Consider the following 65,247-nt stretch of genomic DNA (forward strand, 5'->3'; position numbering starts at 1 on the left):
GTCTGTTTCCAAATTGTTCCTTTGCTCAGGTGTAGTCATTGTGAGGCAGGGATTGACTGCAAAGAGGCTTGAAGGAATTTGGCAGGGCAAAGAAAATATTCTAAAACTGGACTCTGGTGACAGATAACCCTAAAAATATACTAAAATCATTGATTTATACATTTGCAATCATTGAATTTGTATAATATTGCATAAGCATTCTCCAGAAAAAATAGAACCAATGGAGATGTATTATGAAGAATTGGTTCATGCAATTATGAAGGCTAAGAATAAGAAGCCCAATGATCTGCCATTTGCAAGCTGGAGACCCAGAAAGCCAGTGTTGTAATTTCAGTTTGTGTCCAAATGCCTGAGAAACAAGGGAGCCAATGGTAAAAATTCCAATCCAAGAGCAGAAGACTGAAGTGCCGGCTCAAGCAGAAAGGCAAAAAAGGAAAAAAAGGATCAATTTCTCCACTTTTTGTTTTATTCAGGTCCTCAAATAATTGGATGATACCCACCCATATGATAGAAGGCAACCCACTTATCTGAGTCCATTGATTCAAATGCTAATATGATCTAAAACATCCTCATGGAACACCCCAAAATAATGTTAATCTAAGTACCCTTTGGCTCAGCCAAGTGGACAAATAAACTTAAAATGTTATTGACTTAAAAAAAATCGGGGCACCTGGGTGGCTCCAACGGTTAAGCATCTGCCTTCAGCTCAGGTCATAGTCTCAGGGTCTTGGGATCCAGCCAGTGTTGGGTGCCCCAGGAATCTGCTTGTCTCTCTCTCTCTGCTCCACCCCTGCCTCACTTGTGCTCTCTCTCTCTCTCTCTCAAATAAATAAATAAAATCTTTTTTAGAAAGTCAAACTAGGTTTCTATTCCAACATGAAAAGAACTTGGAAATCCTTACTCTAATCCTTACAAGAAAAAAATGCTAACAAAACTGAAAATCAATGACTCTTCATAGACCAGACAAGTGAGGTCATAGGCCATGTCACCCTCAAAACTAGAGAGAAGGCTAATGCAGGGAATCACAGCTTACTAGGAACAGAAGCTATTGGAGCCAGCAGCTAGCAGAAATCTTCAACAGTAATTGACAAATTGCTAGAAGCTGATTATTGACTAGCTTGAGAGTTTAAAATTCTTGGGGGCATGGATTTTGTGAGATATTACCTCCAGGAACCTGAGCAGGTTCTCATAGTGAAGATTAGGAAAATCCCCAAAGGATTGATACTACCAACTTCAAGGTAATAAAGCAATAAAGCTATAGAAATCCAAACAGTGTGGAATTGGTGAACACACAGACAAATCAATGGAACAGAATCAGAAATAGACCTACATAGAGTCAGCTGATCTTGATAAAGGAGCAAAAGCAACTTAATGGTGAACATACAGTGATAGTATTTTCAACAAACAGTGCTGGAGCAACTGGACATCCATGTGCTAAAAAAATAAAAAGACTCTAGACAGAGACATACTTTTCACAAAATTTAGATCATAGACTGTATAAAACTATAAAACTTCTAGAAGATAACACAGGAGAAAATCTAAGTGACTTTGGGTTTGGTGATGACTTCATAGATACAACCCCAAAGGCACAATCCATGGAAGAAAAAATTGATAAGTTGGACTTCAATAAAATTAAAAACTTCCACTCTATGAAAAACACCACTAAGCCGATTAAAGACAAGACACAGACTGGGAGAAGATCTTTGCAAAACATGTATCTGATGAAGGACTGGTATCCAAAATATACAAAGAACTCTTAAAGCTCAAAGATAAGCAAGTGAATGACTGCATTAAAAATGGTCAAAAGATCTAAACAGATACCTCATCAGAAAAGACAATACAGATGACAAATAAGCCTATAAAAGATGGTCAAAATCATTTGTCATTAGAGGATTGTAAATTAAAACAACAATGAGATACCACTACATATTTATTAGAATAGCTAAAATCCAAATCACTGATAAAAAAAAAAAATCCTGGCAAGCATGTGGATGAAGAGGCATTCCCATTCATTAGTGATGGGAATGCAAAATTGTAAAATCACTTAGAAGACGCTTTGGCAGTTTCTTACAAAACAAAACATATCTTACCTTTGATCCAGAAATCACAGCCCTAAGTATTTGCCCAGATGAGATGAAAACTTATGCTCAAGCAAAATCCTGCAGATGAATATGTATAGCAGATTTATTCACAATTGTCAAAACTGGAAGTAACCAAGATGTCCTTCAATAGCTGACTGGATAAACAAAGTGTGACACATCTATAAAATGGTATTTAGCAATAAAAAGAAATGAGCTACCAAACCATAAAAGACATGCAGGAACCTTAATAATACACAGCATTAAGTGAAAGAAGCCAGTCTGCAAAGTCTACACATTGTGTAAGTAGCTAGCTACAGGACATTTTGGAAAAGGCAAAACTATAGAGACAATAAAAAGATCAGTGATCACCATAGGTCTGTGAGGGGAGGAGGGATAAATAGGCAGAACAGGGGGACTTTTTGGACAGCGAAACTGTTATGTATGATACTGTAGTGGTGTTTTCATGACTTGCATCTGTCAAAATCCATAGAACTGTATGAGTATGACAAAGAATGAACTCTAATGTAAACTATGGGCTTCAGTTAATAATGTGTCAATATTATTTCATCACTTGCAAATGTACCATAATAATGTAAGAATGTATGGGGAAATTGTGTGAGGGAGAACAGAGTGCATATGAACTCATTTATTAATTTATCTGCAAACCTCAAATTGTTCTTTAAAAATAATGTCTACTGATAATAATAAAAAAGTAAGGATGTGACACCCTCAAATCAAAGTGTTAATGGCATCCTGTAATGGTGTGGATAATACTAAGTGTTGAGCCTCAGTAACCTAGAGGCTGACCACTTGGTGATTTTGATGCCTGTGCCTTCAGCCTCTGGCCCCAGCAGTTCTCCTGGAATCCAGATGTCCATCAGCTAGGTCATCAGATGTCATCAGATGTGGACTTTGCACTCCAGATGGCACAGAGGGACCAGAGGCATCTGGTAAGGATGGAAAGAAGCCATGGGACAGGGCAGAACTAGGTGAATTAAGGATGACTGAGACTTGCAGCTGCCCCAGCTGTGCCCACAAAACAAAATGGAGGGGGGGTGATCTTGGAAGGGGGGATACTGAGAGCTCCTGGGTGAGATCACCACTTGAAAGACAAAAGCAGCTGGAAAAGCTTTGGTAATTGAAAGCCAGAAAATGTGTTTAAGTAAAGATGAGAACTTCTGGCGATGGGCTTGAAAATCACCTACCTTTCCACTGACAGCGATAGGTGCTGATTAGACCACAGAGACCAAGTTATTACAAAATGTTGGTGTTGCCATGGGTGACAACTTGCTCCCCAACCCCTCCATCTTCTGCTAAAAACACACTCAAAACCCGCTGGCGCTGGAGACATTGAGTCTTAATGCTTGGCACATTTGGGGGGCACTGATACTAGCACATGGGCATTCAACACCCCATGCCAGGCCCAGGGGCCTCCCTGCCTGCTCCTCTCCTCCCCCTGCTCTAGGTGATGACCAAAGGTTCATGGGACTAAGTCATCCATTTGCCATTCCTCCCTGTGCGTCACCCCTAGCGTTCACCATGAGTTCTTCGGCCAGGACAGGTGCTGTGGGAAGGACACGAATGGGCTGTGCCCCCAAACTGCTGCCTGCTCTCAGTACCTCCAGAGGAGGGCTCCACAGGACAGGGCCTGGGGTCTACTCACCATGCAGCCCCCGTGCACAGCAGGGCCTGGCGCCCAGTAGGCACCCAACAGATGTCTGGTGAAGGACGCATTCCGCGGCAGGGTGCTGGGAGGGACCAAATATTTCACTTGGGCTAATAAGTTTTAGTCCTAGAAGAACCCCCGAATGGAAGGATGGGAAATGCTTTTAAAGGTGGTTGCTGTTTAAAACTTTTACAAGGGCAGCTGAATCATGTAAATGTCCAATCGTGGAAAGGTCTAGAGGGCACCACTTGGAATTGCACGGAGCTCTCCACTCAGGATCTTGCAGCAGCCTCAGCCTGTGAGGACTCTGGCTGGTGAAAGGTTGAAGAAGAGAAAGGTGGGAGCGCGACAACCAGGTGAGAAGAGAGAAAAAACGAGAGAGACAGAGACAGAGATGCAGATATAGCCACTGAGGAAAAAGGCCCAGGAGAAAATGTTATCACCTACCTACAGCGGACCACAGCACTGCAGGTCGTGGAGGGCGCGGGTCTTGCTCGCGGGGTGGGGTCCAGGGGCCGGGGCAGCTTTGCGATTCATGATAGGGAGAGGACTCAGTCCCGCATTGAAGCCGGCAATGCTGTCTGGTTTTACTCTTCGGACCTGGGAGCTCTCCGGGGGCGAGGCTGTGCCCAGCGCCCCTCAAAAGGGCCATTACGTGTGTGCAGGCGCTACGACTCGGCCCGAAGCCCTCGTGCGGGACTCGGCAGGGCTCCCAGGACCAAGCCACGAGTGCGCGGCTCTCGGGCTCCCGATGCGGCCCAGAGGACAGGCGGGGGCGATTTCTTGGTAAGCGCCTCGCTTCAAGGGCACCTTCTTCTAACTGGGAAGTTGGACTGGTTTTCTCCTGACGAGACCTTGCAGCGTCCTAGGTGATGCGGACCCCGGGATGCGGTCACCGAGGGGCCATCAGGAGGCGCCCTGGTCCTGCCACATAAAACGGCTTGCAGAGGGCGAGGCCGCCGCAGGTCTCCATTCCCCGGGACTTCGCCGGCCAGATTTAGTCCTGCGGAACGCGGTGTTGCCCACGTAGGGTCGCCCCAGGCACCGAGTCGCCTTGGATCAGCCTGTCCTGCTCGAGCCTGGCCTCGGCCATGCCGCTGGGGCCACCTCATTCCGCCTCCCTCCCCAGCATGGACCCCCAAAGGGTCCTGACCAGGGAGACAAGTCTTTCTCACCGTCCTCTCAGACTGGGTTGTCCATTCCTACGTTGGACTGGACGGTGGTGGTCTGGAGAACCCGGAGCGAAGAGATGGAAAAGGAGTAAGGAGTAGCCAAGAAGGAAGGGACGGAGGAGATTGGGGCAGCGAGAGAAAATGGGTGTCGAGGAAGACAGGAAAGAAACAGGATCGGAATGGATGGGGGGGGGTCCCGGGAAGTCCCAAGTCCCGTTCTGTCGGTCCCCCGAGCTCCCAGGGCGGTGGGAAGAGAAGGGAAGGAAGACTTCTTTTATTCTGGCAGGAACTTTACCTCCGGGCAGGAGTCCGGGCCTCCAGGCAGAGCAGGTGCACCCGGGGGGCGCGCCCCCAAAGCCCGTCCCTGTCGTTCTCCCGCAAGCGGACTCGATCTGGCTCCCCGGGACGCGAGCCCGGGAGCGGCAGGGAGGAGGTGAGCCCCGGCGGGCCGTGGCGGACGAGGAGCCGAGCGCGAGGTGAGCAGACGCCGGCAGGAGGCGCGTCGCCGGCGCGCGGGGCGGAGGCGGAGGCGGGCGCTGTGCACAGCTCGGAGAGCCGAGGAGGCCCGCCCCCGGCGGTTCCATGGTGTAATGGTGAGCACTCTGGACTCTGAATCCAGCGATCCGAGTTCAAGTCTCGGTGGAACCTTCGCGGGGGGCCGGGCCGCGGCGCCCCCTTTTTCCCCTCCTCTGCAACACCCAGCGAGTGGCACGTGCCCTCTCGGTCCCGGGAAGGGACCGTCCGGGGGACCCCGCGCCGCCCGGGTGGGCGCCCCTCCCTCGCGGCCGCGGCCCCGCGCTCTGCCTCCTCCTCCTCCTCGAAGCCGGGGACCCCGCAGGCTGCTTCTCAGAGCGGCGCCCCTCCGCTCCCCGCCCCCGGACCCTGCGGCCACAGCGGGGACGCCGGGCCGTGCGGCCCCTGGCGGGGTCACCCTGGGGCCTGGGGGGGGGGATGGGGCGGGGGAGGCGGGGGCTGCTGGCGTCAAACCGCGCCCGGCGACCCGCTCCCGCCGCGTCCCGGGACTGCACGCGTCGGCTGCGCGGGTAGAAAACAGCGCGAAGGCGGCGCAGCGTGTCCCGCCGCCGTGGCCGGTGCTGAGATGAGGTTTCGGGTCCCGGGATCGAGCAGAAGGTTGGGTGCATTTCATCTTCTTTTCCTCGGACCCTGTCCCGCCAGCTCGCAGAAGCAGCTCGAGTCTCAGGCCAGGAGGGGCCGCGGTCGTCCGGGACCGTGTCCTTGGGCGTGGGGCGTCTCCGTGAACCCTAAGCTTGGCGGGGAAGGGAGATGCTGGCGGGGACTCCCGCCCCCTGACCCGCGGCCGCCGGCGATGCTCCCCCTTCGTCCTGCCTGGATCTACCCAAGAAGACACCATAGGAAAAGAAGGCCATGATCTTTTCCTTCTATTCACAGAATCTTTGTAGTTTTAAAGTTTCTGTAGATATAAACAGAGTCTCGTTTTGTTTGTCTGCAATGGCAGAGAGCTAGAGACCTAAAAAGAACTAAATATACTTGTGTAGCATAAAGTTAAAGGAATAACACTACCCAACTTTAAGACTTACTAGAAAGCTTCAGTTAGCAAGGTATTGCGGATTAGCGAAGGGATAGACACACAGACCAATGAAACAGAACAGAGGGTCCTGAAATGGGACTAGGGAAACATGTCCTATTGATTATTGACAAAGGTGTAAAAGCAATTCAGTGGAGAAAGTCTTTTTTTTTTTCTTTTCAATAAGCTGTTCGAATAATTGGACATACATGTGAAGAAAAATTCCACCTAAACCATACAGTTTATACAAAAACTAACTCAAAATGGAGCACAGACTAAATGTAAAATGTAGAACTAGAAAATTTATAGGAGAAAATCTTCATCATGTGGGGTTAGGCAGTGTTCTTAAGTATGTCACCAAAAGTTCTAGCCAGAAAAAGAAAAAAATAAATTGTACATCATTGAAATTAAAAAGTTAAAAAAAAAAAAAAAAAAAAAAAAAAAACAGCTAAGAGGGCAGCCCGGGTGGCTCAGCAGTTTAGCGCCGCCTTCAGCCCAGGGCCTGATCCTGGAGACCCCGAATAGAGTCCCACGTTGGGCTCCCCGCATGGAGCCTGCTTCTCCCTCTGCCTGTGTCTCTGCCTCTCTCTGTGTCTCTCATGAATAAATAAATAAAATCTTAAAAAAAAAAAAACAGCTAAGAGAAGAAAAGTTTTAGATTGAGAGAAAAAAATTAATAAATCACAAATGTAACAAAGGCTGGTGACAAGGATATATGAACACATCTTAAAATTAACAATAAGGAAATAAAAATGGAAAAATTAGGCAAAAGACATGAACAGACTTCCTTAAAGGATATAAGTACATGAACATCATTAGATATTAGGGAAATGCAAATTGAAGCCATAGTGAAATATCATTACACATCTACTAAAATGACAGTACCAAGTCTCTGGGATAAGGAGTAACTAGAATTCTCATAACACTGCTGATGAGAATATAAAATGGTATAGCCACCCTAGAGAAGATTTGGCAGTTTCTCATAAAGTTAAGCATGCAGGTACTATACAATTTAGCAAACTTGGATTGCTAGGAAATCTGCCTTAAAGAAACAAAAACTTGAGTTCACACAAAAATCTCTGCAGGAATGCTCATAAAAACTTTATTTGTAAAAAGCCAAAGCTACAATCATCACATATCCTTCAAAGTGTTAATTGATAGACAAAACAGTGGTATACCCACTGGATAGAATATTCCACAATGAAAAGAAATTGTTGATATACACAACTTAAAAGAATCTCAGAGTCTCCATGCTGTATAAGAGAAGCCAGTCTGAAAAGGCCATATACTATATGCTTCCATTCTTAGGACCATCTCAAAAAGATAGAACTATAGCGATCAACAGATTAGTGATTGCAAGGGGCTATGTTTGTGGGGAGTTGTGACAGTAACAAAATAGCATGGAGATTTTTGGTGAGATGAAACTGTTATGTATTCTAATTATGGTGATGACTCTGCAAATCTACATATATGTTAAAATTTATGGAGAATTTGTACCAAAAGAAAAAGTCCATTTCAGTATGATAATTAGGACATCAGGGGGAAGTCATACACTACGGACTGAACAAACTAGATGATGAACAGCTGGGATTTTGTCTTCTATTTTTGGGGGGGGGGGGTATTTTGTCTTCTAACTAGTAGTAGCAAAGAATTTGCTTTCCAAGCCAATGCTGGGTGCTTTTCTTCAATCTTTCCTATAAAGTAAAAAGAGTTGTTCCGGTGCACGGGGGTCAAGCCCTTTTGCTGCCTTTGCCTGGCCTCTCAGGAGTGGGGGGGGGGGGCGAGGGTTAGGACTGGGGGGTGCTGCAGACCTAGCCTCTGGGTGACTGTTGGCCTTTCCTCCAAACGAGGCAGGTCTCTGCTCCTTGTGAGCTGAGGCTGGGAGTTCCACCAGGTGGGACCTTGAAAGTTTAATTCAATTGTTTGCAGTCTCCAGTTTCATAGCGGGAAGTTTCATCATATCATAGCGGCTTTAATGGGGGTTGTTTAACGAGGAAAACAATGAGTTAGATAACAGTGAGTTAGATGATGTCATAACTCGGATTCAAGCCAAGGTTACTAGGGTCGCAATGCAGAGTACTAACCACTGTACCATCACTGTTGGCCAAGGACAACCTGCTGTGCTGTGGTTGAGAGCAATTAACTCACCCAAATAACCTCAACTTTTTAAATTGGTTTTTCTTTCCGTGGCTAGTGTTGGTGTCTCTCGACTTTCTTTTCATTCCTTTGCCCTTTTCTTCTCATCCTCCAGACTGCTCTCACTCTCACCTACCTCCTTCTCTTTACCTCTCCTCCTCATCTTTCTCCCTGTGCCAATCCCATCCCTAGACTGAGGCCACCACACTGTCCTGGAGGGGAGCTCATTGACGTTCTAGGTGGTGTCCTCTAGATGTTTCCATGACTGGGACATTGAGCTGGTTCTCAATCAGCTTCCAGGATAAAGATTTTAAAGAATGGCGGGCTTTCATGTCTTCCCATTCAGGGCATTCTCCAGAACTAAAATTCATAGTCCAAGTGAATTTCTTGGTGCCCTTCCTGTCCCCTCCAGGCCCTTGCAGCTGAACGGACTCCTCCACCGAGCATTTATCGGGCGCCTACTAAGTGTCAGGCAATTCTGTAAGAGAGGGGGTGCATCGTGAGCAAACCCAAGGTCCCTGCCCCAGTGGAGTTCACGACTAGAGGAATTCAGGCGGGGCGGGGGATGGGAGGGTGGGGAGTGCGATGGAGGCAGAACCGACTCTCCTTCTCCTCGCACTTGCGCGCACGCCCGCTCTGCCCACCCAGGGATTTAGGGGGACTCGTGGACTCGTGGATTTAGGCGCAGGACAGGTGAAGTGGAGCAACGAACTGGAAAATGGATGACTTCAGAACGAGAGGCTGCATTGTCACCCTGGAGCCTGATTCGATCCTAGGAGTTCTCCTCTCTTTTGGTCAGCACCCAAATTTGGGTAACCACACGACTCTTGGACTCAGAGCCTTCCGTGCCCTTAGGCTTCTGGAGCAGGGAGGGAGGTTAGGCAAAACAGAAGTGTTGCTTGCACACAGAGAACCCTTCTCTGTACTTCTGTGCAGTGAAATGATTATGTACAATATACTCCCCTCGCCCAGTTTTAATGAGATGGAAATGAGATGCATACACCACTTTATAAGTTTAAGATATACAGCCTCATGACCTGACTTACATATTGTGAGATGATTACCACAACGTTGGTAAATATCCATCATCTCATTCAGATACAAAATTTTTGGAAGGTATTTTTTCCTTTTGATAAAAACTCTTAACTATTTAACAACTTTCAAATATACTATACAGCAGGATTAACTATAGCCGTCATGTTGTGCGTTATATCCCCAGTATTGATTTCTCTTATAACTAGAAATCATAAGATTTTGACCAGGAGCGTGAGCCAATTATGTATATAATACAAATGACCAACAGCCTACAGCTGACCTTGCCAAATGTCTCAGTGGCTCAATCTGTTAGTACCTTTGGCTAACAGAAAGTTTGATGGTTTGAGCCCATCCAGGGATGCTTGTGTTTCTGGAGAAACTGGCTTTCAAAGCCCTCCTGTTTCTCCTTAGGATACCAGGCTTATGTGTGCATCTAATTCCCAGGCACCACTAAAAAAAAGAGTGCCCCTTTGGAGAAAAAGTCTTGGAGCTTCAGAGCACACCTGCCATACATCTTCCCCTACTATTTCTGAGGCTGTTTCTTTCAGTTTAGCGTATTTGGAACATTGTAAATCCCTAAAATGGAGAACAAGAGAACCAGGTGGGACCTTGAAAGGCATATCCATGGTGAAGGCACAGGCTCTGAGCAGGAAACGTATTCAGTCCAAAAAAGTTAATTGAGTTTTCTGTGCCTCCATTTTTACACGTATAATGAGCCACATGGAGTACTTGGCTTATCCAAAGTTTAAATGAGATGTGTAGGGAAACACATAGCCAATGACTCTCACATAACAAATGTTTAATACACATTAGCTCTTACCAGTGTCATTGCCATCAGCATTTTCATTACCTGCTTTGTTCTTTTTAGTTAAGATCCTTCTTGAGGGCAGCCTGTTGGCTCAGCAGTTTAGTGCTGCCTTCAGCCCAGGGCCTGATCCTGGAGACTCAGGATTGAGTCCCACGTCAGAGTCCCACTTGAGTCCCACTTCGGGGCTCCCTGCATGGAGCCTGCTTCTCCCTCTGCCTGTGCCTCTGCCTTTCTCTCTCTCTCTCTCTCTCTCTCTCTCAATCTCTGTCTCTGTCTCTCATGAATAAATAAATAAAATTTAAAAAAGAAAGGACCCTTCTTGATATGAATGAGTCACTATTCAGACTCTAATTGATGGTCATGCAATTGGCTCCTATTTTGTTATCACAAATACTACTGCAGGGAACACCTTTTTACAAATATCTGTCATCATTCTTCTTCTTCTTTCCAGAATCCTGAAAAGGGAATTGTTAGATCAAATTTTGCTAATTCCTGCCTAATTGCCCTGAAAAGAAAATGTAGTAGGTCATATTCCCCACATTTTATGAATATTCTTTTCTCCAATGTTTTGCCAAAACTGGATAGTACTTACCTACCAGTTCGTTTAAACCTTTTTGTGCTAACATTTTTATAGACCTACAGTGGGAAAACGTTCTGTGCAAGACACCAAACCCAGAATTCTTCCATGAAAAGAGCCAATATTATGACTACATAAAAATCTATATTTGGGATACAAACAATAAATTTTAAATTTACACATATGTACGTATATGGCAAAGGAATTATTTTGTATTAGGAACACATTTTTGTCAAAGTTACATATACTCATAAGTTTATTTAGAAAAACAGCAAACCCCCCTTACTATTCCTTGACTTTCAAATTGTAAACATTGTCTCTCTTTCACATACTTCATCATCACCCCCACACCCAAACATGCTTCCTCTTGCTTTATCCTCCAGTACATTTGTATCATAATTTGATAGATCAATTATTATATTATTTTAATTATGTAAGCTTTATAATCAGAATTGGGCCACATAGGATACAGATTGCAGGAACAAAAACCCCAATGTTTTCAGGGACTTTTTTTTCTCAAGTGGATAAATTTGAGGTTTATTTCCTGTCTGATCACCTCCCCTCTACTTTCATATTCCAGGGAAGTACTGGATATGATTGGTTCAGCGTGGGTCATGCCCTCACCTTGAGCCAATGAGGGCAGGGCAGAGCACCTTCATGAACAGTACAAGGAAGACATTATTCAAGGAAGAAGCAATAATTCCAAGAACAAAAGAAGAAAAATGCTGGGGTGTTGAGTAGGCAACAAGAAGGACAAGAAAGCTATATTGCTCTGCAATGCATATACGTAGTAGAGTATGGATCCAAGGTGAAGGGAAAGGATTTTTGAGAGATGTAGGCCTTGGATATGCTTAAATGGGCTGAAGCTATGCACACACATGTGGGACTGCAGAGGGGCTGGATGCTGATGAGGATCTGCCCTTCCTAACCTGAGGAGACTAGTGAGTGTCTTTGTCACCAGGCAGACACTGGCCTTGAACTAAAACAATTCAGGTGGAAAAATACAGGAAAGGGCTTTTCCTCCTTGAAGAAAAGTCTGGAGTCCGGTTTTGGTAGGGAGTGAGGCTATAGCTGGCCTGATAAGGGTACTAAAATCTATGTATAAGTGCAGTTCCATGAAAAGAATCACTTTTACTAGTAAAGAAGGTGCCTGCCATGCCACAGAGAAAACCTGTTGATTAACCCTGACTATTCACTTTGCTCAGTCTCCTGGCCAGACCCCCTACCCACACTTTGGAAAGGCTCAGTCTGCTCAGCCACCACATGTCCTGGCAACCTTCGTCGTTTTGGGTGCCTCCACCCTCTCCAAGCCTGTCCTGCCAGCAGTCGTCCTGGAAGGGAAGAAAAGAGAGGGAAAGGCTACTTACCATTTAGCGCCAAGGAATTCAACAAAGCCCTAACTTGGTTCTTAATAATTTGCTGGTCTATTTACCCTCGGACTCCGACTCCCACAATTAACGAAAAGAGCAAGGACAAACGCCCGGCCCGAAGGTCCCCCCCCCCCCCCCCGGGAGCACTCCACAGGGAGCCGGAGGCGGCCACCCAAGGCGCGGTGACCCCGGGCTCCCGCCTTCTCCTCCCGCCCTCCTGTCTCCCTCCGGGCGTCTCCGCGTTCCCCTTCCTACCCTCCGTCCCTCGGGCCCTCACCGCCCCCCCCCCCCCTCTTTCAGACCCTCAAAGCGAGCCCTTAAATAACATTGGTATTTAGAGTCCTTTCTAACCCGGTGGAAGTTCCAAAAAACTAAGAGAACATTGTCACTAGCTATGAGGTCCTTCGTGACGTGTGACCGGAGCTTCTACGGAGCAGAAGAGAACGAGCGTGTTTCCACCGCATCCCGGGCCGAGGCGTCTTCTCGGTGGAGCGAGGGGGCGCCCCGCGGGCGGGACTCGGAGCTGGAGGGGTTCCGCCGGCGGCCGCGGGTCAGGGGGCGGGAGTCCCCGCCAGCATCTCCCTTCCCCGCCAAGCTTAGGGTTCACGGAGACGCCCCACGCCCAAGGACACGGTCCCGGACGACCGCGGCCCCTCCTGGCCTGAGACTCGAGCTGCTTCTGCGAGCTGGCGGGACAGGGTCCGAGGAAAAGAAGATGAAATGCACCCAACCTTCTGCTCGATCCCGGGACCCGAAACCTCATCTCAGCACCGGCCACGGCGGCGGGACACGCTGCGCCGCCTTCGCGCTGTTTTCTACCCGCGCAGCCGACGCGTGCAGTCCCGGGACGCGGCGGGAGCGGGTCGCCGGGCGCGGTTTGACGCCAGCAGCCCCCGCCTCCCCCGCCCCATCCCCCCCCCCCGGGCCCCAGGGTGACCCCGCCAGGGGCCGCACGGCCCGGCGTCCCCGCTGTGGCCGCAGGGTCCGGGGGCGGGGAGCGGAGGGGCGCCGCTCTGAGAAGCAGCCTGCGGGGTCCCCGGCTTCGAGGAGGAGGAGGAGGAGGAGGAGGAGGCAGAGCGCGGGGCCGCGGCCGCGAGGGGGGGGCGCCCACCCGGGCGGCGCGGGGTCCCCCGGACGGTCCCTTCCCGGGACCGAGAGGGCACGTGCCACTCGCTGGGTGTTGCAGAGGAGGATAAAAAGGGGGCGCCGCGGCCCGGCCCCCCGCGAAGGTTCCACCGAGACTTGAACTCGGATCGCTGGATTCAGAGTCCAGAGTGCTCACCATTACACCATGGAACCGCCGGGGGCGGGCCTCCTCGGCTCTCCGAGCTGTGCACAGCGCCCGCCTCCGCCTCCGCCCCGCGCGCCGGCGACGCGCCTCCTGCCGGCGTCTGCTCACCTCGCGCTCGGCTCCTCGTCCGCCACGGCCCGCCGGGGCTCACCTCCTCCCTGCCGCTCCCGGGCTCGCGTCCCGGGGAGCCAGATCGAGTCCGCTTGCGGGAGAACGACAGGGACGGGCTTTGGGGGCGCGCCCCCCGGGTGCACCTGCTCTGCCTGGAGGCCCGGACTCCTGCCCGGAGGTAAAGTTCCTGCCAGAATAAAAGAAGTCTTCCTTCCCTTCTCTTCCCACCGCCCTGGGAGCTCGGGGGAATCCTCAGATTTTTCTCTAGCTGCGCGGGCCTTCGGTCGGCTCAGGACCAGCCCGGAGCTCAGGACCGTCCCAAAGTAAGGCCCTGAGGCTCCGCGCGGCTTAAGGCCGGCTGGTCGAATCCCACCAAGCTGAGCCTGGAGCCCCGTTCTCTACTGTCCCTGCCGGGGGATGCGATGCGCCGGGTCTCGCCCCAGCGTCGCGGAGCCGCACAGCGCTCGCAGCTCCGCGCAGAGCAGAACTGCCTGGGCCAGAGGTGCCAGAAAATCCACAGAGCGCTGCGCTGTACTCAGGACCTTGAAATTAAAAGTCAGACCAGCGACTAAACTAGGTGCATGGCAAAGAAAAGAGGGTGTGCTCCTGTCTCCTGGGTACCAGCGCGGGTTGAGAACGCCTCTTAGATAGGGCTTTGAGATTCAGACGGGATAGTCCCCCACATGTGAACATGGCCAGGCAGAAGACTGAGTCATAGAACCCTCAGCCTTCTGCAGCCAGCGCTCTGCTTTTTAAATTTCCAGTAGCACAGAGATGGCCAAAGCTCGCCTGCTCTCATGTTTTCACAACTCATGAGCACCCGGACATTCCTACTAACTCTGGAGCGGCGAGTGGAGAGGGGCAGGGAGATCTTAGACTCGGAGTGAGAAAGGAGGGAAGACTGGGCGAAGCATGCTAGTCAGATTCAGTGGGGAATTGTCAAAGGGCCAGAGCTGTGGTTTAGATCCCGTTAACAGTGGTTAGTTAATCTTATGGAAATTAGTGTGGAGGTGAGGAATAGCCCCAACACCGCCCCCCCATCCCCCCTCCGCATTCTTAAATCGTGTAACTTACCAAGAGACCATATCGTTATGTTCCTTAGGTTTAAGAAGAAGAAAAAAGGACGAAAATAAAAAATGAAAGAAAGATGCTTCAGATGCCAGTGCGGAGGCAATTTAATTGGGGAGGGGGGAAAGAGAGCCTCTTTGGGGAAAGAAGTCTGAGAGGGCGGCAGGGTTCTGAGAAGATCCTAGGGGATAAAGCTGGATCTTCACTCTAGCCAGTTGGGGCAGAGGAAGGAGGTTGGCTGTTGGACTGAGCAGCAGTTTCCTACAGGTGGGTTATTTGGGGATCTATCCCCAACCTCTTACTCTCCTGGAAATGGCCCTCAAAACTACCTTCCCCCCTTGTAAATTTTCTTTGTACTCAGTTTCTAAATACCATTTTCCACTAAAAGACACTAATAAGCATTGTATAAGTGCCTGGTTTGAGGTTGGGAGAGTAGAGCTACAAGGTGAGCCCGGAACATCTTGTGCTCAAGGATTAGTAAGAGACGAGTCAAAAGGTCGCAGAAGCCAGCTTGAAGATTTGAAGAGTTCCCCGGGTCAAACTGAAAGCTATTGGAAGATCAAAAAGAATAAGGATTATAATATATTATGACATTGAATAAGAAAGGATACATGTAGTATTATCCATAGTATACTTACAGAAGAGATGGAGGGAATGCTGTACTTTATAGAATAACATCTATAGTTGTTATAGATGACATATTATAGATGTTGATATGTTATAGAATAACATATTAGTTGTTTATAATGACTTTACTTATTCCACAAATATTTATTGTCTATGTGGTGGGGACTTGTATAGTGGAAGGACAAGACAGATCCTACTCACATGAAGATTATCTTCCACAAGCCAGATATTATATAGATAATTACTAAAAACATTGTAATTATGATGAATGTTAATTATTACTTTTGTGTTCCTTGGTCCAGTTTCATCAGTTAAGGATTGAAAGCTGACTGAGCATAAAAAGTGAATCTATACAGTCCATGAGAATATATTTTTCCTGGGCAAGAATTTTCTGATTTATGTGTCTTAAAAGTGAGAAAACATTGTTTATTCCACAGACCCCTGACATTTTAATACGAGGTCATATGTATGGCATGAGAGCACTAACCTGTGAGTCTTTTTTTTTAATAATAAATTTATTTTTTATTGGTGTTCAATTTGCCAACATACAGAATAACACCCAGTGCTCATCCCATCAAGTGCCCCCCTCAGTGCCTGTCACCCAGTCACCCCCACCCCCCGCCCTCCTCCCCTTCCACCACCCCTAGTTCGTTTCCCAGAGTTAGGAGTCTTCATGTTCTGTCTCCCTTTCTGATATTTCCTACCCATTTCTTCTCCCTTCCCTTCTATTCCCTTTCACTTATATTTATATTCCCCAAATGAATGAGACCATGTAATGTTTGTCCTTCTCCAATTGACTTACTTCACTCAGCATAATACCCTCCAGTTCCATCCACGTCGAAGCAGATGGTGGGTATTTGTCGTTTCCAATGGCTGAGTAATATTCCATTGTGTACATAAACCACATCTTATTTATCCATTCATCTTTCGATGGACACCGAGGCTCCTTCCACAGTTTGGCTATTGTGGACATTGCTGCTAGAAACATCGGGGTGCAGGTGTCCCGGCGTTTCATTGCATCTGAATCTTTGGGGTAAATCCCCAACAGTGCAATTGCTGGGTCGTAGGGCAGGTCTATTTTTAACTCTTTGAGGAACCTCCACACAGTTTTCCAGAGTGGCTGCACCAGTTCACATTCCCACCAACAGTGTATGAGGGTTCCCTTTTCTCCACATCCTCTCCAACATTTGTGGTTTCCTGCCTTGTTAATTTGCCCCATTCTCACTGGTGTGAGGTGGTATCTCATTGTGGTTTTGATTTGTATTTCCCTGATGGCAAGTGATGCGGAGCATTTTCTCATGTGCTTGTTGGCCATGTCTATGTCTTCCTCTCTGAGATTTCTCTTCATGTCTTTTGCCCATTTCATGATTGGATTGTTTGTTTCTTTGCTGTTGAGTTTAATAAGTTCTTTATAGATCTTGGAAACTAGCCCTTTATCTGATAGGTCATTTGCAAATATCTTCTCCCATTCTGTAGGTTGTCTTTTAGTTTTGTTGACTGTATCCTTTGCTGTGCAAAAGCTTCTTATCTTGATGAAGTCCCAATAGTTCAGTTTTGCTTTTGTTTCTTTTGCCTTCGTTAACCTGTGAGTCTTGAAGCTCGTGGGTTTATAAAGGTAGCTCTGCCACCAAGCTGTGGGAGCTCTAGCAAGTTTGCAAGTGTCAGTTTTTTAATCTATAAAGTTAATTTTAATTTTTCTAGTTTTCCAAGTTTCTTATAGAGGAACAGCCCCACATAGTACCCTGGAGACCTTGTATGTACACAGCCACACAGGCAGAGGCTTGAATTGCAGCTAATCTAAGTCTTGATAGAATTTCTTTTCATCTGCTACAACATGAGACGATGGGACACTTGTGAAAAGTTGCCCTAAAGATTACACTCACCTCCCTATTTTCCCTGATAGGCTCTCATGGGATAGGCTATCAATACCTACCAAGTTTTGGTGAGATATGATGCTTTTTGCCTACCCCCCTCAAGGTACAGCTGAGACAATAAAACCATTTAGCTGCAATCCAGAACTGACTCACTCCTTAGCAATGGGTATTTTGCAGCTCAACGGTAGATACCAGTCCCTTTTGTTTTGGTGTATAAGATAGTGGCCAGGAAGCTGGCACATTTGGCTATTCTTTCTTTCACTGCGTATGTAAGAAATAAACTAAATCCAGAAGTGGCTTGCTGTATTTTTGCTGGCTTCATCAGTCAGGCCTTCCTTTGGCCTCATCTTATGTGCTCAACAGTTCTTTCTTCCCCAGTATTCTCTGTGTCTATGATGAACTGAGGTATGTGTTAAAAGGATCATTAATTGCAACCAAGACCGACACATAGTCCCTGGTATATGTGTTTGCTGAATAAATGCTATACTTAGCCTGTGCCCTAAGAACATATAGCTGAGAGATTAGTTAGAAGAAAGAGTATCTGTAGGTTTAGAGAATGAGAACAGCATGCAGAAAGATGAGCTGATGGTGGTGTCTTGATAGCCTAAGTGGGTAGGAATGAGGACAGTCTTCAGGCTAGGATCAGAAAGCTTGAGGAGAAACTAAGGAATGCCTACAACAACATCGAACACCTTAAGGACCAGTCTGGGCAGATCGATGAGGACTGGAAGAGTAATTCACCCTACACTGCACTTATGTAGGAGAACCAAGGAGAACCACAGGTGGACCCGGGGTTCATCTAAACTGTTGGGAATAATCAACTCCGACGAGAGGAGGATATAACTGTAAGACTCTGCTGCACACCTCAGAATGTGACCTTTGAACTCTCTTCACAGTGGATGCCCACCAAATAACTGTTGAATTGGCAGGAATGAAATGCCTGAAGAAGTGCTGGAGAATTTTATCTTAATGGTTCTTCTTTATGGGATCAGGAGGGGCTACAGAAAAGGACCGTTGCATGTAAATAAATAGTAATAATTATATTTTTCTGTATGTTGTGCCCAAGATTGCGAATCCGAGAAACCACCAAGGAGCCGACTTATGCAAACACACGAGGGTTTATTTACAAGCTCGAGCCTGGGTCCAAGTATACCCGACACAGCGGAGCAGGGACTTGGACCCCGAGACTAAGAGGTGTAGCAGCTTTATAGGGGCCAGTGGCCCATGGGATTCGCAGATAGTTGCACAGTCATGTCGATCCACACGCAGGTGACCGATTGAATTACATCTTACCCTATAGTATCCATTTGAGCTGGCCTATTACTTTGGTCAGAATCAGCGAGCAGTTTTGGCGGGCACAAGGCAGGGTTACATTGTTATGAGCCGATTTCTGATTAGGGTGTGCCCAGCCGCTTGACTAGGGTGGGGCAGCGCCTTAAGCAATAAGCAGGTCATGTGGGGGTCATACAGGAGGTGGCCGGTGTAGCACAAAATGGAGTTAGTCCTGCTCTGCTTGTCCAGGGGTAGGGGATTTTTGTTAAATTTCCTGGGTCCCACACTGTACTTTCGGTTTATAAAGGGTTTTATATACATTATATCATGAATATTTATTGAGTAATTAATTTTCCTGACACCGTGCTGGGTCCTGGAGGCAAAGAGGCCAGTCACATTCTCTTTGAGGACTTCAAATTGGTAAGAAATAAATACTCAATACAGTTTTATCAAAATGTGGCAGCTTTCCTAACCTTTGGATATTACAGTGGCATAGAGGAGGGACATGTAGTTCAGGACATGAATATCTTTTGCTAATGAAAAGGTGAAACTGAGAATTTTCAAGGACAATCCCATTCTCATTAGAGTTCACTACAGGAGACTGTCCCGAAGAATGGATGGTATGAGGAAGGGTCTTCTATAAAGAAGCGTCTTTTCTGCATTTTGGAGAGTGTTGAGAATCCCTCAGAGAACTCTTGTAATAAGAATGCAGGTAGCCGAAAGACACACGAATTAGAAAGGAAGAATTAAAATTGTCTCTGTTCACAGATGTTATGATCTTAAATAGAAAACTCCAAAGATTTCACACTCAAAAATTCTGTCAGGAAAAGTGAATTCAGCCAAGTATCAGGATACAAAATTAATACACAAAAATCATTCGTGCTTCTATACCCTAACAATGAACAACTGAAAAAGGAAATGAGGAAAACAATTCCATTTGCCCCAGAAAGAATAAAATATTTAGGAATTAACCAAGGAGGTGAAAGACTTGTTTGTACAGTGAAAACCACAAAACATTGCTGAAGAAATTAAAGAAGACATTAATAAATAGACAGCCCATGTTCATGGATTGGAAGACTTAATATTACTAAGATGTCCATACTCCTCAAAATGATCTATAGATCAAACGCAGTGCCTATCAAAATCCCAAGAACATTTTTTGCAAAAATAGAAAAACCCTCCTTAAATATGGAATCTCAAGGAACCCCAAATAGTTAAAACAACCTTGAAAAAGAATTAAAGCTGGAAGATTCCTCATGTTTTCTGCTATCTAAACTTACTACAAAGCTATAGTAGTCATGGTAATCAAACAGTATGGTACTTGCATAAAGACAGATATAAAGACTAGTGGAATAGATAAAGAGCTCAGAAAAAACACTCACATATATTGTCAAATAATTTTCAGTAAAAGTGCCAAGACCATTCAGTGGGAGAAAGGACAATCTTTTCAACAAATAGTTCTAGAAAAAAATGGATATTCACCTGCAATAGAATGAAGTTGAACCCTTATTTAACCCCATATACAAAAGTTAACTCAAAATGGATGACAGACCTAAATGTAAGATGTGAAACTATAGAACTATTAGAACAAAAGATGGCAGCAGAAAGCTTCATGACATTGAATTTGGCAATGATTTCTCACATATGACACCAAAGGCACAGGTGACACAAGAAAAAAATAGATAAATTAGACTTTGCCAAAATGAAAAACTTTGTGAATAAAAGGACTCTATCATCAGAGTAAAAAGGTAACCCACAGAAAAGAAGGAAGCATATATCTAATAAGGAATTAATATCCAGAAAATATAGAGAACTCCTAAAACTTGGTAAGAAACAAAAACTCAATTTAAAAATGGATAAAGGAGTTGAATAGACATTTCTCCAAAGAAGATATGGTCAATAAACACGTGAAAAGATGCTCAACATGACTAATCATTGGAGAAATATAAATGAAAACCACAATGAGATGCCACTTCACACCCATTAGACTGGCTATTATAAAAAATTTAAAACCCGCCAAACAAAAAACAAAACAGAAAATTCCCAGAAAATGATAAGTATTGGCAAAGATGTGGAAAAACTGGAACCTTTATGTGCTGTTGGTGGGAATCTAAACCACTGTAGTCACTATGAAAAATAGTAAGCTCCTCAAAAATTAAAAAAAAAATTACAGGGGCACTTGGGTGGCTCAGTGGTTGAGCATCTGCCTTTGGCTCAGGTCATGATCCCAGAGTCCTGGGATCGAGCCCCACATCGGGCCCCTTGCAGGGAGCCTGCTTCTCCCTCTGCCTATGTCTCTGCCTCTCTCTGTGTGTGTCCCTCATGAATAAAAAATAAAATCTTTAAAAAAACAATTACAGTATAGTCCAGCACTTCCACTTCTGGGTATAAACCCAAAAGAATTGAAAGCAAAACACAAATAGATACTTGTACATTCATGTTTAGAGTAGCAATACTCACAATAGTCAAAAGTTGGAAGCAACTCCAGGGTCCATTGATGGGTGAATGGATAAACAAAATGTGGTATAAACATACAATGGAACATTATTCACCTTTAAAAAGGAAGGAAATTATGGTACATGCTACAATGTGAGTGAATATTGAAGACATTATGCTAAGTGAGAGAAGCCAATCACAAAGGATAGATACTGTGTGATTCCACTCATGTGATGTACTTATGAAATTCATAGAGACAAAGAAGAGAATGGTGGTTGCGGGGAAGGGGGGAGGGAGGGGGAAATGAAGAGTTGGGGAGAGGGGAAAATGAAGAGTTGTGTAATGGGAACAGAGTTTTAGTTTTGTGAAGTGAAAAAAGTTCTGGTGATGGATGGGAATGATGATTGCACAACAGTGTGAATGTACTTAACACCACTGAACTGTATGCATAAAAATTGTTAAAATGGGGATCCCTGGGTGGCGCAGCAGTTTAGCGCCTGCCTTTGGCCCAGGGCGCGATCCCGGAGACCCGGAATCGAATCCCACGTCGGGCTCCCGGTGCATGGAGCCTGCTTCTCCCTCTGCCTATGTCTCTGCCTCTCTCTCTCTCTCTGTGACTATCATAAATAAATAAATAAAAAAAATTTAAAAAATTGTTAAAATGGTCAATTTTATGTTATGTATAACTGTTTAAGTGAATAATTTTAAAGGGGGGAGGAAGCCAGTTACACCTTTCAAAATAGAACAAAAATAGACATTACCCCAGCTCTTGAGGCACCCTTTGTCTCGAAGCCATCATTTGTCAAATAGCATACAAAGTGCTGTTACAGCAATGTGAATAAAAAAAAAAAAATGCAGAGTTTGAAAAAAAGTGCCCAGTGATGTCTGGGAGATGACCTTATTGACTCTTCTGATCTCCACACCTGCTTCTTCTAATAGCTGAATGACTTGTCTCCTGGACTCTCATATGGAAGAGAGTCTCACAGTCTCCGGCAGACTTCAGCCTCTAGATTCCCCCAGCACCTGAGCTCTGGGCTGGCTCAGTGCAGACAGTACTGCCAAGATCTCCAGGAACTGCTGATGTCGAAGCTAATGTATCTGCCTTAGCCAGTCAGCTGGAAGAAAAGAGAGGCATATTTAATGAGTTATGTAATTGGAGCATTCCCACAGTGATGAGTGATAATGTATCTTCTTCCTGAGAAGCTAACTGCTTTCCAGTTAGCTCTCAGTTTCACTCTGATATTCCCAACCTCAAAGTAAATGCAATCTTCATCATTTTCCTGAGAAGATAGATCTCACTTTTCAGTTTAAAAAAAGCCTGAGTTTGCAACATGGATGGATGGAGCTAGAGAGTATAATGCTAGGCAAAGTAAGTCAGTCAGATAAAGACGAATATCTCACTCATGTGGGATTTAAGAAACAAAACAAATGAGCAAGGGAAAATAAAAGAGAGACAAACCAAGAAAGACTTAATTATAGAGAACAAACTGATGGTTACCGGAGAGGAGAAATGCGGGGAGGTGGGGGAGATAGGGGATGGAGATTAAAGAATGCAATTACCGTAATGAAAAATTAAAATAAAATGAAAGGGAATAACAAACAATTTTTTTAAAAAAATCCTGAGGTACAAAGGAATAAAGTACTGTAGGGTAAAACTGGGATCAAAATCCAAGATTACTGATTTCTACTACAGTCACTCAACTGCCTTGCCTCTCTAAGGAATGTGATAAACTAATCTGTTATTAACTATTTATGCATCTGATTCTGCAAACATAGCATCTTTGCTCATCTATTTTGGGACTTTAACTTAGAACTCAATTCAGGCACTTACTGAGATCCAATGGGTAAAGTGTTGTTCTACAAATTATAAGTTATAGTTATATAGTTATAAGGACACAGAGTTGACCATATATAATGTGTGACTTTAAGGACCTTAAAAGTGTTTTCAACAGAATCTATATATATATGAGAACAGCAGTATCAGGCAGAGATAGGCTTATTCTGCTAGAAAGAAAACAAGATATTTGGAGAAAATTATCTCTTCTCTCACATAAGTTAAGAATCTAACACTCTCCAGGTCTGACACTCACCTGTTTCCCAAATGGATCAGGGTATGTGAGCTTGAGAATGTTGCTGGAAAAATCAAATATTCCATAAGACCCTCTCTATCTTTTCCTGAGCATGTATATGAAGTTATTTTCTTATAGAAGAGCCATAAAATTAAACAAAAATACTTATTTTCTCAGGGACAGAGTCTTTTCTTAAGGGCAAGGTTTTTTCTTACATAGTCTGCTAATCTTTATATTTTACTTGAAGATTTTAGTTCACTGAAATTGAATGTAATTATTGTTATAGCTGGGTTTATATCTACCACTTTATTACTTGGTTTCTCTCTATATATCATCTATTTTATATTCCCCTTTCTATTCCTTTGCTTTCTTTTGGATTAGATAAATATTTTATGTTACTACATTGCTTTCCTATTAACTTGCTAACATTTACTATTCTTTGAGAGCTTACTGTAGAAATATTAACATGTATTGTTAATTTATTATATGTATTTTTAAATATTTATTTATTTATCTGAGAGAGACAGCAGGAGGGTCAGAGAGAGAAAGAATCTCAAGCAGACTCCACACTGAGCATAGAGCCTGAAACACGGCTCAATTCCACAACCCTGAGATCATGACCTGAGCCAAAATAAAAAATCAAATGCTTAACCGAGCCCTCCCAGTGCCCTGATTTATTATATTTTTATACAAAAGATTAGTTTCACAATACTGCTAGAATCTTAGAAAACTGTAACTACTTTTATCCACTTCTCCCTTTTGCATTATTGTTGACAAACTATTGTTGTCAATTCCTGAAGTCATTAAATTTTTTATACCCATGTATCTACTTTTTCCATTCCTCATTCCATTCTACATTGCTATGTTTCCAACTAGAATTCTCTCTTTTCATTATTTCATAAAAATTACTTTTTAAAATATTTTATTTATTTATTCATGAGAGACATAGAGAGAGAGGCAGAGACATAGGCAGAGGAAGATGGAGGCTCCTTGCAGGGAGCCTGATGTGAGACTCAGTCCCAGGACTCCAAGATCATGACCTGAGCCAAAGGCAGATGCTCAACCACTGAGCCATCCAAGCACCTCTCATAAAAATTTCTTTTAATATATTTGTAACATCTGTGCTGGTGTTGAATTTCCTGTTTTTGTTTGTCAAAAAACATTTATTGCACATCACTTTTTTTTTGCTTTTTAAACTTTTTTATGCTTTATTGAGGTATAATTAACACATCATTGACTACATTTATTTAAAGTACATACTGATGTGTATATATATATATATATATAAAGCATCACCACAATCAAGATAATGAACATATTATCTTCCCCCAAGGTTTCCTCTTGCTCTTTTGTAATCTCTCCCTCTCTCCTATCTCTACTATCTCTACTATTCACATACCTCCCCAGGTAATCATTGATCTGATTTCTGGATCATACAATATATGCTTTATGCTCTTTTTCTGTTTGGCTTCTTTTGCTCAGCATAATGATTTTGAGTTTTAACCATGTTATTATGTTGTGGTAGTTAATTTTATGCTGTGGTGGGCTAAGGGATGCCCAAATAGTTGGTAAAACATTATTTTTGTGTGTGTCTGTGAGGATCTTTATGGAAGAGATTAGCATTTGATTCAGTAGACTGAGTAAAGACATCCACCCTCACCAATGTGGGTGGACATCATCCAATCTTTTGATGGCCTGAATGGAACAAAAAGGCAAAAGAAGGGAGAGTTCATTCTCTTTTCTTGGTCTAGGACATCCATCTTTTCCTGTCCTCAGGCAGTGGAGCTCCTGGTTCTTGGGCACTTGAACTTGGACTGAATTATATCACTGGCTTTCCTGGCTTGGGTTTCCATTGTATAGAGAACAGACTGTGGCATTTCTTGGCCTCCAAACCACATGAGCCAATTCCCGTTATATATATTTGTTTGTATACAAACATGTATACATTTACATCTATATTTCCTATTGGTTCTGTCTTTGTGAAGAATCCTGATTAATATTTGCCTATATCAGAAGTTGTTTCCTTTTATTGCTGAATAGTATTTCATTGTATGGATAAGCCACAATTTTTAAATTCATTTGCTTGTTGAAGGACATTTGATTTCTTTTCTGTTTGTAACTGTAACCAAAAATTGCTATGTATAAGTTTTTGTGTGAACATATACTGTCATTTATCTTGAGTAAATAGGAGTAGAATAGCTGGCTCATATAATAGTTGAAATTTTAAAGAAATCACCAAATTGTTTTCCAAAGTATCCGTATCCATTACATTCCCACTAGAGTGTGTAAGAGTTCTAGTTGTTCCACATTCTCATCAGCACTTGACATGGTCAGGTTTTTAAATTTCAGACATTCTAGTGGGCATGTACTGGCATATTTTGGTTTTAATTTCCATTTTCTTAATGACTAATGATGCTTAGTATCTTTCCGTGTGCTTATTTCCCCTTATTATACATTCTTTGGTGAACATTTGTTAAAATGTTTTGCCCTTTTTGTTTGTGTTATTTATATTCTTTTAAAAAATATTTATTTATTTTAGAAAGAGAGAGAGAGAGAATCTCTAGCAGACTCTGTACTGAACACAGAGCCTGACACTCGGGACTTGATCCCAAGACTACAAGATCATGACCTGACCTGAAATCAAGGTTTGGATGCTCAAATGACTGAGCTACCCAGGCACCCCATTTATATTCTCATTATTTAGTTGCAAGAGCTCTTTATATATAATAACTCTTTATATATATAAGAATTTTGTCAAATATATATTTGGCAAATATTTTTTCCCAGTCTGTGACTTGTCTTTTATTTTCAAAAAGTATCCTCTTAAAAAAAAAAAAAAAAAAAAAAAAAAAAAAGTATCCTCTTAAAGGGAAAAGTTTCTAACTTGTAAGGTCTAATTTGTTGACTTTTTCTTTTATTGTTTGTGTTTTTATGTAATATTTAAGAAATCTTTACCAAACCTAAAGTCATTAAGATTTTCTATGTATTTTTCTAGAAATTTTATAGTTTTAGCAAAATTAAGTTTATAAAAATTCTCAAGTTAATTATTTACCCAAATAAATTTTTAATTCAAAAAAAAATATATGCATCCCTGTTTGTTGCAGCATTATTCACAGTAGCCAAGATATAGAAGCAACCTAAATGTTGATAGATAAAGAAGATGTGGTGGGCAGCCCCGGTGGCTCAGCGGTTTAGCGCCGTCTTAGGCCTGGGGTGTGATCCTGGAGTCCCAGAATCCAGTCCCACATCGGACTCCCTGCATGGAGCCTGTTTCTCTCTCTGCCTGTGTCTCTGCCTTTCTCTCTGTCATGAATAAATAAAATATTTTTTTTTAAAAAAAGATGTGGTGTGTGTGTGTGTGTGTGTGTGTGTAATGTAATATTACACAACCATAAAAAGGATGAGATCTTTCCATTTGTGGCAACATGGATGGCCCTAAGAGGTATTAAGCTAAGTGCAATAAATTAGACAGAGAAAGACAAATACCATATGATTTCACTCTTATATAGAATCAAAGAAATGAAACAAGGGAATAAACAAACAAAAGGCAGAATCAAACCTAGAAATGCAGAGGACAAACTGATGGTTGCTACAGGGCAGGTGGCGGGGGGGATGGACAAAATGGGTGAAGGGGAGTGGGAGATACAGGCTTCCAGTTATGGAATGAATAAGTCACGGGAGTAAAAGATACAGCATAGGGTATATAGTCAATGATATTGTAATAATGTTGCATGGTATTAGGTAGTAGTTATAATTGTGATGAGCATAGCATAAGTTATAGAGATGTTGAGTCACTATGTTGTACACCTGAAACTAATGTAACATTGGGTATCAACTATACCCCCAAAATGAAAAAAAAAAAAGAGTAAAGATGGAAAAAGATAAATTATGCTAACAGTAAAAAGAAGAAAGTTGGAGTGGCTATATTAATATCTGACAAAGTAGATTTCAGACCAAAAAATATTACTAGGACCAAAGAGAGAGTTATTCATTAAACCTGATAATGGGGTCAATTATTCAGAGCCCATACAAATTCTAAATGTTAAGCAATGAATAATAGAGCTTCAAATTACACAAAATCAAACTGATAAAACTGCAAGAAGAGATCAACAAATTTACAGTTATTGTCAGAGATTTTAACGCCCTTTCTCAGTAACTGGCAGAACAAACAGACATAATATCAGTAAGGAATAGAAGACCTAAAAATACCATAAACCAAGATTCCTAGTTGACATTTATAGAATACTCCATCCAAGAGAGCAGAGAACATATTCTTCCAAAGTACACATGGAACATTTACCAAGTTAGACCATGTTTTGGGCCATAATACAAGTCTCATTAAAAGGATTCAAGAATTAAAAAAAAAAAAAAAAAAAGGATTCAAGTCATACAAAATATGTTTTATCAAACAAATAAAATATACTTTATTGCTGCAATGGAATTAAATTAGAACTCAGTAACAAGACATATGACATATGGAAAATTCTCAAATATTTAGAAACTAAATAAAACACTTCTAAATATTCCATAGATCAAAGAAAAAGTAGAGGGGATGATAGAACTTCCTTGAACTGAACAAATATGAAAACATAAAATATAAAACTTTGTGAAATGCAGTATGATTTTCACTAGCTATGCCATTCTGGGATGACAGTTCTTTTAGCACTTGAAAAATGTTGTGCCACATCTTCTGGCTGCCATGGTTTTGAGAAGTCTTTTGTCATTCAAATGGTTTCTTTCTTCTATGTGTCATGTCTTTCACTGTGTTTCAAGTGGTTTGTTTGTTCCCCTTTAGTTTTCAGAAGTTTGGCTATGATGAGTTTTATGTATTTCTTTGGGTTTATCCTGTTTAAGATTTGATCTCCTGGAAGCTGCAGATTTATGTCTTTTGCCAAATTTGGGAAAATTTTCAGCCATTATTTTTCTGAGTACTTTTTAAGCCCCACACTCTTCTCTCCTGGGACTCTGATAACAGGCATGTTAGTTTTTATTATTATTATTATTATTATTATTATTATTATTATTGACCTACTGTTCTCTGAGGCTCTGTTAATTTCTTTTTTAGTTTCTCTCTGTTGTTGATTCTGTTGTTCTATCTTCCATTTCATTGATTCTTCCTCTGTTTCCTCCATTCTGCTGTTGAGTCAATCTATTGATATTTTATTTTAGTTACTGTATTTCTCAGTTCTAAACTTTCCATTTGTTTCTTCTTTATATCTTTTATTCTTTACTGAGATTTTCTTTTTCTTTGATGAGACTTCCTTTACTTCATTTGTTTCAAGTGTGTTAGTAGTTGTTCATTGAAGTATGTTTATGACAGCTGCTTTAAAATCCTTGTCAGATAATTTTAACATCTGTGTCATTTTATTGTTTTTATATACTAGTTGTCTTTTCCCATTCAAGTTGAACCCTTCCTGGTCTTGATGTGATAGGTAACTTTTGTTTGAAACCTGGATAGTTTGAGCATTATGTCATGAGACTCTGGATCTTCCTCAAGGCTTTTTTCACTAGATTCCTCTGACGGAGTTAAGGTGAGGGTGTTGGTGGGGTAGAAGTCTAGGTTCTCCACTCAGCCTTACTGACACCCAAGAGGGGACTCTGTGTTAATTCAGGACGGATGGGAATTATAGTTCTCCATTAGGTCCCCCTGATATCCTACACCTCCAGGCTGGGAGGGTAGGAGTGCCTCCTTACTGTTCTCTGAATGGCCTCTGTGTCTTGCTAGGCAGCCGCTTTGCTAGTCCATACTAGAGAGATCAGGGAACTCATCATTGTCTCATTCCTTGCATCCTGAGGTCCCTAGTCAGCCTGCCCTTTTCTGTCTTTCAGGATCTTCTTATGTTTTTGTTTGTTTGTTTGTCTTCTTATGTTTGTTTTATATATAATATCCAAGGTTTTAGGAGTACTTGGAAGAATAGGAATTATTAGTATGTGTTATCCAACTTTCCAGGCAGAAGTCACTCTTTCAGTTTTTTACTGTAAGAAAAAGTCCTTTTTTTTTTTTTTAGATTTATTTTTTATTGGTGTTCAATTTACTAACATACAGACTAACCCCCAATGCCCGTCACCAATTCACTCCCACCCCCCGCCCTCCTCCCCTTCTACCACCCCTAGTTCCTTTCCCAGAGTTAGCAGTCTTCACGTTCTGTCTCCCTTTCTGATATTTCCCACACATTTCTTCTCCCTTCCCTTATATTCCCTTTCACTATTATTTATATTCCCCAAATGAATGAGAACATATAATGTTTGTCCTTCTCCGACTGACTTACTTCACTCAGCATAATACCCTCCAGGAAAAAGTCCTTTTTTGAAACATATTTTCTCTGGGTAAATAGTTCAAGGTGACAGGTTTTGTTGTTGTTGTTGTTTTAGTACTTTAAAGATATTCTTCCACTGTGTTCTAACATGTTCTTTTTTTTTTTTTTTTCAAGATTTTATTTATTTATTCATGAGAGACAGAGAGAGAGAGAGAGAGAGAGAGGCAGAGACACAGGCAGAGGGTGAAGCAGGCTCCATGCAGGGAGCCTGATGTGGGTGGGACTCGATCCCAGGACTCCAGGATCACACCCTGGGCTGAAGGCAGGCGCTAAACCGCTGAGCAACCCGGGCTGCCCTAACCTGTGTTATTTCTGATGAAAACTCTGTTGCATCCTTATCTTTGTTCCTCTTTATATAACTAGTCTTTTTTCCTCCCTTAGGTTTCTTTTACATCTTTCTCTTTATAATAGGTTTTGAAAGATGTGATTGTGATTTGTCTTAGTTTGGTGTTTTTTTAAAAAAATCTTATGCTTGGGTTTGTTGAGCTATTTGGATCTGTGGCTTTATGGTTTTCATCAAATTTGAGGAAAATCTGTCACTATTTCTTCAAATACTTGTTCTGTTCCTCTTCCTATTACCTCTTTTGGGGACTCTAATTATTATGTTAAAGTTTTCCCCAATTTACTGATGTTCTATTCATTTTTACAAGTCTTTTTTCATCCTGTTTTATTTTGTGTAGTTTCTATATCTTCAGGTTTGATCTTTCTGTTGTAGTGTCTAATCTAATGCTTATTCCATTTAGTGTGTTTTTCCTCTAATGATTTGTAGTTTTCATCTCTAAAGTTGAAAATCGTATCTGATATATCTCTACTTATAACGTTCAGGGGCAGCTGTGTGGTTTAGTTGGTTAAGCATCTGACTCTTAATTTCGGCTCAGGTCATGATCTCAGGGTTATGGGATCAAGCCCAGTGTTGGGCTCCCTGTGCTCAATAAGAAATATGCTTGAGATTTACTCCCTCTACCTCTCCCCTGACTCATGCACGCTTTCTCTCTAAAATAAATCTTCAAGAAATATTCAGTCTCTTCTCTATATTTTTGACGTATGGAATATAAAATAATTTTTCCACTTTCATTGTCTGCGATTTCTAACCTCTTGTGTCAGTTCTGAGTCATTTTGAATTGATTGATTTTTTTTTCTCTTTATGGTTTGATCATCCTATTTCTCTGAATAGCTCACATTTTTAAAATTCAATGTCAGACATTGTAAGTTTTGTCTTGATTGGTACAGGATATTTTTGCAGGTTTTTTTTTTTTTTGTATATATTCTTTAGCTTTGTTATAGGATGAGTTAAATTACTTGGAAGCAGCTTGATCCCATGGCTTTTGCATTTGAGATGTTAGGTGAGATGATAGCAGTGTTGTATTCATTTTCTATTGCCGCTGTGACAAATTACAACAAACTTAATGCCTTAAAATGACACAGATTTATTAGTTTACAGTAGTTTATAAATCCAAAATTGTTCTCACTGGAATAAAATAAAGATGTCTGTGTTTTTGTTTTTGTTTTTCTGGAGGCTCCATGGGATAATCCATTTCCTTGTCTTTTCTAACTCTTAGAAGCTATGCACATTCCTTGGCTTCGGTCTTCTTTTTCGATCTTCAAAACCAACAAGAGCAGGTTGAGTCCTTTTCATATTATATCACTCTGACCTCCCTTTTGCACTTATTAGATTGGGTCCATCCACCCGAATAATCCAGAGTCAACCCCTCCCCCCCGCCCATTTTAGGGTCAACTGATTAGCAAACTTAATTCCATCTGCAATCTTAGTTTCCTTTTGGCATGTGATCCAACATATTCATAGATTATGGGAATTAGGACATAGACATCTTTGGAGGGCCATTAGTCTGCCTACCACAAGCATTTTGTTTTGGGTTAATTGTTCCCCAACTAAGGCAAGACTCTGCTGAGTATTGTACTCATTATTCCACAAATTATGAAGTTTACCAGGCTGGTAGGAGCAGAGACTATTCCTGGCCCTGTATGAGGTCTGGGTGCTATTCTCTTTATTCTTTCTGATTGTTCTTTATCTAGACTCAGAAAGTGTCTTTTTGCATGTGCATTGGTCAGTACTCTGCTGAATACACAAAGGAACTCTCTGCTGATTAAGTTCTATCTGGGTATCCTCGGGTGGCTCAGTGGTTTAGCACCTGCCTTCGGCCCAGGGTATGATCCTGGAGTCCCGGGATTGAGTCCCACATCGGGATCCCTGCATGGAGCCTGCTTCTCCCTCTGCCTATGTCTCTGCCTCTCTCTCTCTCTCTTTGTGTCTCTCATGAATAAATAAAATCTTAAAAAAAAAAAAAAAACTCTATCTGTGTGTAGCTCTCTTTCCTTAGTACTCTACCCTGTGCTTCTAGCAGAGTTGGATTCTGAAGACTCTTAGCTCTGTGTCCTCAACTCAGGCAGTTCACCAGCCTGGAAATTCTCAAGGAAGTCCACTTAGGCAATTAAAGGGTGCATTTCATTTGTTTCCCATATTTCAAGGATCACTGTTCTTTACTGCTTGGTTTCACTGAAAACCATTGTTTCATATATTCCGTCTGGATGGCTCATTGTTTTAGGTGGGAGGGTAAATCTAGTCCCTGTTATTTTTTTTTTTTTTAATTTTTATTTATTTATGATAGTCACACAGAGAGAGAGAGGCAGAGACATAGGCAGAGGGAGAAGCAGGCTCCATGCACCGGGAGCCCGACGTGGGATTCGATCCCGGGTCTCCAGGATCGCGCCCTGGGCCAAAGGCAGGCGCCAAACCGCTGCGCCACCCAGGGATCCCTAGTCCCTGTTATTTTGATGAGAAACAAAAGTCTCCTGGTTATTTTTGATTGGATATCAAATATTGTGACTGTTTACCTTGTTGACTGCAGCATGTCTTTGTATTCCTATAGATATTTCTTTTTTCTAAACATTTTATTTATTTGGTAAAGAGAGAACTAGTGCATGCAAGAGTGTGCACTAGTGGTGGGGAGGGACAGAGGCAGAGGAAGAAGCCGACTTCCTACGGACTCTGAGATCATGACCTGGGCCAAAATTAAGAGTCAGATGCTCAACTGACTGAGCCACCCCTTTGTGCTAGCTCTTAAGCATCCCATGTAAGTTCAGACCTCAGTAAGTATCCTTTGGGGAAAAGTAACAATGCATCTGAAGTCCCTCAAGTTTTCAAGTCATCCCTTTACCGCTACATGACACTAAGAGCTTTGTTGGTTTTACTTTATCCCATCAGATATCCTCTGCCTGGGCAAAGTTCAGTCTTCAGTCCATGCGCAGCATCAGCAACTGCTACAGGGAATAACTAGTGATCTCAGTTCATCTTGGACAGTTCTACCTTGTTTCATGAACTTGAGTTCATCTAGACCTGGTTGCTGCTATAGTTCTCTTTTATAGCTAGAAGTTCTAAGCTCAGTCTGGCTATTTATATAGGTAGATCCCCGGATTGTCAAATTCCTCTATTCTGTCCCCAGATATCCTAACTCTAGGTCACTCTCCTAGATAACCTATAAACCAGATCTGCTAATTGGGGGACAAACAGAAACACTATCTTCAGGTTGGCAGAAATGTTTCCATTTGTGGATAAAACAGAAAACCCCAAACATCCAAAATATCCTCAGCCTGTCTCCCGACCCCCCAAAATATTTTCTGAGATCCAACTGAATGCAACACCCTCCCACTACCTGATCTCAACACCTAACTTTTGTGTTGTGACCCAGAACTATTGTAATCTATAATGAAGATTTCTGGAAACAAGAACTAAGCTAGGGTATAGGTCATAGTTTTGAGGAATCAGTCGACCTGGGGTTAAGGCTTCCCCTAAGATCCAGCTACACAGGTCTGCAGTAATCTTGGTGGCTATTTCAGGGGCTTAGTATTCCTACCTGATGTTCTTATCATAATCTATCAGGAAGGTGGGCTTTGGAAGCTGTAGTGAAGTTAAACTAGTTCAGAAGTAGTAGAGAAGTTTGTTAAAACCTGCTTATGGTTTAAACATATCATAAATCATATGGACTTTAGGTCTTCTGACAGAGAACCTTGCCCTGCTCCCTAGGAAGTCAATGAAAAGAGAAAACTCTCATGACAAAAGTCTCCTTCGGAGCACAATTGAGTGCCTGAATAATTCTAACTGGTAGGAGAGCATGGAGAAAATTCATCTTGAGCCAGTGTAAGTGCCCTGGGGCCAAGGAATGTGTTGAGGAAAGAGAGGAGGTACTCAAGACTTGCATATGTTCTGCTGGATGAAGGAGGGGAGAGATTCAGGATGTCTTTGAACATCCTGTGTTATAAGTGACAGGACAGAGGACAAGGGGACTCTGGAAGGAATTTAAGACCCCAGCCAAGTGGGCCAGAGAGAAATGCTTCAGGAAGCACACACCAATGCAAGTTTGGGCTTTGATAGAATTCTGATGCCATGCCATTTCAGTGACCAGGGTGCATGTTTAGGAGAGCATTCTGTCAGAGGCTAGTCCACATCACATCTGGCACTGTGCCTTGTCTGCAGTTAGTTTTTGATCTGCTCCTGGGGGTTGAGGTTAAGGTTTGTTCTGTTTCTGCAACCACCAGTCTTCATCACTTGCCCCACTTCACCCCTTCATACTTCACTTCTCTATCACCTCCTCTACTCTTTTCGCTAACCACTCCCAGTGTCCTTTCTCTGGGTCTCCCTCAAAGAAATTTAACCCATGTTAGATGCTGTAGAGTGGCAAATACAGTGGAGTCTATGTTGTTTTAGGAAAAGTCCAGAGGTCAGCTATGTAAGAACTCTGTGAAATAAAGCGATGGAAGCCAAAATTATCCTGTTTCCATCAAGAACAAAGCCATTCAAGGAGAGTGATTTTCTGTCAGAATGAAGCACATAATCTGCTTTCATATATAGTGAAGTATCTGTCTGATAGTAAGAATAAGTAGGGAGGATCCTCATCCTGGATGTGCATTTGAATCATCTGGGGGCTTTAATACAGATGCCTAGATCCCATATCAGATATTTCCATTTAATTAGGGATGAAGTAGTTGATGGGACATCAGTATTTTTACAGAACCTGCATAGGTGGTATGAATGTACAGATAGGGGTGAAAACCCTTAGTCTAGGGTCTCAGCAAATCTAGCACAGTGTAACAGCTAAGTATGCAGATTTACAGAACATGCCAAATTTCACATCACTGAGTTTGCATTCCTTTAGTTAATAATGGCATAGCCTGGAACAAAAAGAGGAGAAGTAGCAGATGGATGATTTGTGTCCTACACCTACAACTTCTCTCTTTACCCAGAGGTGTTTGTGTGGTTCTGAGACTACCAAAGCAGATAGATCTTTATAATATAATTAGTGACCCATGAAGAACTCAAGTATTATTGCTGTATAATACTTTATTCAACAGTTTTATGGGAAAAAACCTCACATTTCTGTATGTGTTACATCACATAGTCCAGTAACAAATTACATTTGGGGAAAAGCTTTAAAATCCATTCTTGTATGCCAATCCTTTGTGGAATACTGAGAAGCAGCTCTGTACCTCAGCACTTAAAGGTTACAAAAAGCACCATTTAAAGGAGGATTCACGTATTTAATTCTCTTCCAAATTATAGTCTTATTCCCCTTTTATGAGAGCTGCACTCATCCAAAATGCTTCAGTGAAATAATAACTAGCATCCTCCAATCTACCAAAATTCAAACAAGTCTCACATATGGGGCCCAGTGTGGAGATTAGGACTAACTGACATCAGTGAACTTTGGCTGTTCTAAAACTGTAACCTAGGTAAGGTAAATGTTCAGTGAATAGGAACAGAAAAGAAGATGATCTGATCAAATACATAATATAATACTTATGGTAGGTAGGTATCCTTCGACCATTTAACCTGACTACAAAATCCACAGTGTTTGGCATTTCACAGCAATCTTACTGCAAAAGCACTGTGCTACACACGATTAATTCAACTCCAACTAGTGTTGGAACTAATAAAAGACTTCATTTTTAATGAAACAAATCACTTCAAAGCACAATAGAGAAAAGCAAATCAAGACAAAGTCCACATTTGAATCCTATAGGGATTCCATTGCTAAGAATTGGATTTCTTAAGTAACAGACTCTTGAGATTTCTGTCTCTCTTTTCCTTCTTCTTATAGTTTTAAAAAATAGATTTGGCCCTTTTACTCCAAAAATTTGGGTTCACTGCAGAAACAAGAGCCCCTCAACCTTCCACTATGATGGGTGCTTATGGAGAAACAAATGCCTAGATCTAGAGTCTCCGTAACCCCTACCACTCCCAGGTGCTCTATCCCATGGAGCTAGCAGTCCCTGATAGAAGACCACAAGGACTTGGCTGTAAGGATGAGCCCAAATAATGTGCGAACAAACTGTGCTATCTGCTCATAAGCCTATGCCCCGAATCACTAGAACACGAGGACTTAGAAATCTCTGAGAATATTTTGCAAACACATACAACATAGACTATTGCATATCATTGCATATGAGGTCAAAATTTTAAAAGCCCTATTTCCCCAGTTAGAAGCAGAGATTTCTATCATTAGTATGTCTCCTTCATTTATACCCAGATTAATATAAGCACAGTCTGGAGGTAACACTTCATTCCAACTTAACTTCATTTTAGCAGCATACACAGAGTACTGACACTTTGCAAAGGTTTTATCTCAGATCCACTAGGTATACAAGAGACAAGAAATAATTGTAGGGAGGCCTGGGTTTGTATGATTCTCTCAGAATCTCTTCTTGGATTCTTCTTTTACAGGGTTTCTCTACCATATAAGCATTGTTAAAAAAAAAAAAAAAAAGCCAACACTCAAGGCCAGGTATGCCCATAGTGGGTGTTACAGAGTGACCCAATCCCATTCAACTCTAAGCTTCATGCAAGCTAATAACCATGACCATTATCAGCAAAATGACTAACATTTGTTTTAGGTAATGTTTGACCTGAGACTCTAGTAAAGTCAGTTTTACAAACGAAGGTAAAGCAGAATATAGAAGAAAGGGTAGAGACAAGGAAAAAGAGACAATGGGATGCTTTATACAGTAGGTTCTGTACACGGAGATACAAGGATACCAGTATGTTATATCTCATTTAATTAACAACAACAAAAAGGCTATTTTTAGTTCTGAGTTAAGCCTTTAATTTTCTAGTATCTTCCTCAGCTCAGTCACTCTTCCTTTTCCCCACAACCCCCAAATCATGCTGTAGTCCTTGAAGGATTAGCCCTCCTAAAGAGTGATTTTCTAACTCTTCTTTGACTCTGTGAAACTCCTATAAGCAAAAAAACCCACAGAAAAGTAAACTTTTTTTAAAGGCTAAAAGAGCAGGGTTTTTTTTTTTCTGCCTTTATTCATTTTCAAAATCTGCCAATCTCTCTTCTGCAGAAAATAAACTATCCCTTTAACTAACATAAAAGAATGAGTTGGTTATACTCTGGGCTACCTTCCTCTTTCCCTCTCTACCTTCTGGAACTGTTTCTTAGGGACAGACTATGTGTGATAGGGCTTCTCAGGGCCATAGGGTATATTAGCAGGGCAGAGAAGGAACAGTGCTGAAGGAGGCATCACCCAGTTGCCTTTGCCAGTCTTCTTCTATACTGGCTGGTAGGCGCTCATTTCACATTTGGCTGGGAGATTACCTAAGAATTTAGAAGACTGACCCTTTTTGCACATATCCAGATTTGGAAGATATGAAGACTACAAGCACCAAGACCTAGTGTCACTGGAGCCAGAGCTAGTTCACAGAAGCCTCTTGCCTGAGAAACTTTTCCTGTCCCACTCTACTGATACATCTGTGTAAAAATTTTAATACAGAACACATAGGCAATTATACTTCAATACTGTTGACAAGAAATAGTAGTGTAACAAAATCCTCCATGTAACAAGAATTTGAATTCTCCTAAGTAGCCCACTTATTTAATGGGTATTGGAAAAAACAATAGTATAACTAAAGACAATGTAGATCCTGAGAGTACATTAGGATTCGGCCTGGATTTTTAACACACCACTCAAAAAGTGCTTGGGACCCTAAAAGGTTTCCCACAAGAGCTTTTTACTGCAGAAGGGTCCTTGAGTGGCTAAAGCAGTACCTACTCTCATCAGGTAACCCTCAAAGCACTCAGCAATTTACATTCCCAGCAAAACCACCCCAGTGCCCTACTGCCTCCATCCCAGCATCTAAGGTCTACACACCCAAAGACAACTGTATAATCAGCTTTGAATAGGAAAGACAGGAGGTAGCTAAACTGACCTATGGGCGCCCTTTTGGTGTGGCTGGACACATCCTAACAGTCCAGGTATCTATCGAGCATCAAGTTTGGCCTCCTTCAGTGTTAAGTGTTTTGATTTGCATTTATCTGTAATAGAAGAGCCACAGATACTTGGGAAAAAGTTTTATCTCTGAACCCCAAGACTGGACTGGATAGCTACTTTTCATTCCACAAATGAAAATCATTGACCCCACTTCTTCATCAAACACTTTTAAAAAAGAAAAAAAACGATCCCGTTTGTACTTGGTGCAGGGAAGCAATAATGTTCATGGTTAGGAATCCTGGGGGGATTTTCTTGCTTCTTGGCCTATTGAGTCTCTAAGTTGAAGGATCTTTTTAGGGGCACCAAATGAGCCTGAATTTGTATCTAGAACAGTGTTCAGCATAGTGACATGCACAGGGTTGGCCACATTAATGTCAGATTGCAGAAGGCTTGACTACTTACTACTTTCTTGTTGAAGAAAATCTTGGGAACCATTTATCAAGAGCCTAAAATTTTCCTATTCGGTCTCTTAAGAACAATGAAAAGGCATTTTTTAATTAAAGAAAAATGTAGGCACATAAAAATCTCCCAAGGATGAAAGACATTAAAGTTTTCCTTGGTATCACTCCTACCTTCAATGCTATCTGTGAAAGAAAATATGGAAGCAGGGCCAGGCCTGGTGGGAAAACCTATGGGAATGCGCTGGGACAGCCTGAGCCATGATGGCACTAAGCTAAAACAAGGAAGTCAACCTTCTGCACTCTGCCTTTCCTATAATGCTGAGACATATTTTCCTTATTAGGAATTAAAACAAGTGGTAACAAAGTGGCCCAGGCCTATGCTGGGCAGAAAAGGAGACTTTCTGTCAGCCCTAGTCTGTGCTGTAGGTCACGTCTCACATAGCTTTGGAAGAAGGGGTCACTTGCCAGTGAGTTTTGTGTTAGGAAAGGGATAATGATCTGAAGGTTATCAAAGCAACAAGTGAAGTGAAATGAAAAGAAAAAGGGTTCCTGCGGGGCATCTGGTATAAAAAGCACAGGTTGTGCCACATACTCTAGGAATACAGAGAACCCATGCAAGAAAAGCTGCCCCTGAAAGGAGGGCAGATGTCTGGCACGAGCCCATCCCTTGGAAAGCTAAGGTAGCAGTAGAATCTCTACCCAACAAGGATCCTGAGAGTTGGCTCTTCATTCATTCTAGGAAAAAAGCTTCCTTTAATGGTTCTTCCTGCAGCTCCCCCAAACTGGTCTTGGCGAGGCCCCATAGGCAGAGAGAACACATCTAGCTAGGAGGCTTCCATTAACTTTCCTCTCATAGATGTATATATATATGTCTATATATATATATATATAATTTTTTTTCTTAAAAATAAATTCCATGAACTCATAAAGCTCTCGTCTGCAATCAAATGCAAAAGCAGAGCATCCTACTCAAAGGCTCTGAAACACACATATCAGCCTCAAAGCAAATTAGCCTTCCAGTCTTAAGTAAGACTGATCCAGTCCAGAAAGGCAAGGGAGGTGCTTCTCTTAAATCCTGGGAGCCAGGAAGGGATCCCTTCAGATAGGCTTGTACAGCAGAGTAGTGACATACTTCTTCTTGTAGCGATGGGTTGCACTAAGGACCATCACACTGTCCTGCAAGGGAAAGAAAACATGCAGCTAATTCGTTAGTTCGGATGATAAGCGGCTCTTCCCCAGCCATCAGTCCCTCAGTCTGTCACATTTAACAGAGACAGTTGATATTACAGAAACAGGTTGGTTTGGGAGTCAATTCAACTTAAATTCCAATCCTGACTTCTCTATTGTGGCCCTGAGTAATCTACTTATGCCTTTAAGCCTTTTTTCTCATCGTGACAAAGGACAACACCTACCATGAAGGTGGCTCTGATGATTATATGAGAGTATCTGGCACAGTATCTGACACATAATAGGTGAAGAAATATTAGTCTCCTACCTCACTTCTTTCCCCACTTCAAAATTGAATATTGGGCTTAAAACTAGCATGGGAAAAAAAAAATATCCTGACATTAATTTTTAGAAGGAAGTCTAAAATGCAATGAGAAGAAATGGTAGTGATCCTTCCTCCCCACCCATTTCCAAGCCCCAAAGCAGGTCTGATTTCCACTTAATACCAGGGATGGACTTAAAAAGTTCGTTCTAATCAAAAGGAGACTCAGGAATCCCTCTACATCCTTGAACAAAATGGACCCCAAAAACTTCTTTGGAAAGACACTCAATCCGATGGATCAACTCCAAACAGCCTAAACAATCTGACAGAACCAGGAATGGGTCAAGGCCAAGCTGAATCACAGTAATCAAGACCTGGACCTGGGTTAGAACCAATATGAAGAGTAAGAGGTACTCTTTTCCTGGCTGTGTTAGCTCAAGAGTATGACATGGGAGATGGTAGCCCTGTGAGAGTATCAGTTGATAGCCAAGGAGCAGTTACAGGAGGCAATAATCAGTCTGATCCCACGGAGCTCCAGGAAATCCAACTGAGAAACCAATGCATCTTCCCATTTTCCCATATGCTGTATTATCTACAATGAATGCTTCTCAGATTAACCTTCTATGACCAGACTATGCTGGTCATAGCTTAAATATGACAGAAGTTAGGCAGGTAAAAAATTCAACTCCAGGTAGGGTTTGATAGAGATGAGAAGCAGGTGAAAGAAAGACCTACTTGGAAAGACCTGAAGCAGTGATCTCTAGGAAAGAACATGGAATGAGGACAGGAGGACCTCCGTCCTCTCTCTGGTACTTACTGGCATTATGACCTTCTCTGAGCCTTATTTTCTTTTATCTATAAAACAGGGGTTAAAAATAATACTTACCCACAAGGTTATTACAAAAATTAAATTCAGTAATATATATTTGAAAAGTACTACATAATCTGCTAAAGATAGCTCTATCAGTGATCTCTCTAATCAGGATGCACATCTAAGAAATATAAGCAGCTTAAAAAACAATTACTGGGGATCCATCCTAGATGCACTTATTCAGAATCTCTGGGGAGGTAGGCTTTGAATGGTAGTTTTACAAATTTCCCAGGTGATTGTGATGATAATCAGCCTAGTCCAGTAACTACAGAGCTCATAAACCTATGAGCTATAAAACCTCATTCCAAAAGCCAAACCACAAAAACATGACAAGATTGAATGTGTATTTTCAACCCAGACTCTAAAGCATGAGAGAAACTAAAAAGGACTCTAGAATTGGAGGGGACAGAGCAAATTTGGTCACATTTCTCCTTTACCTGGTGCAGAAAACGATGGAGCCAGTGAGTGTATATGACTGAAGAACCCAAAAGCAGCTCACATCCACCTTTAAAAGTCAAATGTCTAAATCACATTCAAGCAGTCTCTGAACTAGAGGATAAACTTGCTTTGTCTGCAAATGAAATCCTAGTGCTAATGAACTCTAATTTAATTGAGTAGGTCGTACAAAGGTTATAGCTATCCAAAAAGAAAGCAGGAAGAAAAAAGTTCATTCAGTCACAGGGCAATTCAGCTAGCCAGAACATCGGGATAGGGACTAAGATTAAAAACAAACAAACAAAAAACCCATCTACTAGTTTAAAAAAAAAAAAAAGAAACTTCTTTTCCTATAATTTGACCATTACAGCCAGCTTTAGCATCAGTGAGGTAGCAGGGCAAGTAACCACCGGAGAACATCTGTTACCCTTGCCTTCCCATTTTGGGAAGAGCCAGGCCCACCACTTACCTTAATGGACAATGCATAGAGATGGTTCAGCATAACATGATTGGGCTCAGGAAGCAAGGCTGGGTCACACTAAGGAGGAAAAAAAAAAAAAATCACTGACTAAGGTTAAATGCACAGTTTTAAAGCAAACAGTTTACTCTTCCTTAGAGCTCTTTGGAACTGTTGAGAAACTCTATACTAGAATATGTATTTCTTTTAAATAATACACTCAACCTAATATATATCAATCATTATGTTCTCATTACAGAGAATTAGGAAATTCTGAGTCCAGGGCAGAAACTCTGTACTTTCGCTTCTATTTATCTCCCTTAACAGAGCTAAAACAAAAATCTTGACCACAACATATATAGATTTGTGTTAAGAGGCAAAAAATAATCTTAGTGGGAATCAAGTAAATTGACTAGAGATGTAAATTATATGGACCAAAAAAACCCAACCCAAACCCCTTATACTCCTTTTGTATATCCCCAGATGGTGAGTGTGCCTTATCTTGTGTTGGAACAGAAGTCCCAGAAATTGATTCTAGCAATCCATGGCTCTGGGCCTAGGCCCAGACGATAACTATGACTTTTGATATCAGTACCTGGACAAGTCACAATTCAGACTTGGAAAAAGGAATCTTTAATGCTATTGATATGTATGATTTATATTCTCAACACAGCTTTGTAATAATCCCAACCTTTAGGATTACTAACTTTGGCTCAAACAGTCCTAGTAACACCAACATGCCCCAGCAATTCTCTTAGGATACTCACAGAAATATTAGTGTCCTTGTTAAGAATAACTTGAAGAAGGTGAGGAGGTAGGATGGGTGGGGATTTGAATCTCTCCTCGGATCGAAATACATACATTTCTTGACCATAAGGCCCTGGGGGAGAGCTGGAAAGGTCTGGAAGATATTTATCCAAATATAAGAGAAAATTGGAGAGCCAGTAAAAATGTATGAAAAAACTGTCACTACATGGCAGCTAATATTAAATATGGTAGAAGTCATCGATCATATACTTGTAACCTGCTGGGTCTACCATGTAAGACAAAGAAAGAGTCTGAGTTATCCTGAACGTGGACCCTGAAATTCTTCAACATGGCAACATGATGTGGAGGTCAGAGGAGGAGATGAGGAGTGAAAGACGTAGGTTCAGAGAAGAGCTACTCTATTTATCAATTGTATAACCTGCGACAAGTCCTTTTACTACAGTCAGTTTCTTCATTCATAAACTGACAATAATAATCCCTATCCTATTTCACAATGTTTTTACAGGAATCAAATGAGTTAGCAGATATGACAATGCTTTGTAAACTGTCAAAAGATGTGAAAAAATTAGTTTTTTCCTTTTTTCCACCCAAGCAACAAACAACAAGGGTATCAACTCTAAGACTGCTGACATTACAATGATTGCAACAATGACGACAAGACTACTAACAATGTAGTAGTTGTTAGGGAAATGTAAATCAAATACCACTCTACACTCATTAAAATGGCTATGATAAAGGACACAATAATAATTGGTGGTGAGGCTGTGGAGAAATTGGAACCTTTTTACTATCCCCATTGCTGGCAGGAATGTAAAATGGTGTAGCAGCTTTGGAGAACAATTGGGTAATTCCTCCAAAAGTTAAAATAAAGCAGTCATAGTCTTGGGAAATGAAAACATATGTCCACACAAAGACTTGACCACAAATGTTCAGAAGAGCACTGTTTATACTAGACAAAAAGTAGAAATGATCCAAATATCAATCAGTTAATGAATGGATAAACAAAATCACATATCCATTCAGTGGAATTTTATTCAGCCATAAAAAGGAGTGAAGTACTAATACATATTACAACATGGATGAACTCTGAAAACATGCTAAGTGAAAGAAGCCAAACACCAAAGACCACATATTGTGTGATACTATTTATATGAAAAGTCCAAAATAGTTAAATCCATACAGATACAAAGTAAATCAGGAAATTGGGTGAAAGAGAGAAGAGAGAAATATCCAAAGTATGCTAGTTCTCTTTCTATATAATTTTGATTCTATATCTCTTGTTCACCAGTTGCTTCGCCAGAATCATATAATGCAAAAACGTAGAGCTGCAAGTGGTCTCATCATTTAATTCAGTATAATTAAACCCTTGTTAACCACTGCCCCACCAGTCAAGAAGAATGTTCACCTTTATTTTCTGAGCTTATATGATGAAAATATTTGCATGATTTTCATAAACAAACAATTACTATACTGCTGGTCTTTTAGAAGCTGCATAAACCACCCTTGTGCCCTGAGATTCTAATATGCTCCACTGAAGCTTGTGTCTCCTCAGCTGAGAATCACTGTGATTCTAAGCCTCTGATTTTAGTGATACGGAACTGAGAACCAGAAAGGTTGAAGACCAGTCTATGACTTCAAAGTTAGTGAGTAGCAGGCTTTGAACACACAAAGGCAAAGTGTGCTCACTGGAAATAAGGTGCCCAGTTCTTTAGATAGTTATAGCCTTTAATGTCGCATACTGAGATGGTAACTGTGGATGTGGTTAGCAAATCACTCTTCTGATGCTGGAGCAAATGTGATGAAAGCCATGGAAAAGTAACATTGGGAGAAACCAAAGGATACAGGTCTTTTCCTCTACCAAGAACATTTTTTTTAACCAAAACTTACAAAACTTCAGTTAACATATACACCACAGAGTTGTGGGGTTTTTGTAACCCTTTCTCCCCAAAGGCTGCCATAGTTAGAGGACTAAATAAAAATATACTGCCAGCCAACCTATCAAACTGGCAGGATTAAACTAATGCAGCTAAACAAGGCAAACTAAACAAAACTAGCCTGGGTTGGGTAAATTGTCAAAAGGTCAATGAAAACTTGAAATATTACCAGAAGTAGATTTTTAAACTATAAAGCACTTTGGTAGCTCATGAAAGAAAGGAAAAAATAGAAAATAAACTGTATCACATGGGGCAACCCCGGGTGGCTCAGCGGTTTAGTGCCACATTCAGCCCAGGGCCTGATCCTGGAGACCTGGGATAGATTCCCACGTCGGGCTCCCTGCATGGAGCCTGCTTCTCCCTCTGCCTGTGTCTCTGCCTCTCTGCCTCTCTGCCTCTCTCTCTCTCTCTGTGTGTCTCTCATGAATAAATAAAATCTTTTTTTTTTTTTTAAGAAAAACTAAAGAAAATCCCTTAAAAAAAAGGGGGTATCACATGTAACAAAGACACACATTCTGCTGAGACTTGTGTTACAGGCGTGGGGGGATGGATGGGGGGGAGAGAGAGAGAGAGAATTGAGTTATAATGTAAAACAAATGTCTTGCTGTAGATCCTAGTTAAAAAGTTTGAAATCATGGGGCACCTAGGTGGCTCAGTTACCCTTTGGCTCAGGTCATTATCCCAGGGTCCTGGGAGAGAGACCTGCATAGGGATCCCTACTCAGCCGGGAGTCTGCCTCTCCTTCTCCATCTCCCTCAGCTCATGCTCTCTCTCACTGTCTCAAATAAATGAAATCTTTTTAAAAAGCTTTTCAATCAAATACACTGAGATTTCTTTTCTCTCAGAGAAGGAGATCTAAATGTTTAGAGGAAAAATATACATATATGTACATATAACGCATATATGATTCAGAAGATTCTTGAGGAGAAAATGAAGACAAAAACCACTCTTAGGAAAAAACTTGCATTGTAAGAAAAACACATTAAGAAAGAGCAAATACTACAAAATTACCTCGACAAGATGTCTCCGAGCTTTCCATTGAATCTAGTTTTAAAGCATCAAACACCTCAAAGTCAGATTTCTTGACATGGATCAAATTGTTAATTGTGCCAAGCTGACTGGTAACCACAGGCTGAAACAACGAATGGAAAACATTCATAAACCCTGTTTTAATTCATCGCTTCCATCTAACTCTCCTATTTTAAAAAATGATCATACTTAGCACCTCCATCTTTAATCAAGAGAGAAATCCTCCAGTGTAGGAGCCCATCAATCCTGACAGGAATGATGTTTGATACCAAAGGGAGTAACAGCCAAAAGAACATAGTTAAGATAATGGCTACCCTTGGAGATCAAGACCTTACCTCTGACGGATCATGAACCCACTGTCCATCCACGAAAAACTTGTACTGGTGCTCTCCCTCAGGGAGGTCTAAGATGGCAACAAAGTCATTATGGCTACAGAAGAAAACACAAAGTTAACAGGCCAAGTTCCTGTTAGAAAACAGAATGCAAATATAAAAACCATGAGACATTCACAACTTCATACCAATGATCTCCCACAATCCTAAGCGATTGTTACCCATGGAATAAAAATAATTTATAGACTCATTCTCCTTATCTGTATCACCTTGAGCATATATTTGCCAGCCCATCCCAATAACTTTAGTTCTTAATTAATATCTGGAAAAGAATAATAGATGTTAATCCCCCAAAATGGTTCACCTTAGTGCAACTAATTTGCTTTAGGAACAGATCCCTCACAAGTGTAAATAAGATAGCAGGTAGCTTCAGAATACAGAAGTGCCTCAAGATACCCCTTCCAAATTTTGGTGAGCCTTTTCTGAAAAAATGACCTATATATAAATGAAGAGCCATTCTGATTAACAAGTAATTCATTATTGCTCTACAAGCAACAATTCACATTATTACCTAGAACATCATGTGTTTTGTTTTAGTGCAGAAGTCACAGCAAGTGGACTCAGCCAGTTACAGATGACTTCCCACAAGCATAGACAGGACTTGTGTTAACACAGTCCTAAAGAATGTACCCACAAAGTGAATAAGTTCCCCTGAGGTAATGATATTCCAATCAGTAAAACATCTCTGACTCACTGAGATTTAAAAAAAAAAAAAAAAAGGTCACAGATGTAGTTATTGGTCACAGAAAATATTCTAGAGAGAGTCCCTAGCTGGTGAAGAGGAGTAGTCCAGCCAGGTCTCTCTCCTGAGAAGGGAAATCAGGTCCCTACTCCTGGACCCTGTAGACTCAACCAAGAACACTTGTCTTCACCTCTTAATCAGTGGAATCTTGGTGCTCCAATTGTTGAAGGACCCAGAGATGAAGACCTCTTTGCCTCCTTCAGACCATCGGATAACAGTGGGCCGAGCCTGCTGTGTGGGCTTTACGGAGTCCTCCAAATCCTGTTGCCATGATACAAACTCTTTGTCCCCAGGGAGCTGTAAGAAGGATTAGGTCATCCCTAAATTGTGACCCAGGAATTCTTAAAAGGTCACTCTCCTCCCTAGGGCAGAGAGGGGTGCTATGTTTCTGGTAAGAATCAATAATCCTTGAAATTAGCAGCTGAATCAGATTTTGAACAAACTATAGAAAAATAAGTCATCTAGGACCCAAATGGTCAAACAGCTTATGCTCAGGGGTTGACCAAATCACAACCTAACTTTAGAGTCTGCATGTATCACTCACCCTTTCAGAGCCTTCGGATCTCCCTTTAAAACAAGTTGGGGGAGGGGGTGTGCTTACTCCCAGTTACCAGATCAACCCACAGGCAGGCAATTATGATATACTTCTGAGTACCTCTTAAGAGAAAAAAATAAGAAAAAAAGTATGTTTCCATAAAAAGCAATGAACTCGGCCATGTATTTTTCATACGTAAGTATGATCAGCTCTCAATTATCGGCAAGTTAGAGATACTGTAATTCGTAAATAATTAATAAACTTCATTTTAGCTAATAGGTTACAAAAGGACATTAAAAGCATAAAAAAATCATGTATCATTGGTTTCTTAAATTTTGAGAAGTGGTTATAAATCTTGCTCACTCCTGCCAGGTATATACTAATTATTTCAGGAGTGAGGATGAAAACTCTGGACCCTCAAGAAACATCAGATCAAAAACATGGCTTTTGTTTAAGGAAGCTTCCTTTAACAAAAGCCGTTTCAATAGCAAATGAGGTCTGTAAGGATTCTAAAAAGAAAAAACAAATGAACTCCTTATTTAGTTTATTTTCATTACCATCCTTTAGAACAAAAGTTGGCAGAAGATGGTCAGTGAGCCAGATGCTTTTATACATAAACTTTTCTTGGAAAATTGCCACACTCACTCATTTACATATTTATCTACAGCTATTTTCATGCTATAGTAGCCAAACTGTTGTGATAGACACTGTATGGCCCACAAGGTCTAAAATATTTACTGTCTGGTCCCTTATAGAAAAAGTCTACTGATCCCCACTTCAGAATGGTTTAAATGACTTCGGTAAATAGGACTGTACTGTATCAAGTCAAAATGTCACCAAATAAAATAATGTGGGTTAAAAAAAAGGATTAACTTATTCACATGGGCTTTACTTTCAAAATGGCTAAGGTAGTCTACTTTCCATATTGTCTCTCAATATTCCTCAAAACTATACTAATGAGACACCAGTAACAGCATAAACTGAAGTAAACAGAGAATTGAAGGGACTTTCTCACCTTATGTAAGGAAGTGACTTAAGTGAAAACCTTGATCTCCATATTCCTAAAGGAATGCACCTTTGTCTGACTGGCTGCATTAGAATTACAAAAATTTTTACATATGCCTAAGAATAACTCAGATTCTGGTTTACATATGGGACCTAGGAACCTGTTTTTAAAAAGCTTCACAGAGAATATTATTACTGTGATTATGTTAAACAAAGGAAAAAACCTCAACTTTACAGATACATCCTAAAATATTTACAGATAAAATAATATTTGATAGGATGTCTGGAATTTGTTTCAAAATATTTGGTAGGGGGAAGTGGACTGGCATAGGCATGACATAAATTTGTTCAAATTTAATCATTGTTTAAACTGGGTGATGGGTATATAGGAGTTTACTATACTACTCTAACTACTTTGAAACATGGAAAATGTCTCTAATTTTCCATACAGTGTTTAAACAAATTTTAGGTGATTCTAATGTGCAAACAGGGTTGAGAACCACTGACCTAGTCCACTGAAGAGGACTGGCATTTGAAGCAATGTTGACCCCACTGCCACTGTTTCTATGAGTCACTTTGATGATTTAGTATTTTCAATTTCGAATTTGAAAGCTACAAACTATTAACATGCCCGGCTTTGGAAGAAAGCCCTTCCACATATGACATGACATTTCCGTGGCAGGCCTGAGTGCAGCTGACTAGCAGAAAGACCATTTACTCCAAGTTAAATTGTCAGCAAAATCATTATGAAAAGAGGCAAAACAATGAGAACTACAGTTTGAAAATATTTAAGTAAAACAATGAAGGAAGAAGTAAAGAGACTAGATTGAGAACTATAAAATTTTACATGTATAAGAGACCTTAGGAATTATCTGAACCAATTTTCTTACTCACAAATGGCAAGACTGGGGTTAGGGAAGGAAGGAACCAAAATAGGCTCCATTTCAGATGGAGCAACCTGGCTTTTATTCAGCACACCAATTATTGCAGTCAGAGTTTGACAAATACACTGTACTTAAATCCTGAGTCATTGACATAGGAAAAGGGTAAAATTAGGAGGTGGATCACCTTGAGAAAGCTTCTAAGGAAATTCAAAATGACTGGCTAGATGGCCCAAATGCTGAGAAAGAAGTTCTAAAGTGGGAGAAGGAAGAAAGGAATGGAGACGAAACCCCAAGATGGTGCTTTTAACCACCTTCACTTCTTTTTCTGTAGTTATGTTTTCAACTGGGATTCAAGAAAATAAACAGAATCCAAATTTCATGTGCTACCAATGGGGCAAATCATTTCTTTACTCCCTAAAACCCCAATTTGGTGAAAGGTTTGAAGTGATAAAAAAAAAAAAAACATCAAACACACCTGAATCTCCTCAATCCCTCCATTTTTTCTACTTCCTCCCACTCGGACTGCCTGGAGGGATTATTGTTATTTCATGCTGACAGCTCTAAATGGGACTAGAAATATTCGGATGGTAATCCCATTGCAGTCAACTCCATCTAATCTACGGGTGGGCACAAGTTGCCGCTTTTCTGGAAGTCCTTGGATTTGAGAGCAAGGTCTGCCTGCCCGGCAGCTGCGGGTTGTCCGTTTTCAGCGATGGTAACATCACGAATTCCTACTGGAAGAGGAGAAATCCTGGATCGTTTGCTCTCCCAGTTGACCAGTAGCTGGGTGTGAAGAAGGAAGCACCTCAGCCAACCGCAATATAAAGGATGAGATGAACAACTGAGCAGTCAGCCAAAGGAAGTCCTGTACTGATCTCCAAGACGAGGAGAAAGTATCAAATAGGCAAGTGGCTGCTGCTCACAATCCTGCCAAAGGGGAAGAGGATCCGAAGTGCTGGGTTCTTAGAGGAGCAAAAATGATACTGATACCTACAGGTTATCAGAAAAAAAGAAATTCGTTTGCCTACCTCAGGGTAAACCTGAGAAACTGTCTCAGATGATCAGCCACTCAGGCAACCTACCGTCTTTGAAGTTTTCTACCAGGGTCTATAGGGTTTACAACCCATAAACTCATCACTACTCTCCAAGAGGGCTCCTGCCTGTTCGGAAAACCGGGGATGGGTGTGTGTGTGTGTGTGGCGTTGTGGGGGGGGGGGGGGGACGACTCTACAGTCCCCATCGTAAAAATATGGCCAGCAGGTCAGGCGAACGACAGAAACCCCGCCTCTATAGTATTTCGAGGCAGCGCCGCAGGCGTCAGTTACCCTCCAACATCTCCGTCCCCCCCCCCCCCCCCCCCTCCCCAGCCCCATCCCTTTAATTCAGAAAACCGTAACGTAGGTCGGTGGGATGAGGAGGAGCCCGGAAGGGGAGGGGGGCTGGGCCGCCGGGGCGCGCGCGGGGAGACTCACCTTGGGGTCCGGCAGGCTGAAGACGCTGGGGTCGTCCGTACTCCCCACCATGATCTTGTGCTCCTTGCCCGGCGCGTGGCCGCCGGCGCCCTCGGCGCGAGAAGCCTTGGCGCCGTGGCGCTCGCCAGCCACCCGGTCGCTGGTGGTGTTTCCCATGGCTGTAGCTCGAGTCGGGGGCCACCTGCCGGGGCGAACCACGCGGGGCTTTAACACCCGGCGGCCGCGTCAGGGACGCCCCCCGCTCCGCCCCTGCGCCTGGGGACCCGGGCCAGGGAATCCCCGCCCCAGGGAAGCCGTGCCCGGGGTCCCCTCCTTCCTCGGCCTCCGGCAGCGCCCGCGGCCCCCCACCCCCCACCCGCCACCCGCCACCCGCCTCTCGACGCCCGCCGCTGGGGAAACCCGCTTCGGGGAACTCCCCGCATCCCCGCGTTCACTGCCCGGGGGAGCCCCCACCCCAGTCACCTCCCGCGATGCTCTTCCTCCTCCCCTAGCCACTCGCGAGATGGCTGTTCTGCGGTTACGTCCACCAATAAAGTTATTGAAATTGAAGCCGCGCCCCGGGCTGGAGATCCGGGTTTCCTCCTAAAATGGCTACGAGGCCAGGGGCGCCAGGCCCGCCCCGCGCGCGTTCCCTACGGCCGCGCGGCGACGGCTCCCGAGCTCGCGGCCTCTCTAGCCGCCGCCGCCGCCGCCTCGGTGGTGGGCAGCCTCTCGCGCCAGGCGGGGGCGCCCGCTCCGCGTTGGCCTCGGGCTGGGCGGGGCGGGGCGGGGCGCGGGCTCCGCCCACCCGACCCAGAAACCCTGGCGCGGTCAGCCGCGGGCCGGCCTTCCGGAGCAGACGGGCTCCAGGGACCGCAGGGCCGCCTCCCGGCCTCAGGCGCTCCGTACCCGGAGAAGCGGCGCTGCCTCCTTGCCGCCCGCCTCACCGGGCTTCAGGTTAAACAGAACGTTCTCTGGGCAACCCGGACAGGTGGGTTCCTCCAGGGATTTAGAAACAGAATTTCCTCCTGGAATCAGAAGGAAGTAGTGGCGACTGCTTGAGGTACCTTCCAGCTGGCTGCGGTGGGGAGCAGCCTCGACTGGGGCCCCAGTGAGGAAGGAGTAATTAGGCGAGAAACCTTGACAGATGCGTGAAACTGGTCTGAAGAGGAGGAGAAAGCTATTCTGAGCTAAGAAACCGCGAATGCAACGAGCAACCCCAAAAGAAATGCCATTTGAGGAAGACCAACAAGAAGAGAAGGAACAGTGAGAGCAGAAAAGGACAGAGATTGTCCTCGGGTTGGAACGGATCTAGGTTTTTGCTGATGATTAATGGAACGTGTATGGTATTTACTAATTCATTCTTTGTGTTATAATTATGTGCTTTTCCGATTCCCTAGCGGAAACCGTTATCACTCAATGTGTGTGACACAGACCAGCAGCTTTGCCATCACCTGGGAGCTGGCTAGAAGTGTAGAATCTGAGGCTCTATCCTACAGGATCAGAATCTGCATTTTAACAAGATCCTCAGGGGAATGTGTATACATATTAAAGTGTCAAGCACTGCTTTGAAGGCTGGCAGAGAGCAAGTCTAGTTTTGATTCCTCTTCCTGTTCTGCATGCATCTTGTCCGGAGTAAGCTTTTAATAAATATTTGCACAGTGAAGGGTATAATACCGTTTACTACATTTCTAACAAGATAATACCACTTAAACAAACAGCGATGGGGGAATGCCACGTCGTACAAGGCCACCCTTTTTGAATGAACAGCTTTATTTTGTTGAAAAGCTTATTTTTCATAAAAAAAAAAAACCATACACTTAGGTTTGACAAATTCGCTTCTCTGCCTTTTGTCTTTCCTCTGCCCTAGTAAACTCAGAGATTCTCTGGTTCTTTTTTTTTTTTTTTTAAGATTTTTATTTATTTATTCATAGAGACACAGAGAGAGAGAGGCAGAGACACAGGCAGAGGGAGAAGCAGGCTCCATGCACCGGGAGCCCGACGTGGGATTCGATCCCGGGTCTCCAGGATCGCGCCCTGGGCCAAAGACAGGCACGAAACCACTGTGCCACCCAGGGATCCCAGATTCTCTGGTTCTTAACCAAAGACAGTTTGCAGAAAAAAGAATGTTGCGGATAACATTTTTACTGTGACCTTTTGCTCCTCCCTCCAAAATCTCCACTGCCTGGTTACCTCCTTTTTGGTCCCTACTGTTCCCCTCTCTACCACTTCCGTTCATTCTTTCCACTGCACTCTGCAGCAAGGCCTCTGAAGGGAGTAATACATTGAATCTTGTGTATTATTCAGGTTTCTAACCACAGGGTAGCTTCTCTATGCCAAATAATAAATAGGTCCTTACAGTAGTCAAATCAGCATAGCAGAAGCAAACCAGATATTATATTGGCGAGTGGAAAACTTATTAAGAAAAGAAACTTCTTGTCTAAATAGAAATGACTTTTGGGTCATCTCCTTTGGGGGATTACCCATGACATTGTTTTGCTCTAGTAGCATTTATGAGTCAGTCAGTAGTTAATATTATATTGCATATATGGATAGGCATTATGCAACTATGTATAATATGCATAATTATATGCATATTGCACATTCAGGCAGTAATTAACACTGTTATCCTACAGTAATTAACATCCTACAGTAATTAACACTGTAGGATGGATTAATTGCTTCTCTCCAGTCCCAAGTTTTGTTTGTTTGCTGTCACTCCAGTATTTTCTCTTTCCTTTAAGAGGGAAGGAAAAGGAGGTAACAAAGTAACCTGTGGGGGTTCTCTTGATGTTACTGTGTCTCATGCCACTCATTCTCAGATCAGCCCTTCTGCCTGATAAACAGAGGAATAACAGAGAGCGTGGGAAGCATCATAGCACAGTAAGCTTTTACGTACACTGCTAAAGGTGTCCTTCTGAGAGTTAAAGATGTGGAAATGGGAGAAGAGTATACTGATTTTACAGAACTTGATGACAGGGTTAGATTAGGCATCTGGAGGTTTACATTCCCATTTCCCCTCCCATTTGTGGTCAGGGATGAGTAGGATATCTCATCTTGGTGATTTACATTTCAAAAGGCAACCTGATATTTTTTTATAAAGTCAAACGTTCACTTAACATGTAGTTTAGTAATCCCACTCTAAGGTACTTATCCAGGGGCAGCCTGGGTGGCTCAGCGGTTTAGCGCTGCCTTTAGCCCAGGGTGTGATGGAGTCCCACATTGGGCTCCCTGCATGGAGCCTGCTTCTCCCTCCACCTGTGTCTCTCATGGATAAATAAATAAAATCTTAAAAAAAAAATAAGGTATTTATCCAGGTGAAATAAAGATGGATTCACACAAAAACCTGCACACAAAACTTAATTTGTATAAAACATATGTGGATTCACACAAAAACCTGCACACAAAACTTAATTTGTATAAAACATATGTGGCTTTATTCATATTTATTCCCAAATGGAAACAACACAAATGTGCTTCACCTGGTGAATCGATGAACAAAATGTGGCATAGTTGTAAATGGAAAACTACTCAGTAATAAAAAGGATTAAACTCTCCATACACACATGGATGAATTACAGATGTATATGGGGAGTGAAAGAAGCCAGATTCTATTTACATGACTTTCTGTAGAAAGCAGAGGATCAGAAACAGAACCATGCCTTTCAGAAGTTGAGGATGGGAGCGCAGGGGTTGACTACAAAGAGCAGGAGGGAATTTGGGTGGGCGGGGAACGACAGAACTGTGTCTGCCAAAATTTACAGAACTGTACAATTAAAAGGGTGAGTTTTATTGTAAAAAAAAATTATACCAGAGGGGTGCCTGGGGGGCTCAGTCGGTTAAGCATTTGCCTTCAGCTCAGATCATGATCCCAGGACCTCTAGTTGGGCTTCCTGCCCGGTGGGGAACCTGTTTCTCCCTCTCCTGATCCCTCTCCCTGCCTGTGCTTTCTTTCTCTGTCAAGTAAATAAAATCTTTTAAAAAATTATACCTCAATAAGAAATGAAAATTTAATACTATTTTTTTCTTCTTCTTCTTCTTTTTTTTTTTAGCATTCAGCACTTTATTAGTTGTGTTTAACACCCAGTGCTCATCACATCACATGCCTTCCTTAATGCCCATCACCCAGTTACCCCATGCCCTGCCCCCCACTGCCCCTTCAGCAACTGTCAGTTTGTTTCCTATAGTTAAGAGTCTCTCATGGTGTTTCTCCCTCTCTAATTTCTTCCCATTCAGTTTTCCTTCCCTATGATACTCTGTGCTGTTTCCTATATTGTACATATGAGTGAAGCCATATGATAATTGTCTTTCTCTGACTGACTTATTTTGCTCAGCATGATACCCTCCAGTTACATTGATAATGGTAATTGGTGCAAATGGTAAGTATTCATCCCTTCTGATGACTGAGTAATATTCCATTACGTATATATATATATAGATATATATATATATATCTATATATATATGTAATATTCCATTACGTATATATATATAATCCATATATATATATCTATATCTATATATATATATATTCCATTGTATACATAGACCACATCTTCTTTATCCATTCATCTTTCGATGGACACCGAGGCTCCTTCCACAGTTTGGCTATTGTGGACATTGCTGCTATAAACATCAGGGTGCAGGTGTCCCGGTGTTTCATTGCATCTGTATCTTTGGGGTAAGTCCCCAGCAGTGCAATTGCTGGGTCGTAGGGCAGATCTATTTCGAAGTGACTTTTAGAAGGAGGGACCAACTTGGGTAGTTTAGAGGGCTGGAAATTTCAGTCCCACCCCACTGACCTTCAGGAGTAGAGAGGGTCTGGAGGTTGAATCAATTGCCAATGGCCAATGATTTAATCAATCATGCCTATGTAATAAAGCCTTCATAAAAACTAGACAGGATTTGAAGACTTTCCAGGTTGAACATGTGGAGATTCAAGGGAAAGTGGTGAGCTAGGAAAGGGCATGGAAGCTTCACGCCCTTTCCCCATACCTGCCCTGTGCATCTCTTTATTGTTCCTGAGTTATATCTTTTTATAGTAAATCAGGAATCTAGTGAATAAATGGGTTTCCTGAGTTCAGTGAACCACTCTAGCAAATTAATGGAACCTAAAGAGGAGGTCTAGGAACTTCCAATCTATAACCTGTTGGTCAGAAACCCAGGTGACAACTTGGACTTGAGATTGGTGTCTGGAATGTGTGCATATGGGGGTTGGGGACACTTCTGTAGGAAAGAGCCCTTAAGCTGTGGGATCAGACACCATGTCCAGATATATGTCAGAATTGAGTTGAATTGTGAGACATACAACTAGCATCCTAAAAATTGCTTGTTGGTACGGGGAATTATTCCAACTCTGACGTTGGAATTCATGACCAGAATGCTTAAGGACCTTTGCATATTTTCTATTTGAATTATTTGTTTTCTTGCTATTGAATTGTTTGATTCCTTATTTTGGATATTAGTCCCTTGTGAGATATATCAGATATATGGTTATATATCAGATAAATGTTTTCTCCCATTCAATAGGTCACTTTTTCATATTGTTGATTGCTGTGCAGAAGCTTTTAGTTTGATGTAGTTCCACTTGCTCATTTTAGCTCATTGCCTTTGCTTTTGGTATCTAATCCAAATCATTACCAACACCAATGCCAAGGAGTCTGCCCTTTATGTTTTTTTTTTTTGAGAAGTTTTATAGTTTCAGGTGTTAAATCTTTAATCTATTTTGAGTTAGTTTTTGTGAGTGATAAGGTAAGGGTTTAGTTTCATTTTTGTATGTGGATAGTCAGTTTCCCCAGCACTACTTATTAAAGAGATTTTCCCAGAATTTTGTGGTTTTGGTGCCCTTGTCAAAGATTAGGTGACTATATATAGGTGGGTTTATTCCTGGGCTCTCTACTCTTCCTTTGGTCTGTGTCTACGTTTTTATGTAGGTACTTACTGTTTTGATTACAGTAGTTTGAAATCAAGAAATGTAATACCTCCAGTTCTGTTCATCTTTCTCAAGATTCTTTTGGCTTTTTGGAGTCTTTTGTGGTTGCTTTATTTTATATTAAAATAATCTTATTCTGGCCTAGAAGCAGTAGTAAGTTCTTATATTCTGTCTACCCAAAGGAAGAGGAACCAAATTAAAGGGTCCAGAATTTTCCTCACATATTATCATAATTAGGATTTGCACGTGAATTTTATCTTGTAATCTCAAAATTGCCCTGTGAGAGTAGACAGGACAGATAATTATATCTCATTTTATAAATAAGGCTCTGGTTAAATATATAGCCAGCATTTCCTTAAATGATATTTATACTTCATTCATTTCTTGAAAACTTGATGAGGGCCTAGTACCTGCTGGGCTATGTTAGGCAGCCCCTGCTCTGGAATTGCTCACAATCTTGAAATCTCCAAGTGAAGAATGACTATGACTCCAAGTAGGTGTCTAAACCTGACATTTATGGACACATAAATGTTTATAGTGACACTTATGGCTAAACATTCACTGAAAATTTCCTTTTCCGAAAGTGTAAACTTAAATTATTTGAAGAATTAGTATCTCAATTAACATCATAGTTAGCAGGCATTGATTGAGCACTTAATACATATATCACCACATGGGTATTGATTTGGTACAAAGAGACTGTTAATTATAAATTGTTTGACTTAGGGCAAGTACCCTTATCTTTCTAATTGTAAATTTTGTCATATGTAAAATAGAGGATTATGCATGTCATCACTAAATCCTGAGTTATAGTTAGTTGATGACATTATTCCAAGCTCTGTCCTCTGAAGGGCCTAGAGAAAAAATGACACCCAGTAGCTACGAGCACACCTAGCACCTAGTTTTTGGCTTCTCATACCATTCTTTAATAAAAGGAACCAGGACTCTTGGAAGAAGTGGCTGCTTTTAGGACTGGGACACTGAATGTACAAGATAAGTTTGGGGCATCTGGTAGTGCCAGAAAGTGAAGAAGTGCTTAAACCAACCAACCAACCAAACAAATGCCACACAAAAAAACAGTTGGGGATATGTCACAGGGACAGAGGAGCCAATGCAATAGCTCCTAATGGCTAAAGATGGAATAATATGAGCAATGAAATAAATATTACAGTATTGGATTATAACCCAAGTTATAATATAAATATCTGTGAGTCTATGCTGATATGAAGAAATAATTAAATCAGCAAGTAGAAGGGGAAGAATTCTTCCCATACAGAAGAATTCTAAGACATTTATATAGATACCCTTCCCTCAAAGAGATGAAACATAACTGTCAACTGTTTAAGTGTAGGCTGAGTATAGTAATTCCTTCTAAGGAGTACAGTATATTGGGAGGGGGGAGAATAACTTAACATTAGAGAAACATGACAAACACAACTTCAGCCAGTTGATCAAGATTAACATCATCAGTGACAAGTCAGTAGCATGTACCCTTGATATAATGTGATGAGAATAACACTTTACCTCTGTGATCTTTTTCCTGAAAAACTGTACACCCTCATCATGAGAAAAAATATCAGACACTCACCAGTAAAGGATATTCTACAAAATGCTTAACCAGTAGTATTCTTCAAAACTGTAAAGATCATCAAAAACAAGGAAAGTCTGAGAAACTATCAAACATTATATGGTCTCATTCATTTGGGGAATATAAAAATTAGTGAAAGGGAATAAAGGGGAAAGGAGAGAAAATGAGTGAAAATATCAGTGAGGATGACAAAACATGAGAGACATCTAACTCTGGGAAATGAACAAGGGGTAGTGGAAGGGGAGGTGGGTGGGGGGTTGGGGTGACTGGGTGATGGGCACTGAGGGGGGCACTTGGCGGGATGAGCACTGGGTCTTATGCTATATGTTGGCAAATTGAACTCCAATAAAATTTTTTTAAATTAAAAATAAATAAAATTAATAAAGTTTAAAGGAGCCTAATGATGAGGGGTAATTATTTTGAGTGGGATCCTGTGACAGAAGAAAAATCATTATTAAATAAATTTTAAAATTATGGAACTTAGTTCTTTTTAAAGTGTCAAGATCAGTAGACTTAATGATGTACTATAAGCTGGCTAATTGAGTTTATTTTTTATTTTTTGGCTAATTGAATTTAAATTTAAAAAAGAAGAAGAAAGTGTCAAGATCCTGAAAGAACAAAAGACTGAAGAACTGACAAAGATTGGGGGAGAGTAAGGCTACGTAACTAAATACAATATGGGATCCTGGGTTTGAAAAAGGGAATTAGTTTGAAAACTGTTGAAATTTGAATAAGGTCTGTGGTTTAGTTAATAGAATTGTATCAATGTTAATTTCCTTGGTAGTTATTGTAATGTTATATGAAATCTTATAATTAGGGAACCTGGGTAAAGGGTATATGAGAATTCTCCGTACTATTTTTTTTTATTGAAGTATAATTGACTTACAATATCCCAGTAGTTTCAGGTGAACATCAAAGTGATTTGATATTTTTATACTTTATGAAATGATCCCCCTGATAAGTCTACTTACCACCTTTCACCATGCAAAATTATTACAATATTATTGACTGTATTCCCTATGCTGCATATTACAGCTGCATCACTTATTTATTTTATGACTGGAAGTTTATACCTCTTAATTCCCTTCACCTTTTTTGCCCCTCCCAACCCTTCCTCACTCTTGTAACCGATAGTTGTTTTCTGTATCTCTGAGTCTTCTGTTTTGTTTTGTTTGTTGATTTGTTTTGTTTTTTTTTTAGATTCCACATATAAGTGAAATCATACAGTATGTCTTTCTCTGCCTGGTTTATTTCACTTAGTATAATATCCTCTAGGTCCATCAATTCTGTCACAAATGGCAAGATTTCATCCTTTTTTATGCCTGATTAATATTTCTTTGAATATATGTACTACATCTTCTTTATCCATTCATCTATCCATGGACACATAGTTAGCTTTCAAGTCTTGGCTATCGTATATAATGCTACAATGAACATAGGGATGCATTTATCTCTTCAAATAGATGTTTTCATTTTCTTGGATAAATACTCAAAAGTGGAATTGCTGAATCATAGGGTAGTTCTATTTTTAATTTTTTAAAAAGATTGTATTTATTTATTCACGAGAGACAGAGAGAGAGAGAGAGGCAGACACATAGGCAGAGGGAGAAGCAGGCTCCATGCAGGGAGCCCAATGCAAGACTTGATCCCGGGACTCTGGGATCACGCCCTGAGCTGAAGGCAGATGCTCAACTGGTGAGCCACCCAGGCATCCCTGTTTTTAATTTTTGTGAGAAATCTCCATACTGTTTGCCATAGTGCTGCACCAATTTACATTCCCACCAATAGTGGGTGAAGATTCCCTTTTCTCCACATCTTCACCAACACTTGTTATTTTTTATCTTTTTGATAATAACCAATCTGGTGTAAGCCAATCTGATGAATGAATATCAGTTGTGAAGTGATATCTTGATTTTGATTTGCATTTTCTTGATGGTAAATGATATTGAGCATCTTTTCTTGTGCCTGTTGATCACCTATATGTCTTCTTTGAAAATATGTCTATTCAAGTTCTCTGCTCATTTTTCAATCAGGTTGTTTGTTTTTTAGATATTGTGTAAGTTCCTTATTTGGATATTAATCCCTTAGCAGATGTATGATTTGCAAATATTTGCTCACATTCAGTAGGTTGCCTTTGTTTATGGTTTCCTTCATTGTACCAAAGCTTTTTGGTTTGATGTAATCTCATTTGTTTATTTTAGTTTTTGTTGTCCTTACCTGAGGAAGCTGGTCCAAAAAGATATTGTTAAAGTTGACCTAAGAGCTTTCTGCCAATGTTTTCTTTTATTTCTTTGGTTTTAGGTCTTACATGTAAGTCTTTAATCCATTTTGAATTTATTTTTGTACATGGTGTAAGAAAGTGGTCCAGTTACATTCTTTTGCATGTAGCTGTGCAGTTTTCCCAACACCATTTGTTGAAAAGACTATCTTTTCCCCACTGTATTCTTTTCTCTTGTCATAGATTAATTTACCATATATGTATGGGTTTATTTCTGGGCTCTCTCTTCTATTCTGTTGATCTATGTCTGTTTTCATGCAAGTACCATATCATTTTGATTACTATAGCCTTGTGGTATAGCTTGAAATCAAGGAGCATGAGACCTCCAGCTTTGTTCTTCTTTCTCAAGATTACTTTGGCTATTCAAGAGTCTTTTTTGATTCTGTACAAATTTTAGGATTGTTTTTCTATTTCTGTAAAAATTGCCATTGGAATTTTCATAGAAATTGAATTAAATCTGTTTATTGCTTTGGGTAGTATGCATATTTTAACAATATTAATTCTTTTACTTCATGAGCACAGATATCTTTCCATTCATTTGTGTCATTTTTAGTTTCCTTAATCACTGTATTATAGCTTTCAGTCTACAGGTCTTTCACCTCCTTGGTTAAATCTATTCCTAGGTATTTTATTCTTTTTGATGCAATTGTAAACGAGATTGTTCTCTTAACTTCTCTTCTTTGTTATTAGTGTATAGAAATGCAACTGATTTCTTCAGTGTGCAGAAGTCTGTTGCACTTCTATACATCAGTAATGAAGCAGCAGAAAAAGAAATCAAGGTATCAATCCTTTGCAATTGCACCAAAAATAGAAATACCTAGGAATAAACCTAACTAAAGAGGTAAAAGATCTGTACTCTAAAAAGTATACAACACTTATGAAAGAAATTGAAGAGGACACAAAGAAATAGAAAAACATTCCATGATTAGAAGAACAAATATTGTTAAAATGTCTATACTACTCTAAACAATCTACATGTTTAATACAATCTCTGTCAAAATACCAACAGCATTTTTCACAGAGCTAGGAAAACAATCCTAAAATTTTTATGGAATCACAAAAGATCCTGAATAGCCAAAACAATTCTGAAAAAGAAAAAACAAAACTGGAGGCATCACGATTCTGGATTTAAAGCTATATTACAAAGCTGTATTATCAAGACAATATGGTACTGGCGCAAAAACAGACACATAGCTCAATGGAACAGAATAGAAACCCAGAAAGGAACTAACAACTATATGGTCAACTAATCTTCAACAAAGCAGGAAAGACTATCCAATGGAAAAGACAGTCTCTTCAGCAAACAGTGTTGAGAAAACTGGATAGCAACATATAGAAGTATTAAACTGAACCACTTCCTTATACCATACAGAAAAATAAATTCAAAATGGAAGAAAGACCTATATGGGAGACAGGAAGCCATCAAAATCCTAGAGAACACAGGCAGCAATGTCTTTGACCTTGGCCAGAGCAACTTCTTACTAGATATGTTGCTGGAGGCAAGGGAAACAAAACCAAAAATGAACTATTGGGACCTCATCAAGATAAAAAGCTTCTGCATAGTGAAGGAAGCAATCAACAAAACTAAAAGGCAGCCTACAGAATAGGAGAAAATATTTGCAAAAGACATATCTGATAAAGGATTAGTATCCAAAATATATAAAGAACTTATCAAATCAACACCTGAAAAACTAATAGTCCAGTTAAGAATTGGGCAGGAGACATGAATAGACACTTTTCCAAAGAAGACATCTAGTGGCTAACACATACATGAAAAGATATTCAACACTCTCATCATCAGGGAAATGTGAATCAAAATATGAAAATCTTCGGATTGCTTATTTCATAGAGAAAAAAAGAAACAAGGTGATTTGCTGACTGTGAGGAAAGGGGGCAGGTTTGAGGTTTGAACAGGTAAACATGTGAAATAATCAACTAGGAGAGTAGAACAAAGAATTGACTAGAAAAATGAAGTGGGATTGGCAGGTAGCACTGAAGGCCAACTTAGGTTTGGTCATCATGAATTTAAGATGTTAAGTCGGCATAGTGGTGTTTTTCTCTTGCCAGCTGTTTAGTGGAGGAACATAACCAAAGGTAAAATTTATTCAAGGAAGTATGGGGGAGAGGGGCAAAGTAGTTGAGAGTGCATGTAGGGTGTGATTACAATGTTGGACCATGGATTTTAAGCTGGGTAGCCTGGGAAGTGAAGACAGAGTAGATTGATGGAGGTCCCAGTGGAGTTAAAGAACTGAAGGTGTTGGAATGAATGAGCTGAAAAGATAAGAGGTGGTTTTATAGAGTAGGAAATTGAATTTAAAAACGACATTGAGATTTTGGTGATGTTGGAGTTACTGGTAATGACAATGTCTTAGATATGACCATGGGTGTCGGTAGATAAAATGAGGTAGATCGTAAGATCATTTGAGTGAGAAGGTCATTGAATTGAGAGACCAGGTGGCAGAGAGTGTTAAGATCTACTTCAACTCTCATTCTCATTCTTCCTTCCTCCTTAATAATAGAACTTTGATTTTTACGTGGGCACTTTGACTCTTTGTATAAAGACGTATTTCTTAGCCTCCCTGGTAGCTAGATGTATATGACTAAGTTCTTCTAATGAGATCTAAGTGGGAGTGTATCCTAAATGGAAAATTCTAGTAAATCACCTTAAAAGATTCTAATAAACCTCCTACATTTCTCTTTCCTTTTGTGTAGAATGTTCACATAATAATTAGAGCTCCAGCAACCATCTTGGACCATGAGGTAAAAATGATATGCTGAGAGTGGAGCAGAAGGAGGAACTGTGTAGCCGTTCTAGCATCTTCCTTGAGACACTCTTCCTCCAGACTATTTTATATGAGACAGAAATAAGTTTCAATTTTGTTTAAGTCATTGTTACTTTGGGTTTTTCTATTATATTGCAGCTAACCCAAATCCTAATTAATACACTGAATTGGTGGAAATATTACCTATATAGATGTTAATCAACTACAGGAGTAGTTATATTTATAAAGAGAGTGAGGCAGAGAGCATAGTGCTAAAACCTTCCCTGAATGAAGGGGAATAAATGGGAGATCTGTAAATTACTTCAAACAGTAGAGGTAGTAAGTGGAAGAAGGTGGGGAATTTGAGAAGGGAGGGAGAAACAGAAATGAAGATGAAGGAAGACATTTTGCTCCACTCTCTTTCCTGTGTTAAGATAACCATTTATTTATATAAATTTTATATTTTTAAATTTCTTTAAATAAAAAAATTTAGAAGAGGGAGCAAAAGGAGAGGGAGACACAAAATCTTAAGCAGGCTCCATACCCAGCATGTGAGCCCAAAGCAGGGTTCCATCTCACAACCCTGAGATCATGACCTGAGCTGAAATCAAGAGTCAGATTCTTAACTGAGCCACCCAAATGCCCCAATACTTTTTAATTCCTGTGTTTGACTGAGGAAGTAAGTTGTACACAGAACATATAACATCTATTTCAAAACAAACATAATATTAGAGATGACTTACTGACTCAGATCAGTGATGTATTCCAGAATATTTTCTAGGACAACATGCTTGCCCCATAGATATTTCAAAATGGTAAGTGTTCTTAAACTCCTTAATCACTTTTTTATAAAAGTATTAGTCACTATTTATATTTATATATGTATGTGTGTATATATATTAGGATATATTCATGATTACATTTAATCATTTGAAAACATTAATATATTAAAGAATACTCATGTTGAATTTTTTCTTTAATTATTAATGTACTGATGTCTTATTGTGTTTTAGGCAGCACTGGGAATATATAGAATAAATACAAAATGTCTTCCTTGAATTTACTAGTTCAAGGAAGAAAAAGGTGAAAGAACCAATTGATATTAAATAATGTGACAAAAGATACACCAAATAAAATTGAGCAAAATACCAGGTATAACAAGAGCACAGAAGGTCACCTATTTCATATTGGAGATCATCAGTAAGATATTCCTGGAAGATAACAGATGAAATGGATCTTGAATATAAAATAGGTGCTAGCCATCTGGGCAAGTGGAGAATTTATAAAGAGGAGGATACAGCAAAAGAATATTTGCAGAAGCATGGAAAAATACAGCACTTTGGAAAATTCCAAGTAGGCAGTCTGGAGGATATTTATATACTATTATATATTATATTGCCATTGACAAAAGTAATGGGACACAGACCTAGCATATTAAGTAAAATTATCTCATTTATTAATGTACTTGCCATTAATATACCATAAATTTTGCTTGTGGAGACTATTGGCTCAATGTGCTCAGCTACAGGAAAGAACTTAATCTAAGTGATCTTAAGAAAATGTCTCTTTTGACCTTATTTCACCATTTTCTCCTCTGTATAATTATAGCTAATGTTTATTCAGCAAAGAAAACAAAATTGCCATAATAAGTTACATTATGTTTCATTAGCACAACTTAATTTGTAATCAAGGTAAAACGTAGTAATTTATTTTGTAATTTCTTGATTAATTGATTGATTTAAATTCAAATTAGTTAATATATAGAGTAGTATTGTTTCAGGAGTAAGTGATAAATCTCCTGATTTATCTAATCTAATCTTTAAATTAATCTCCTGATTTATCACTTACATATATCACTGAGTGCTCACCACAACAAGTGGCCTCCTTAATACCCATTGCACTACACCTACCTTCCAGCAGCCCTCAGTTGTTCTCTATAAATAAGAGTCACTTATGGTTTGACTTCCTCTCTGTTTTTATCTTATTTTTCCTTCCCTTCCCCTGTATTCATCTGTCTGGTTTCTTAAATTCCACATATGAGTGAAATCATATGATACATGAGTTTGTTTGACATATTTTACTTAACATAATTCACTCTAGTTTGATCCACGTCATAGCAAATAGCAAGATTTTGTTATTTATATTTTCTTTTCTTTCTTTATTTTTTATTGAAGTTCTATTTGCCAACATAGAGCATAACAGCCAGTGCTCCCCTCAGTGCCCATCACCCAGTCACCCCATCTCCCTGCCCACCTCCCCTTCCATCACCCCTTGTTCGTTTCCCAGAGTTAGGAGTCTCTCATGTTCTGTCACCCGCACTGATATTTTCACTCATTTTCTCTCCTTTCCCCTTTAATCCCTTTCACTATTTTTTATATTCCCCAAATGAATGAGACCATATAATGTTTGTCCTTCTTCGATTGACTTATTTCACTCAGCATAATACCCTCCAGTTCCATCCACGTTGAAGCAAATGGTGGGTATTTGTCGTTTCTAATGGCTGAGTAATATTCCATTGTATACATAGACCACAGCTTCTTTCTCCATTCATC

General features: G+C 41.2%; 1 protein-coding gene, 1 long non-coding RNA gene and 2 other non-coding genes across 9 annotated transcripts; 2 read left to right on the forward strand and 2 right to left on the reverse strand.

The window, feature by feature from the left end:
* Positions 1–5,495: 5,495 nt before the first annotated feature.
* On the forward strand, positions 5,496–5,567 carry TRNAQ-CUG. The gene has a single exon. It is a non-coding gene; the product is annotated as a tRNA-Gln (tRNA).
* Positions 5,568–13,618: 8,051 nt separating this feature from the next.
* Positions 13,619–13,690, reverse strand: TRNAQ-CUG. The gene has a single exon. It is a non-coding gene; the product is annotated as a tRNA-Gln (tRNA).
* Positions 13,691–34,792: 21,102 nt separating this feature from the next.
* PRKAB2 (protein kinase AMP-activated non-catalytic subunit beta 2) lies at positions 34,793–50,785 on the reverse strand. 6 transcript variants are annotated; one of them, XM_038561970.1, is made up of 10 exons: positions 50,619–50,784; positions 50,157–50,337; positions 46,391–46,557; positions 45,462–45,555; positions 45,109–45,229; positions 42,163–42,296; positions 41,408–41,476; positions 40,941–41,008; positions 40,450–40,487; positions 34,793–39,319 (listed from the first exon to the last, which is right to left on the reverse strand). In XM_038561970.1, exons 2-9 carry the CDS (start codon positions 50,310–50,312, stop codon positions 40,484–40,486), a joined length of 813 nt encoding a protein of 270 aa, XP_038417898.1. In that variant the 5' UTR covers positions 50,313–50,337; positions 50,619–50,784; the 3' UTR covers positions 34,793–39,319; positions 40,450–40,483. The 6 variants fall into 6 exon arrangements, 5 of the variants coding, with proteins under 5 accessions (XP_038417898.1, XP_038417895.1, XP_038417899.1 ...); XR_005372699.1 differs by lacking the exon at positions 40,941–41,008 and having other exon boundaries at positions 40,368–40,487; positions 50,619–50,785; XM_038561967.1 differs by lacking the exon at positions 40,450–40,487 and having other exon boundaries at positions 50,619–50,785.
* Positions 50,786–50,970: 185 nt separating this feature from the next.
* LOC102155935 lies at positions 50,971–58,521 on the forward strand. The gene is made up of 3 exons (XR_005372700.1): positions 50,971–51,126; positions 51,536–51,770; positions 58,244–58,521. It is a non-coding gene; the product is annotated as an uncharacterized LOC102155935 (long non-coding RNA).
* Positions 58,522–65,247: the final 6,726 nt, after the last annotated feature.

This window comes from Canis lupus, chromosome 17 (genome assembly GCF_011100685.1).
Source record: "Canis lupus familiaris isolate Mischka breed German Shepherd chromosome 17, alternate assembly UU_Cfam_GSD_1.0, whole genome shotgun sequence".
NCBI classification, from domain to species: Eukaryota; Metazoa; Chordata; class Mammalia; order Carnivora; family Canidae; genus Canis; species Canis lupus.

Bases quoted from the DNA above. Each gene is read 5' to 3' on its own strand.
- PRKAB2 (XM_038561969.1), bottom strand. From the start codon at position 50,312: ATGGGAAACACCACCAGCGACCGGGTGGCTGGCGAGCGCCACGGCGCC. The intron at 46,558-50,156 runs GTGAGTCTCCCC...TCCTTCTTACAG, and splicing joins TCAGCCTGCCGGACCCCAAG to CTCCCTGGGGACAAAGAGTT. The intron at 42,297-45,108 runs GTAATTTTGTAG...AATATCTTCCAG, and splicing joins CTCGGAGACATCTTGTCGAG to ACCTTTCCAGCTCTCCCCCA.